The sequence below is a fragment of the Furipterus horrens genome, unplaced genomic scaffold (genome assembly GCF_987537825.1).
Source record: "Furipterus horrens unplaced genomic scaffold, mFurHor1.1.pri manual_scaffold_6, whole genome shotgun sequence".
NCBI classification, from domain to species: Eukaryota; Metazoa; Chordata; class Mammalia; order Chiroptera; family Furipteridae; genus Furipterus; species Furipterus horrens.
The window spans coordinates 172,100,457-172,172,545 of record NW_028327176.1 but is presented as its reverse complement, the minus strand read 5'-3'; the positions used below and the strand labels follow the sequence as shown (position 1 = coordinate 172,172,545).

General features: G+C 41.3%; 2 long non-coding RNA genes across 2 annotated transcripts; one reads left to right on the top strand and one right to left on the bottom strand.

Moving 5' to 3' along the window:
- Window positions 1-39,248: 39,248 nt before the first annotated feature.
- Window positions 39,249-51,300, bottom strand: LOC150007842 (uncharacterized). Its single transcript, XR_016511852.1, has 3 exons — window positions 51,078-51,300; window positions 40,367-40,539; window positions 39,249-39,486 (listed from the first exon to the last, which is right to left on the bottom strand). It is a non-coding gene; the product is annotated as an uncharacterized LOC150007842 (long non-coding RNA).
- LOC150007841 (uncharacterized) lies at window positions 41,623-62,047 on the top strand. Its single transcript, XR_016511853.1, has 3 exons — window positions 41,623-41,729; window positions 54,401-54,444; window positions 61,903-62,047. It is a non-coding gene; the product is annotated as an uncharacterized LOC150007841 (long non-coding RNA).
- Window positions 62,048-72,089: the final 10,042 nt, after the last annotated feature.

The window sequence follows — 72,089 nt, the reverse complement described above, 5'->3', positions numbered from 1 at the left end:
TCATTGGCAGAGCTGTTGACAGCATTCTCCTACTCCGGTTTCCCACTGCACTCAAATTCCAGTGCTTTCTGAGAAAGAGCAGAAGTCAAGAGAGCAAAGCCTACCCTGTTCATCACTTACAGCTGCATGATTTTAGAAGTCACTTTGTCATCTCTAAAATAAGAATTATAATAATATATGGCCCGACTACCTCCTAAGGTTATATAGATCAAAAAAAGATTGTAAAAATGAAAGTCCTCTGTAAACCAAAGCACCCTGCTTGTCTAAGGTCTTATCTCCATCACATACTCAGTCTTCCCAGGGTGATTTATGTTTACAGATTCCTTTGATATGTCTCAGGAAATTCCTGGAAGTCCTGACACTCAGGTGTAGCTTACTTGTCTCTGGGTTTTAAGACATGCTGGGAGATTCACCTTATAAAATTTCTCATAAAATTTTCAGTCTTTCTGGGGCTTCCATTTTTGGGCCTCTGTAAAATGACTGTATCATATGCTTTCAAGCCAGTAAATAGAAACCACATCCCTCTTATCTCTGTTCTGAGAAGGAGGTCAAATTACAGGTCCTGTGAGAAGGGAACTTCTTGGTTCCTTTTCTTGCTGAGGCTAAGGCTTAACTGCTAACCTACCACCCTAGAAGATACAGAATGGGGCTACCCAAGGGCTCACCCCAGTAGCTTTGGTGCAAAGGCAGGTGTCTCCTGGCAGGTAGTGATTTGTGAGAAGAAGCAGTTCCTTTACAGTAGTGATGGGAGCAGGGGGATGGAAAGAAAGGGCCAGGGTCTATCAGAGAGGACTGGAGAAGTGGCTGGGAGCAGGAGAGAGGGTGAGGAGAGCCTGGATGGAGTGAGGGGGGAGTCCTGGTAGGGGAGGACCTGTCTAGGCTGGGTTCCTGACAACAGTAGGCTCAGCTCCTTGGGCCCTGCTCTTACCATTCCTAATTGTCGTTGTGGATGTAAGAAACATCCAAACAAGTAGAGAATTTTTGTAAGAGTTTATTTGAGTGAAGATGATGACATATGGCAGGAACCAAGATCTCAAAAGCTTTGAGAATAACAGTTTTGCAGTTTCTTTTATGCATTTGAGATTGGAGGGAAGATTACATGAAGGTGGGATGAAGCAAGATGATGAATGGATTATAGGATAGTTAACATTATGTGTTTTCTGATATGCTTTAGAAGGAGGGGACTGAAAGGGGACATTTCAAAGGTGTGCTAACCTTGATGCACAGAAACAATGGACAGGGCTTGCTTAAGGCAATGATAAGTCTTTTACTGAAGAAGTTACATGCCTGGGGTGTGACTCCCCACCATGACCTGCCCAGTTAGGAATGTATGATCAGATCATCCTGTGAGATTACTTTCCATAGACCACCTTTTTTATTCACGCCCTTAATAATGACTTTCACTACTTTTTCTTTCATCAGACATAAAAAAAATAGTTGTTGTTGTTGTTATTATTATTGTCATTATTATTTTTGCACTGGCTATTGAGGACAAGAGACAAGCAAAGGCATTCTTGCTCCAGTTGAAGGCTCTGTTTCTTTCCTGAACTGCCAGGAAGGATTAGAGTCTACTCATGTCTTACCAGCTGGATTCTTTATGGGGAGCGGTTGTGGGATGGGGACTAACCTGGCCAGAATATGCAAGCCTCACCAGCTCTGTGTTTGAAAAATGCTCTGTTGTCTTCCTCAGTCCCTGGGAACCTGAGGTTACACTGTGCTTGGTTCATGATCTCTCCTTGGCCCAACAGAGGGCTCTAGGCTAGAATGAGATCTCTGACCCTGAAGGCAACCTAACAACCTGAAAGAAATTAAAAACAAACAAACAAACACAGTTCCTTTAGGATTATTAGGGGATATAGCATGTTCTAACCCAGTAACTGTTTTGTTTTCCACAAAAGGAGACTGAGTTTCAGAGACAGGACTGCCACATAAGGACAAGCAGCTGGTTCACTGTCCAGTTCTAAGGAATACCAGTTACAGTTGTCATTAGAGACTTTTTTTTCCACTGAGGGTGGTGGTATCCTCAGGACATGTGCCTTTCCCTGCTATGTGTGTGGGCACTGTCTGAACTAGCAGTCGCGTTGCTCTGGGGAGCAAATTGACCTATTCAACGGATACAAAGAAGGAAAATATTCCATTACGTAACTGCTGTTCTTTTTAGCTGATTAAGTCATTCAAACTGCAGTTTAGTAACATATACTGAGCATTTTTGATGTAGGAACAATTATCTCTATTTCCCAAATGGGGAAGAAATTTTCTCAAGGTTGCACAGCCAGTAAGTGGCAGAACCAGTATTTGAACTTAGATAGTATCTTCATTTTAGTAAGAACATTATTAACCCAGAGAAATCTCAGGTGGAATAAGTTGAGGGGAAGTGCATAATCACCTATGGATAAATCCTGCCTTATTTTAAGTTGTCCAAAAAAGAGAGTAAAATAAAGAGGCACCTTATGGCTTTGCCCCTTACCCCAAACCTCTTACCTTTAGCTCTCAAATTAGTCTTAGCTTGCATGTGGTTCATAGGTATAAAGAACCACAGCATCAGAGAATATAGAGGTTTTTCCATTATACAATTTGCTTGTAATGTTGGACATAATAAGAGTAAGTTATATTTGAATAATTATTTAGTTCACAGAGTGCCTTCACATTTATTTCCTCACTTGAGCTTCATAACAATTTAGGCAAGGAAAGCATTATTATCCCATATCACAAATAGGAAATTGAAGTCCAAAGAATCAAAGAATTTCCAGGGGACAGAGATAGAGATGGTTCTCAAACCAGATGTTCTGGCTCTTAATTCTATGTTCTTTATACTACATTCCATATGGATAGCTATATTGAGGTGTGTGTATATCCAACTATATATGTACTTTAAATTTTAATTTGATTGAACCATGTGATTTTGAAATGTATTTTTCTGGACACATTGAGGATTTCTGTGTGAGTTTTGTCATGTTGCCTGAGGTAACATAGGTCCTGTCCGGGGGATTTATTGGTGACATAGTCTTTGGGATGACTCAGCATCCCTGCCATGGGGACTCCCTGGGGAATGAGTTTTCCCACTCTATCTGTTCGTCGATTTTATGTGCTTATATGATCAGTTCCCAAAACTTTCAGACTCATTATTTTCAACCCCTGGTGGGACCTTTGTGAAATTTCCCCATTTTCTCTTCAAGGAATTTCAAGTTAGTCATTCTCCTTTGCTTTGATTTTTGAGAGTCCATGTACACCGTTCTCAATAGCACAAAAAGAAATTTCCACAGAGGAAGCCCACAGTCAGATGGAAAACAAACACCCACAAAGCCCAGGCCCTGGAGTGACTCAGCAGATCAAGGTGTGTTTAAAATGTGTCTTCAACCAGGAACTTGGAATTCCCTGTAGACTTCCAAATCTGTGCTATTTATCCACATCCTCGCCCATGTTCCATAGTCATTTTCACTAAGAAAATGGAAGAATCCACATTAAAAAGCATATGTATAATGGAGAAGCAAACTTTATCGCCTTCCCAGTTATAATTGTCTCAGTCATTATTGATCTCCCCTTGCATTCTCCTCAGTTTTATGGAATATTCCTGACTACCTATGTTTTTGTCTTGACTTCATCAACACATCCTCAAAGAAACAAAAAATGTCATGTAGGCTTCTTGTAACTTCATTTCTCAAAGACTTGATTGGGTTTGGGTTCATTTGTGCTCCAGTGGAAGATGTCCAAGAAAACTCCCACAGTTTTCAGAAAATGCTGTTCTAGTGACTCAAAACCGTACTAATTTGGCATTATTAAAGCAATTTATACTTTATCTAGTTGCCGTAAATGAGCATGTTTCTTCTCTGACCCAGGGTAGTATAAGCTATTGTCCTCCAATTTCCTTAGTTGCAAAAAACAGGGCCAGGCATGTTGAACTGATTACATGGTAAGGAAGGTGACGGAGTTCTTATTTATAACATGTCCTGAAGATCAAAAGCCATTTATGTACAGCATAATTAGTAATAGTCTGTGGTGGTTGGTGTAACCAGTGGAGTTAATGGCCTTGAATTACTGTGACTCACCCTGTGCATTGTATTCAATAAAGTCATTTTTAAAAAGGAAAGCAGCATAAAATAGTCTGTTGGCACAATATCTGATCGCACATTTGATGACACAGCAAATTGAAAAAGGACCAGATGAGAAGTATTCTTCAGTGGTCGATGTGGTTTCAGTACACACAAAATCGCCAAAAAGGAAACATGCAAGGAAGGTGAAAAGCATTCCGAGTGCCTCTGAGATGCCTCAATCAATCACCACTTTCTAGGAGAGTCCCACATCATGCAACTTATGCAAATCCTGTGAGGTGGGACCATGTGTGCTCTGGCATGCAGAAATCTCTGAGGTGGCAGGGGAGGGAAGTCTTTGGAGAACAAGAAGTGCCAGTGCTCAGGAAAGAAATGGCTTTAGGAACTGAATATGCTGAGGGAAGGGGAAGATGTCTTGGTTCCCCCCCACCTGCCCCTAAGAATTTTCTTATCTCGATGTTCAACTGGATAAAGATGGGCAAGACCTGAACTCAGTTGTGCGGCTCATGAAAGAGAGAACACTGGAAAAAATGCATCTCAGCAACGGTTCTTCCTCAAAAAGCTTCAAAACCTTCAACACATTTAGCATGGTAAGTGAAAATAAACAAAACAAAGCGTCCTGTAGCAGCCCTGTGACCCACTGCTTAAAGGAGCCCAAACCACAGGAACAAGACACGAGTCATTATGAGGCAAACAAAAGTTCTTACAATTACTGTGTATATTTGGCCCCCTTTACTCTATTCAGTTCATTGGTGACCTCACAATCTGATCCTGTGTATTTGCAGTTGGGCCACTGCCCACTGTGGTGAATGACCTAGTATGTTCCATGCTTGCGCTTGCTTACTCTAGCTCTTGTCATTTATGGGACATACAGGTGGGTTTGCTTTTTGCAAAATCTCCTATCCCTCCTCATCTTTTAGGGTAGGAATGAGAAACAGTCTACCAAGGGTTACTGAAAAACATGCACACATGCACATGCAGTAAATCAGGAGAGATATCAATTAAAAATATTATAGACATGTTAAAATTTAAAGGACTTTTGTGTAAAGATTATTCACTGTCACTTGTACTTCGTTTAAAATCTATTTTATTTATCTATTGAATTTATTTAAAAAATTGACTTTTAAAAACAAAGAGCATCTCTTTAAATATGCATATACTTATCCAAATAGTAAACCAAAAATAAAATTTCCTAAACTTTTATATATCAATTATAAACTCAAACATATCTAAATGGTAAATTAAAATTACAAGTCAAGCATATCAGATTTTTGTAGAAACTCCCTGTATCAAGCTGAATTATGGCCACCCCAAAATAGCAAGTTCTAATTCCTAGAACCTGTAAATGTTACCTCACAAGGGAAAGAATGTCACCCTCAGTTTGCAGATGTGCTTAAGGATCTTGACATGGGGAGATTATCCTGGATCATCTGGCTGAGCTTTAAATCCAATCACAGATATCCTTATAAGAGAAAGATGGAAGGAGATTAAACAAACACTCAGAAGAGAAAGAGCCCATGTAAACACAGAGGCAAAGATTGGAATGGCGAGGCCACAAGTCAAGGAGTGCCAGCAGCCTTTAGAAGCTGAAAGAGGGAAGGGATAGATTCTCTCCCAGAGCTTCTGGAGACAGTGTAGCCATCACATTGGACTTCTATCCTCCTCCAGAAATGTGAGAGAATACATTTCTGTTGTTTCAAACTACCAAGTTTGTGGTAATTTGTTACAGCTGACACAGGAAACTAATATAATTTTTAGCACCTTAAGAAGCAAACAGATCAACATAAAATGTCACCGTAGTTACAAAACTGTTTAAATAACCTCATCATTTCAGATTGAAAGAGTACAATGGATTTGATCTTGCTTATCAATCTTATTTTCCATTTCCCTAGATTTCTAATCAATCTACCTTCCTAAGATTTTAGCAATTGTACCATCCCAAGTATAAAAGATTTTCAGGCCAGCTGAGGTTGCACATTCTGGGTTTGTTGACTCCTTCACTCAGTTGAGTCCTAGGATGCAGTTGTACAGGCCAGGGTGATTTAAATCTGAGCCACTGTTCATAGGCTACCGTCCTGTAAAAATGCTCTCTGGTTTTGTCACTGCATTTTAACTGCCTCTCCCATAGACTTCTGTCTTTTTGTTTTTGAGACTTGGTGTCTTTAAGTTCTTTTTGGCCTATAACAATAATAAAGTGACACAGTCTGTGGAATAATTTTATTTGTCTTACTGCTAATTCATTATACCAGCCAGGAAAATCTAGCAGATTCATTTTCTCAGCTGGGCAATTGGCTCTCTTTTTAATTTTCTTAGAATGTTCCTCTTGAGATTGCTTCTGAGCTGATTTCTTACTCATGCCTCCTTGCTCTCAACTGTTTCTACCTGGTCAACATGTGATACCAGCAGCCGTGAAAGGCTCTTCCTGTCACAGATACAGTCCAGGACTGCCTGGGGGTTGTGCTCACCCTCAGTTTTATTCTCATGGTCCTGATTACACATCTATGAAGTCACTGAAGATCCAAACATATTTGCCCCACAAGCAAGGGCAGGAGCATTGGGTCCATCAGTCAAGGCCTTTCTCCCACTCAGCATCCTTAGTGCGGTAACTCTGTGTTGGTGCCTATTACTTCAAGGTTACAAATGACTGTTGCTCCAGGCGTTATGGAGGAAGAGGAGTAAAAATGGACAGCTGTCCCTATACTACCCTTACACCATGAAGGGAAAAGCTTTCCCAAGATGCCATCCCCCAACAAAACTGGCTTCCATGTACCTCTCATTGGCCCAAAGTATGTCACATGACCTCCTGGCTTTGAAGGAAACTGTGCACAGGTGCTTAGAATTTCTAAGCAAGGAAGAAGGGTTGGGAAGGGTGATTGGTGAGCCAGCCATCCACCTACCACACAACTTCTTTCTGTATGTCCACTTTATGTTTCTCTCTCTCAACCTTCTTTTGCTTCACCATTTATATGGCTAAAACATCTTAGTTCTTTTCTCAATTTGTGATCCATGGCCTTCCTATTTTATGTTCATTGGGGATAATTGTTAAAAGCATCCTATTCTCCAAATCTGCTGCATCAGACACATCTCAGAGATCAAAGATCCTGAAGCTCAAATATCCTTCGGCTTCAGTCCAGAAGATATGAAGGCAGAGCTAGGGAATCTTGTGTGATTCTTGTACACACTAAACTTTGAGAGTCAGTGAACTAGAGTCCTTGTGTCTCAATTCCAAATTCCTGGTGAAGAAGGGCTTGTGATTTGCCTGTATAACCCCTGGCATGTATAACCCCCTTGGTCCATTCAACTGAGATTGCCATTGGGAGGCAGGTAGGCTCAGGCCTCTTAGGCATAAGACTTGGGTTCTGGAAATTCTGGTCTAATTTTAGCAAGCCCCAATAAATCTGCTGCCCCCACAGTAACTGCTGATGCCAGTGACTGCCCGTGTTCCTTAAAGGTATCTTATTCTGCTAGCAAGAACTTAGTAACTTTTCTGTTTTAGTAACTTCTCTGTTCTCAGAGCCAACTCCCCATGAGCCATCTGCAGAGAGTCCCTTCATCTCTCTTTCCCCTTATCTCCTTTAAAAAGCTATGCTTTGCTATTGTCTGAGGCTTATGCCATTTTGGTCTCAGCCTGCCTGTTTGAAGTTGGCCAAATAAACCTTTAAACTCATGGTCTGTTCTTCTATTGTTTCTCCTCTCACTCTGCTGGGCCTAACAGGGCCCGTGGTGCTGACCTTAGAAGTAGACTGTCTAAGGACTATGGGCAGGGCAAGAAAGGCAAATCTACTAACTTCTCTGTTACAGGACTTACAATTTCACATTTCACAGGAGCCCTCCAAAGATCCCAGGTGTCTGTCTCACCCAACAGGTTTCTTCTTATGCAGCTCTAGCCTCTAGCCCAGTGCCCTCACTGTCTACCTCTGGCTGGGCCCAATCTGCCTTGAAGGTCACTTATTTCACTTCCTTCCCAATCATTACCACCTGCCCATTCCGGGCCTCACTCATGCGACTCCACTTTGAAATGCTATGGGGCCTTTTGTTGATGCATCACCGTTAGCCCATATAGCAAGTTCAAATTTTATAACTACAAATCAGATGGAAAGAAATGTAATTATTTCTTCTGTAATTAAACTCAACTCAACTCCATTTTTAAACTTCATTTTTAGTGATCCTGAATCTTTTAGTTTTTCCAAAGTAACTCCTTACTTCCAGTTTAAAATTTTGCCTCTTCTAGAATCAAATTTAGAGTTTTCTACAGGAGTGATTTCAGTATGCAAGAGGCTTAAGAGTAATCTGGGTTTCCTTGTAATCCTCCACTTTTGTCATGCTGTTTTGTCATGCTTTGGGCTTTGGGGTATGGTGGCTTGTGCCTGTAGGGCATCAACCATCTTGCTTGGCCTTTGACATGGTGGACTGGAAGCTGCTGCTAAAAACTCTGGTCTCTCTACCGTGGCTCTCATCAACCACAAAGACCACAATTCTACCTCCTTCTGTTCTGCTCCTAGACCTCTTGTGACGCATCAACTCCTGCAGCCCCTTCACACCCCTGCTTGAGGTTTTAAAACTTCCAGTTGCCTATCCTTATTACTCTGTAGTACACAGGGTTGTCCAAGGGTATGCTATGGCCTGTCTGTCTGCTTAGCCACTTTCCTCTGTCATTGCTAATGATGATCCAAGAGCCCATTGCTTCAATGCCATTCAAGTCAAAGCTTTCTTATGGGACTGGTTGTCCTCTTGTGCTCTCTCTGCCCTGGAAAGTGCTATTAGAAGTCCCCTAAACATAATGAATACCTTTACGACACTTCACATAAAGTTTTACCACAGGAGAGAACAGATTTTATCACCAGATATCTTATTCTTATTAAATACCATGTTTTATCCTCTCCCTGAATTGTCTTTCTCACAGGTAAATCTTCATTTCCTTTTTGAGTAGGAAGATAGATATGTTAACTGGTGTTCTTCACTATTCTGTGAAGTTAGTGCAAACTCAGTGTTCAGTCCACCAGACTTAGTTCTTGATCGTTAAAACCCCACTCTTAGAATTTCTTATAACCGATTTATCCCACCTAACAAAACCTGGTTCTTAGAAATAAGAAGACTTCTTGGTTTTGGGCTGATCTATTCTCCCCTAACAACTGCTCATATAGAAAGTATTATTGGGGACTTCCGGCCAAGATGGAGGCTTAGATGGACACACTAGGTCTTCCTCTACAACTATAGAGGAATACAACTACTTCAAAACAAAGGATAACTAGAAATTCCAGAAAATAAAACTACACGGAAGCCCAACATATGAAGTTATAAACCAGCGGTGCCATTTGGGCAGGTAAGAGTTAAAGAAGGCAAAGCTGTTTGCGGAGCGGCGGGCGGGGCGGCGAAAAATCCGGGAGGCAATCAAGCCCCTGGCGTGCGCGACTCCAATCAAGCCCCTGGCGTGCGCGACTCCGGCGCTGGGGAGCAGCCGCAGCATCGCCTTGAACAGTGAGGCCCAGGGGGGCGGGAGGACGGATCCCGGTCTCCTAGCTGAATAACTGTGTGAATCCATCTTGGACCCCCGCCCCCACAGAAAGCACCACAGGGCTGCGAAATAGGTCGCGGACAGGCAGGCGCCGGCCGGTCGCTGATTTGTGACGAGTACACAGGCACTGCCCCGGACAGCCAGCCCAGGAAAACAAAACGCATCTGTCAAAATGTGGCAGACAAATATAGAGATCCCGGTGGCACAACTCACCAGACAGCAGATAGAGAACCTGACAGATGAACAGATAAGAAACCTGTCAGAGGCTCAGTTCTGGGCCATTGTTATCAGGTGGCTTACAGAATTCACAAAAGAGCAGGAAAAAGATATGAAAGAAGCGAAAAACTTTCATAACGAAAGGAACAAAACCACATACGAGACAGATGGTGCGGAATCCAGAGTTCATTTCAACAAACTGGAATATGGAGAAGGAACAAGCAGTCAACCAATGCAGCGAGAGGAAATGGCAAGCAACAATGAGAGGATCAGAAACCTCTGGGACAGCTATAAAAGGCCCAACATAAGAATCATTGGTTTGCCAGAGAATGAGGAAGATGAACTAGAACTTGAAAAATTGAGTGAAAATATAATAAAGGAGAACTTCCCAGACTTGGGGAAGGGAATAGACATGCAGGTCCAGGAAGCAAGGAGAGTTCCCAAGAGACTGGACCCAGGGAGAACCACTCCAAGACACATTATAATCAAAATGTCAAAAATTAAGGATAAAGAGAGAATCTTAAAAGCAGCAAGAGAGAAGAAAAGAATTATGTACAAAGGGGTCCCAATTAGACTATCAGCTGACTTCTCAAGGGAAACACTACAGGCAAGAAGGGACTGGCAAGAAATATTCAAAGTAATGAAAATCCAAAACCTACAACCACGAATACTCTATCCAGCGAAATTGTCATTCAGAATAGAAGGACAGAGAAAGTGTTTCCAGGACAAAATAAAACTGAAAGAGTTCATTAGATCCAAACCACTGTTATATGAGATGTTAAAGGGACTGGTTTAAAAAACAGAAGCTAGGGAGATGAAACAAAGGCAAACGAAACAGGCAACGAGAGTGGAAAAGGAACTGTGGGTAAGGGAAGCATAGTGGGGGGAGGTCAACAGAGAGGGGGAGTGGGGAGAGGGAGGGAGACGATATAGGAATTGGGGATCATGGTAGGAGGGAATGGAATAGACGGAGAGAGATTGGGAGGAACTGTATGCACAACTAGTGGACATAATCTAAAAGGGGGGGACAACTGGAGGGAGGGGGGCCACCGGGTGGAGGGGAGCAGAGGGAAGGGAAAGTGGCACAAATGTAATATTTTAATCAATAAAACACATTAAATCTGAAAAAAAAAAAAAAAGAAAGTATTATTGGTACTTGAAAAGGCTGGGGAAAGTGAGGATAAAAGCAACCAAGGACTTGAAGATCAAGATAAAATACTCTCATCACATTCACACACTACATTTTGTTGTCTTGTGTGTGTTTTATATGTGTTAATCTTATCTCTCCTAATAGACTAGAAGCTACCTGATGGCAGAGACCAGGTATTTTTAATCTCCCCTAAACTCCCTACCATGCAATAGGTGTTCTTTTCATGGTCTATTTAGTGCCATATTTTTTGTATTTTTTGTTGGTGATTTCAGTATTTAAAATAGTCCTTAATCAGAATGCTGAAGCGCTGTTTAATGTTCCCCAGCATAAGAAGGCTAGGATGTACCTTATGGAGAAAATACACGATAGGTAAGCTTTGTTCATGCGTGAGTTACAATGTTGTTGGCCGTGAGTTCAATGTAAATGAATCAACAATATATAATAAGTAAGGTGTCTTTAAACAGAAACATACATCAAACAACATTATATATCTGTTGGTTGATAGAAATGCTGTGACCAGAGAGGCTTGTAGGAACCTAACACTGTATTTCCATTAAGAGCAAAGATTCAGCATTTGCTTATTCAGTATTCCCAGTGACTTTATAGATCATAACTTCTGCAAACAATGAGAATCAACTGCATGTGTTTACAGAACCACGTGAAAGTAAGGTTCAGTCCCTGAGACAATTCACCCTTACATCTTCAGCTTCCTCTATTATCATTAATTCTCTGTGGTGCTTATCTTACTAATGCAAACAATATAATAGTGTAAGTAAACAATATAATAGTGTAAGTAGAGAATGATATTTAGATACAGACTCAGCTGTGTGTATAAATCTACATTCTACCTCTGGGCAAGTAATTTCTTTGAGTCTCAATTTTTTTTATCTATAAAATACAAAACTTTCAAATTTATTGTGAAGATTAAAATAAGATAATATATAAGCTTGGCATACAGCAGACATTTAATAAATAGGATGTGTCACTGTAATTAGCAGTCAACAAATAATTGATTTCTCCGGACAGATGTAACTGGGTTTTGAGGAGAGTCAGGCTAACTCTAGTCACTGCTTGATGCTCACTTCTACTGAGAGTTTTGGTACATAACATAGTGATCGGATTTATCACCTACTACTACAACTCTGAGGTCATGGGAATAGGTTACCTTAGGACCTTACCACAGCAGAATAGAGGAAGTGAACCCAAAACAGCTATTCATGCTTGATGCCAGGCCAACTTGGATATCATTATATGTGTCCAAAATAAATAAATAAATAAATAAATAAATAAATAAATAAATAAATAAATAAATAACAGACTGTGGGAAAGGGGGGAAGTGAGTGGGGGCAGGGTAGAGCAATGAGGAAATAATGGGACCACTGTAATAGAACAACAATAAAACAGGAAGAAAGAAAAATAGAACTCTAAGGGTGCCTCTGTGTTTTTTGTTCCCAGAAGAAAGGATTTTTGACTATACCCATCATAAGATATGAATCACGAAGCCGGATTTTATCTAGAATCAATGATTGCATATTGTAAAGATTTTGTTGTTAGAAAAACCATGTTTCTAATACTGCAACTGAATCATCATTTGCTTTTATCAGGTTTCGATGACCAAATATTACTGGACAAGGATCCTTACCCTGAGTGGGTCTGTCTAGGGTCAGCTGTAGTGTATGTGTACTTAACTTTGTATAGGAAATATTCACAACATGAGTCCAAGTGACTATGAGGATACATTTATTAAAGCTGGAGACAATGAAACAAGGAAGGGCTTAGCATAGAAGAAACAACAGGAGTACCTAGGCTAAGCTGTCTTAGTTCACTGGGAATTCAGAAGAAAGGGGGCTTTCTGGAAAGATTCAGGGGAACAGCCTGGGACACACTGCCAGCTGACCATTGCCTTAGAGTTTAGGCAATGATGCCTGTAAAGAAAGAAGTAAGGGAAGAAGAAGGGAAAGGAAATGGTGTGGGCTGCTCCCCAGAAGGAGAGTATATGTGCTCGGTCCTTTGTCTTGAGGCTCTTACCTATGTTTTTGCAGGTGGGAACCTTAGGGGAGTAGAATATTCATCAGTTCTCCAGGTGTGCCCTTTCAGGGTCATGGTCTCCTCTAACTGGTTGGTGACAGGGTAGGGGGTCTTCAGTCACTGCAGTTGGTTCTGACCTTGCCAAGCTGGTTTTGCTTCTTTTATGGGCCTGGTGCTGAAATACAGCTGAGGCCTAGATGTTATCTCTAGGGAGGAAAGGTTACCCTGGGGGTGAGGTCCTTGTTTTCCCAGTATGGCCCATTGCCAGGAACTCAGAGCCTTCAGCTCTAGTGACCATCTGCCCCTGGGTGTAAATTCCTTGGCCAGTTTGTTCAGCTATCTGTCTCAGTTTTCCTGCTCCACTTGTCAAGGAATTTTTGTAGCTCCTTGCTATCCTGTCTCACAAAGAGAAATTATGGTTTTTAATGAGTCAACCCTGTGTGTCAGTAAAGATAGCTTAAGAGTCACTTAAATAAGAAGATCACCTGCTAATAGGGTTAAAATTTGTTTTTTTTCAATTTGATGAAACTGAGTTGGACATTTTGCATAATGCAAGTTTACATTACATTTTATACAAATATTATTTCCCAGAAGTCATCTTAATCTCAAGACTCTATGTCCCATTGTCTGCTTGGCATCTCCACTTATATGTCTGATACCAACGTTCCTTCCCCTTCTCTTTACTATCTTAGCAATGGCATTACCATTCAGTCTGTGGCTCAAGTTGAATATGTGGGTATCAGCCCTTCTCTTTTCTTCCCGTTCATCCTTTGGGAAGTCCTGTCAGCTCTACCTCCTGTGGATGAAAAGGGGGCCACACACTAAACCTGATAAGCTCAGGGGAGGCCTGCGTGGTGGCCTTACAAACTCAGAGACTAAAAGTGACCACATAGACTGGTCTGAAATGAAAACTTCTTAACTAAAATAAAGTCATGACAGTTAGTCACATTGTAGGCTGGTCTCTTCCTTGACAAAGGTCAATCTTTACCTTACCTGAGCCTGTCTATTATCTTTTTTGCATCTAAGATATCAAAACCTTTGGAATGTCTGAGTAATCCCTTTTTCTAGACCCCTCAGGGCACAATCTCCCACCAGAACAGGAACCCCTCATCCCCCCTTGTGGGGACCAACTCCATATTGTTTCGGGAATTGTAGCCCAAGCCATGAGCCAGCCAGCGCCCCCGGTCCCAGGAGGCCTCTGAGTCTCAACAGAACACTGGAAGGTGGAGGCAGACAGGACTGAAGGCCACTCAGAAGGTTCCCATGGGAATTGAATTTGAAGAATGCTTATTATGCTTTGGAGTTGCTCTGCTTTTCTTATCTCTCAGTTAACTATAAACAATCTCTAGCAAGGAATGTATGAAACCTTTCACCTAATGCCATTGTGGCATCAAGATGTTTAATAGACCCTGACACAGACTGGTCACTGTGCCCTCTATATTGATACTTGTAATCTGTAACTGGTAACTGTAATCAAGGTGCCTAAAAGCTATTGATGATTTATGAATTTTGACCTTGTGTCTCCCATGCATACCCTTCTCAATAAAAAGCATGAGGGACGGAGTTCTTGTGCTTTCTCCACTAGAGGGAATAGCTACCTTCTTTTATCCCCAGACAAAATACAGTGTTCTGGATAAATTTGTTCCACCGTGGTCAAGAAACATCTGCTGGACGGAATAGTTTCCAACTGAGCCGGGGCATTGGAGGCAGCTCATCCTCACCCCATACCCTGCCTACCATTTCAATGTGCTGTAAATGTTAATTGCTAACTATCCTATACACACCAATGTAAAAGTAGTGCTTGTCTCTTCATTTTACCCTTTATCCAATCCCAGAAATTTCCCTACTTGGCTTTCTCCAGCCTTCCTAGTCTATCACCAATGGATTTCATGTAACCCTCCTTATGCTTCCTCCTTTGATAATAATGTATGAAATAAGGTGTAAAATTGCCATTCTCTGGAGAATTTACTCAAACCATTGAAATTTTGCTTCCTGGGAATTGTCATCAGCTTGGCTTAAATAAACTCATAAAAAGTCTTACAGGTTTAGACGTTTATGTTGACACTCTAAAATATATTCCCAATCCAATGACATCTCATCCTCTGTACTATTACAAGGCTAGCCAAGGCTAGTCTCTCATCTAACTGCTCCAGCAGCCTTTTAACAGGTCTCCATGCTTTCATTCCCCCTGTGGACTCCCCTTTATTTTTCATACATCAGCCTTGGCTTACTGCTTTTTTTCTTCCTGGCAGATGACTGGGCCACCTGACTACAACCATGCCAGAAAGGGTGGATGAGGGCTCATCTGGGCTCCAAGTGGCCTGGACCATGCTGGAGGTGAAGTTCAGCATGTCTCCTTGACTGTTCTTCAGTTCTTGGTCTCCTTTTCCGGTTGGATAACTCGCCTTCCACTTCTTCCACAAACCAGTCTTCATCAGATACTATAGTTTTGATGGCTTGGTTTCTTTTGGTTCCAGTTCTCTAATTTCTCTTCTTTTTGCTGCATAGTCAACTGTGACATTGTGATTTATAATAAGAAATACATATATATTTGATTTTCAAACTCATTTCTGGCACAGAGCTCTTAAAACTCTTGGAATTTCCTGTGATGAAAGTGATTATGACATTTTTGTTATGTTAATGAAGTGTCTTTTGGAAAGCACCAAAGGAATGATGCTGGTTGCCAGGAAAATCAGCCTTGAAAGAGATAGAAAGAGAAGAAGGAGAAAGAGAAAGAGGGAGAGGGAGGGGGAGGAGAAAGAGAGGGAGGGAGGGGCAGAGGGGGTGGGGAGATATTCTTTGTTAAACTGGGTTATATTATCTCAGGTTTGGGATGGACCAGGCACTTTTTAAAAATAACCAATCAACTTCCCAAGCTTTCACAGGTTTCTGATAGGTCCACCTCCTAATTAATTGATCCCTTCCCCAGATTAGACTAACAGGCCTCTATAGTCAAGCACCTCCCCCTGCGCCATTCCAACTATATTGTGCATATGCTTACTCCCCACGGGGCAATCCTATTCTGGATGGCAGGCAGTGCTCCTGGGGAGATTTCCTGTCTGCTCTTTGGATTAAGTCTGCTCAGTGGCAGTCCCCTGGAGTAAGTGAGTCTATAAATGCTATAGCTTCCTGGTAAAGCAAGCAGGCTTATGCTCCCTGGTTGATTATGCTTATTGTCTGATTTCATTATCCCTTTATTAATAACTAGTGAACTACCTACAGTAACAGTACAACTTAAAATTACATGATGTTATATGTTAATTATAGCTCACTAAAGCTAGAGGGAAAGTATGCTGAGAACCCATCACAGGTAGGCCTCCAAATTGTGATCAACTTATTTTTTTTTAAGTATAGTTTATTGATTATGCTGTTAATTGTCCCAATTTTTTTTTTCCCTTTGCCCTCCTCCACCCGGTATCACCCTTCCCTCCAGCAGTCTCCTCCACCCCTGCCTCTTAGTTCATGCCCATGGGTCATGCATGTAAATTCTTTGGCTTCACTCTTTTCTATACTATTCTTAATATCTCTATTTTTGTAATATCTACTAGTGAGAATACTAATCCAAGCTCAGTACCTAACATTGAGTAGAGCGGGTGAGAGTTAAGAGACATAGTTAAAGATGATGCCCTAAAGAGTGTTAAGAACTGTTACCTGGGATATGTAAAAACTGTGCCTTGTGACTCTATAGGAAGATGTTATCAAGGCAGTAAACAGCTATCCCCACAAACCAGGACTCTGTCAAAGGCTGACAAAAAGAATGCGGTGGGAATGGTTTTAATAGGCACTCAGGGATGCTGTTATGCAGTGCCAGTGGTTGTGTGGTAATTATGCCTGGTTTGTTTCATTTTGTTTACAGCCTGTTAATCCTTTCAACTGTGTGCCTATAAGTTTTGTGCTGAATTAGAAAAAAAAAAAAGTTGCCTCTGGAATATTCTAAAAATAGGCAGGAGAGATCCTTTAAGTGTGTACAAAGCACAATGAGAAATCACACAATGCAGTTGGCAAAAGTTGGAAATGACAGAGAGGCCCGTCAAATGGAAAAACTGCTGTTGAAGTTCTAATCTGCCCACCTTGCCAGCTCTGAGGCATCACCAGAAATAGCGCAGGTCCTGGAAGCCATGGTCGCCATCTGAATATGACACGGAAGTGGAGGAAACGGGGATGAGGCGGCCGGTTACGACTCATTCCTTTCGGTCACCCTTCCATACACAGGAAGTAACAGCCAGGACTGTCATCCTTTGGGACAAAGGATGATGATGTAAAAAGAATCTGAAACACAAAGATCTCAAATAATCACCCACCCCTGAATCACGTAAACTGCCTGTCTGACACTTTATATAATTTATTTTTTGAATCTCAGCATTTCATTGTGTGGTTTCCTTCGTTGTATATCCCCTTCTGTTCCCTGAGAATGAGACATATTTTCTTTTCCTCCAATCCAGACCCAAAGATCAGTGTCATGAACCCACCTTCAGGGTTACAGAGCAGTTATTTTAGGGCTTTATTTCCCTTTAGCTCTTTTTGAGAACTTAATCCAGGCAGCCCTTGCTTTGTACATGCTGTGTTAACTGAGTCAAGTGAAACTCATTTGGTCCTTGCAAAGAAAGGGCTGCTATATGCTTATTTTTTTACCTTCGTCGGGATTCAAACATTACTTTTAGGAGACTAGAATACCTTTGTATTCTGTTACCAGTGACATTTTTCTCTAAAATTATTAAGAAGTTATTTAGATTGCCTTTAACAGACGTATATTTCCTCTGTTAATGCCAGTTCAGGACAAGCACAAAGAGCTCTCTGCACAGTTCAATAGTTCACCAATTGGTTCAGCTTGAATTGTGGCCCTTGGTCAAGTTCTTCCCAATATTCAGGGAAAAGAGCAAGGAGAGTCCCTTAAGCGATCTTTTGTGTTCTTCGTGGTCTTGTGAGTTCTCAGCCACAAGCAGCCCAGTGAGTCTGCACCACTGCCCCTGATGCTACTCACCAATAATCTACCTGCAGTGCAGGCTCGACCGCACATGCCCCTGGCCCCTGGCTGGCATGACTGCATGTGCTGAGAATAAAAGGAAGGTGCTATTTGTGTGTAACTCATAGGTGAGGGTTAAATCACATGCCTAGAATACACTTTGCATTTTCCAAGCACGTAGTAAATATTCAATAAGTGTTGGAAATTATGATTGCTATTTTGCTTGCCCATATGTGATAATACTGTGGCTTGTAGTTATACTCTAATAAAACATTAATTTTTATTTTTCAAGAGCAATTTGGAATGTCTGTTCTAATTTGATCTGGGCCACTGTACCAGTTTCCTATGGCTTCTGTAACAAATTACCACATATGTAGTGGCTTAAAAGAACACAGGTTGATTATCTTACAATTCTAGAGGTCAGAAGTTTTAAAAATGAGATGTCAGCAGGGCTGAGTTCCTCCACTGGGCACAAGGGGACAGTTTGTTTCCTTGCCTTTGCCAGCTTCTAGAGTAGTGATTCTCAACCTTCCTAATGCCGCGACTCTTTAATACAGTTCCTCATGTTGGGGTGACCCCCAATCATAAAATTATTTTTGTTGCTCCTTCAGAACTGTAATTTTGCTACTGTTATGATTAGTAATGTAAATATTTGATATGCAGAATGTATTTTCATTGTTACAAATTGAACATAATTAAAGCATAGTGATTAATCACAAAAACAATATATAATTATATATGTGTTTTCCAATGGTCTTAGGCGACCCCTGTGAAAGGGTCGTTCGACCCCCAGAGGGGTCGTGACCCACAAGTTGAGAACCGCTGTTCTAGAGGCTGCAGCCTGCCTTGGCTCATGGCTCATTCTTCTGTCTTCAAATCCCTTTTCTCTCTTTCTTCTCTTTTCATCATCATATACCTTTCTGTGACTCTGACTTTCCAGTCTCCTTCTTTCTCTTATTAAGGATACTTGTTATATCCAAATAATCCAGGAGAATCTCCTCGTCGCAGACCCTTTAACTAATTACACCTGCAAAATCCCTTTAGCCTTTCATTGGTTCTTGGATTAGAATGTGGTCATCTTTGCTGAGGGGAAGGGGCATGATTCTGTTTACTATAGTTCATTTTCTGGCTCCCAAAGATTTAGGTCTGTTCCATATGCAGAACATATTTATCCAAGTCCCTTATCCCCAATGTAGCCCCTGGCTGGTTTGGCTCAGTGGATTGAGCGTCGGCCTGCGAGCTAAGTGTCGCTGGTTCGATCTTCCAGTCAGGGCACATCAGAGAAGGAAAACTCTGATTCCAAAAAACCTCCGCTGCCTTGCGGCATACCTCTTCAGGGGAAAGGCTAAGGGAGTAAACCCCAACAGAAAATCCGGAGCCGGAGTCCCTAAGGCGGTTCGACGTTGTAGTCAACACCGGCAACTCCTGCGGCGCACCTGAAGCCAAGCTGTATTGACTCCGTCTTTCCCTTGGACCCTTCAGCTGCGAAGAGAGGGGGGGTCTGCTGCATGGGCAACAGCAGACCCTCCATATCACCCTGCCCAGGCTCTGTAGCTTCAGCTTCACTGGAGAGGACACTCCAGCGTCATCGCAAGATGTCGATTCAACACGGGAGGAGACAGATACTGTGTCACTCCCGAGTTGGACTGCACAGCCATTCTCGGCGGTGCAGATAGACTCTTAAGAAGCTACACCATCGTCTCTCGAGACGGACGGCTGCCGCCGCCGTATCCCCAATGTCTCAATCTATTACTACTCAACTCAAAGCCCAAAATCTCATCTAAATCTTATCAGCTCAAAAGCTCCAAATCTCAACATGTAAAGCATCTTCAGGAAATGGGTGAGACTCTGGGTATGATACATCCTGCCACAAAATTCCTCTACATCTGTGGACCTAGAAAATGAGAAAACAAGTTATTTACTCTCAAAGTGCAATAGTGAGACTGACATATAATAGCAGTTAGGCTCATCACTTTACAAGTTCCGCTTTGTGGAGAGGATACAATTAACTCTTCCTCATTTCCTTCTGAGCTTTTACTAGTTGCACTTTTAACACCCATAGTTCTATCAACAGGCTATTCATAGTGATTTTGCTATTTCTAAGATGATATAGCTTTCTCTGCCCTATTCCTCACTTCCTTCTAAACTCTCAGCTGTAGACTCAAAACCCATACTGTATTTCTACCAGCAGTCTATTTGAGGCAGTGCAGGCTATTTTTTTCTTTTTTTTTAAATCATGCACCACTGTTGAATTCCAAAGCCACTTCCACATTTTTAGGCATTTGTTACAGCAGCACGCCACTTTCACATACTAAAGTCTGTTGATTTCTTTATATTGGTATAACAAATTACCATATATGTAGAGGCTTAAGGCAACAGAAATTTGTTATCATCTAGTTCTGGAGGTCAGAAATCCTAAAATCAACTTGTCAGCAGGGCTGCATTCCTCCTGGAGGTTCCCAGAGAGAATTCATTCCCTTGTATTTTCTTGCTTCTAGAGGCTGCCTGCATTCCTTGGCACATGGCCCCTTCCTCCATCTTCAAATCCATCAGTGTATCTCCTTATTTCTCCCTGTCCACTGAGTCCATAATCACATTTCCTTCTGTGACTTTCACATTCCTGTTTCCCTCTTCTAAGGAACATTGTAATTAAATAGGGGTCACGCAAATAATTCACGATGACCTCCCCATTTTTCCATCTGTCAGTCACAGGTTTGAGGGAGTAAGGTATGGATATATAACTAGAGGTGCATTATTTCATCTATTCCAGCCACTTTCAAGATCTCATTTGATTGTACATCTTTATTGAAAACAAAAGACTAGGTGACATTGGAATTTTGATGTCAGTTGACTCAAAATGATCAAAGCTGTTCCTTCTCAGGATTGTTTAAATATTAACATGTATCAGAAATACCTGGACAAAAATGCAGGCAGACATTATAAGTTGGCTTACCTATTGCTAGTTTCTAGTCCTCTTTTCCCTTTATTGCTTCTGTTTAAAAGTCTATACTTCCTTGAAGTGGCCAAGTGACCCAGCTCTTGCCAATAAGAAATAAGTAAAAATCTGTTGGTAATTTTGGGGAAACTTTGCTTGCATAATTAAAAAGGACTTATATCTTCCCTTTTTTGGATACAGACCTGATAGTTGGAGCTTCAGAAGCCATCTTGTAATCATGAGGTAAAGCAGGGATAGGAAAACACAAAAACATTAGCCCTGAGATTATTGAGTTACTGAAACAACTCCAGCAACAACCCCAGTAACTTCCTGTTACATAAGAATAAGTAAACTCATATTTGTTCTAGCTACTGTTTTTAGGTTCTCTATTCCTTACAGCTGAACAAAAAAGTAGTAGTGTAAAAAACTAGCTAACCACAAATGCACACATCCTACAGAAGCCATTTGTAGGCCTAGCAGGTATAAACAGTGATAATATTTTAATGATAATATATTTATGCTATTATTTGATAATTTTTAGACTTATTAATGAAAACCCTCTCTTGAGTCAAACCAATAATTTCAAAGACCAGAAATAAATTGTTGACTAATGTAAGCTGGCCAAATAAACCTTGCCAAGTATTTTTTTAAATCTCCTATTTTTGTTTAATCTTATCCTTGACTGTCATTAAAAGTCTTATTTTTATAATAAAAAATGATATTCTGTCTCTGTTTACACTAGACTTGGTTTACTTATTTTCTCACCATTGTTTTTCCTTGGGTGATTGAGTTTTGTTCCTTTCAGTTCTGAAATGTCAAGGTTCTATATCACTGCAGACGCAAAAACCTTTGTTTTTAAAATCTAAAATACTTCTTTCAGAGGGGCTTTCCAAAAGAATTCAATGGTGCACTCAGGGGTACAAATTATAGGGAAACCCCTTAACTTCTCCTATTCTCCTAACAGCAGCCAGTTTCCATGAAGCATTGACTTCAGACTCAATAGAAGGATGTGCACAACTTCTGACTTCTGAAGACGCTTACCATGGGCCAGAAGGCTAAGTGGTCAACACGATTTATGTAGTATGATGTGGACTCTGAGATGCTTAAGTGAAAACCAGGAAAAGCAGAGAGAAGATAAGAGAGAGGTTCAATTGTCAGCCAGTCTTGACAGATACTTTAATCATAAGAGAAAAAGTCTACAATCCTATCTTAAACTTTTTAGTTAAGTTTAATTCTTGAAATGCTAGAAAATGCATTTAAAAAAGTTGTAATTTCAGACACATTTGCAGGGGCTATAAGAAGAGCAGAGGACAAAACCCACCAAAGATCTCAAAGACCGTGAGAGACACCTTCACTTTCAAATCTGCATGACCACACAGATAGTGAAAAGCCTCGTGGTCATTTCTCTTTGCCATGGAGCTTTAGCTTCCTGCCCATTCCAGTTCTCATGATCTGTTCTGAGGCACTGAGGAGTGCTGTTAATCTATTCAGTCTGATAAATGATAGAGAAAAGGGTGAGAAGAGGGTAAGAAGAGTTTTAAGATTGCAAAGTGACCAAAATGTAAGATAATACAACAAACTGAATGTAGGAAAAATCTGCTTCAAGTACAAATGGCGTGAATCTTACAATAGTGAAAAGGATTCCAGAGAATAGAAACCTATCAGACAAGGAACTGATAAGAGTTTTGTGCACCGCAATCAACAAGGACTACATGCTTTCTACTTATAGACTTAGGAACAATCTTTTACAACTTAACTACAAGATTGGGAGCTTTTGTCCTCAGTCTAGAATGGTGTTTTTCAAAATGTAGGACACTATTCATCAGTGGGTGATGACTAGCATCTTTTCTTTCATGAACCAGATATCAGATGACATCACACAAAGTAAGTTTTGTGGAATTTTTGTTTCAGTTGTCAGTGTGTGTGTGTGGTGTGCTGGGCATGACATAGAATATATTTCTTACTGTGGGTAGCTGTCAATTGTTAAACTAAAAATCTTTAACTTTCACAACTGAAGTCTTTTTGAAAAGTAAGGTTTCATTGAGCCAAAAATGCTAGTCTAAAAGAAGACCAGTTTGGGGGTATGGAGTCTAAACCACCATCCTCGTGGCAAGTTAGAAAAGACAGCATGGCACTGTTGAATTCTCACAGCCATGCTATGAAGAGGCGTTTCTCCCCAGTTCATGGGTGAGAAGTCAGAGCTCCAGGAGACTCAATACCTTGCCCCAGGCCACCAGTTCACGAGGGGGCTGGAGACAGACTGGGTTTGCTTGTCTCTGAAGTCCTCCCTTAGTGGTGGCAGAGCAGCAGAAAGGTTTGGAGGCGTAGGTCTCCGCTCTCTGTCACATGGCAACACCAACAAGGAAAACCAAACCAAACCAAAACTGCCAATGCAAAATTTCCTTTTAGCCGGATAATTTCATCTAAAGAACTACATCTAAACAACAACCCCAAGAGAGGCTAGTGGCATATTCTTCCTCTTGACCTTGTCTTCTTGAGGTAGAGTTCATTGTGTATCAAAATGGGGTTCAAGAAAATGTGAAGGAGGAGGACAGGAAGGGGATGATGGGCAAGCGCATAGCAAGAGGTGACTGTGCTTAAGGAAAATGTTTACAATCCATGGGGGTGTCTGTTTCCTGCCCCGCTGATCCACAGGTATTCCTTGGTGGCCTGTGCGATGGCAGCCCTTGTTCCTATATTGTTCTTGTTGAGATAACTAATAGGTGGCAGACGTTTTTAGAATGTCTCCACGCTAATTTGAGCCTCTTACTCAAGCTGGCGGAGCAATGCAGAAGGTATCCTGCAGGGCATGGTCTGAGGAGAGGCCGTATCCTGCAGGGCATGGTCTGAGGAGAGGCCCAAATCACTCTCCACTAATTGGCTGCTAAGGGTTCTCAAAGTTCTTCCTTAAACAGACTGGAGAGTTTAGCGGGAAGCTAAAGAAGCTTTACTTCTTTCTCCTTCTCTCTCCCTGCCTCTCTGGGATATTTGTGTTCTTGGAGATAAGTTCCCAAATAAGTCATATGTTGCACACAAGCCTTCATTTCAGTTTCTTCTTTAAGGGAAACCCCAGGTTAAGCAACCACTCTTAAGTCAACAGGTGCAAGGGGACTAAGAAGTTACCAAGGAGAGAGAGAGAGAGAACTGGAGCTAATAAACTGTAGTCTTCGGAGGAGGGAGGCAGTCACTGCTGCCAACCCTCAGGCCAGCAGGCAACTGGGAGGGGAAATTCAAAGCCCAAACACAGTCTCCTCTCACCCATCATCCCCTGTCAGGACCTTCCATGGCTGGACCAATTCCCAGAGGGTGAGGAAGTGCTAGCCTTGATGCAGTTCAGAGAGGTCAGTCTCCCAGGGCAGAGAACAGGTGGGAAGGATGGAACGTGCTGGAGGCAAACAATTTCCAACACAACTACGTTTATTCACAGATCAGTTTTCTCTCCTGCTGTGATTCTTACACAGTCGATTACAGTACTGACAGGCTCCTCAGGGCCATGTTTTCAAAGAGGCACATGCTTCCAAGATTAGGTTACTCTCCCCCACTTCCCTTCCACCCCGCCCAAAGAATAAATCCTCTGCTACACAGGTGGAAGTTATTTATTACCATTGAGCATACAGCTCGTAATACTCTGTCATCATCTGGATTAAACTGCCTAGTCCATTAGGAAGAATGTGATTTTGGATTCAGAGCATCCCCTGATTCAAATCCAAGCTCTGTTACTAACAAGAATTGTACCATTGAGCAAGTTTCCCAAACTCAGCAGATCTCAGTTTTCTCATCTGGAAAATAGGATTAAAATATCAGTCCTACCTCACAAAATTTTTGTGAGGATCCAAGGAAATAAAATGTCATAAATGGTGGCTATGAGTTTTCATTACTGCTCATTTTATGACTGCCTCAGTTTTCTTATATCTATAGGTATTCATGAATGTTATCAACAAATTATACAGGATCAGATGTAGCAGTCTAGGAAATCTAAAAATTTTTCTAAATATTTAAGGATTTCTCTTAAAGTTGTAGTTGGATAAACTGTCCCATTTTATCATTCGTTCTGTCTCCTTGCTCTTAACTACATAAAATATCCTAGTGTTAGTCATGGCAAATGAGGTCAGTTGCATTCAGACGTTCAATGGGCTTTAAATTGGCTTTAAATTAAAATTGATGGTGATAAAGTAATTGACGCTCAGACTCTTGACAACACCTTGCCCGATTGCTCACAGTGATGAATCATGGAGGGCAAGGCCCACATTTCCGTGTGTTGGAGGCTTCCACTCAACCTCTGCGAGAGCCAGGCAGCACTCAGGTTCATTAGAATATGACCTCTGCCTGGTTGTTGCAGAGCTCATCAATGATTGTGTTAGAAAGCTTCTGTGTGAATCTTTGACCTCTGTGTGTTAATGGAAGAATGTGCTCTGTCTGAGGTGTAATTCATCTTTCTGTATCCGAGGATTTGTGACTCTGTGAAATATAACATATTTAGCTGTTTTCTTGTCCTTTGAGGAGAATCTACCAATTTTTTGAGAGTAATCGTGGTATATAAACAATATGTATCTCTCCTGCTTTGTAAACTTCTTTTTCTTTCCCAAATAGGATTTTTATTTTGAGTATAAGTAAATATACAAAAAAATAGAATTGGATGAGCAGGGGATGGGGTGGGGAGACAAATTTATGATAATCTACCCCTATTTTTTTAAAAAATAGAAGGGAAAATAATAAATTTGAAACAGATTGGATAACGAAGGAAAAATCAGATGTATTATGAAAGTGATAATGTTTATGCTTTCTCTCTGGATCATGTAGTTGTTAAACCATATACTTAACTTGTTGAATATTTTGTGGTTATTACTCTGTTTATAAAAATGATTGCCAATTTCAAGTCTCATTCAGGAAAGTGAGCCAGAGGGCATTGCAATAGATATGCACTAATCCTAAAATAGTGTTTGAACAGGAGAGCTGGCACTCTTTAGCAGGAATCAGGTGTTACAACCAAGGCTTAAGCCACAACAGAATTAGAAAAATATCCTACATGGGAACATTTTTTTTTTCTCAGGGGTGTATAATTTGAACAGAGCAAGAAGGGGCTGTGGAATGTGTTTCAGTTGGGGAGGTGTGAAGGGGGCTCATGGGAGGAGGCAAGTTAAGAGATGAATCAAATCTTTTTTTAAAATAAAGAAATCAGAAAGCCCCTATTTGTAATTTTGGATTGAGTGCCTGGAACACCATGCCCTTGGGATCCAGTCAACAGGAAGTTTTAATCACAGATCCTTGGGCAATTGATCAGACTACTCATTGCCTTACATTTGTGTTTTTGTTGTTGTTATTGTTTATTTTTTATATTGAACTTTTTAAGGTGACGTTGGCTAATAATATTATATATATATTACAATGCTATAATACATCACCTGTATATTATAATGTGTGCTTAGCACCCAAATCAAGTATTCTTTCATTTATCCCCCATTTACCCTCCTGTACTTCCCCCCACAGCCCATTCCCTCTGGTAATCACCCTTCTATTGTCTGTGTCTCTAAGGTTGTTTGTTTGTTTGCTTAATCCCTACAACTTTTTTACTCAGTCTCCCACCCCCTCTCCTCTGACAGCTGTCAGCCTGTCCTCTGTATCTATGAGTCTGTTTCTATTTTGTTAGTTAGTTTACTTTGCTCATTAGATTCCATATAAGTTAAATCATATGGTACTTGTCTTTCTTTGGCTGGCTTATTTCAGTTAGCATAATACTTTCTAGGTCTGTTCATGCTGTCGCAAAGTTAAGATATCCTTCTTTTTTACATCTGAGTAGTATTCCACAACTTTTTTATCTTCTCATGTACTGATGGGCACTTGGAATGTGCCGCACACCTCTGGAGTATCTGCCTGCCATGGAATTGTCGAAACCCTTCTTCTTCCTAGACTTCGAAGTAATGGTGAAATAGTCAGGTTTTAAGGAAGTACTCACTTACTTTGGGGGTAGTATAAGCAAAAGGTGGGCTCCTGATGTGATTATCTCCTTGTATTCTGCATCCTAGGTGTCTTGCTGACCTTATGCTAGTCTTGGCCTTGAGAGGCACCGACATTGTCTGAGAGGTCTGAGGTTTAGGCAATACAGCAATTGGAGCATCTCCCGGACACATGTGCAGATGTTAGAGCACATGGGCTGCTCCGGGAGCTGCATCAGCTCTGGGAAAGATAAAGTGCTAGTTGTTACACTTCTGCCTCAACTGTGTAAAATGATGTGTACGCCTCTGACTAAAATGGAAATGGAATTCCAAAATGTGCCTGTGATTGGTTAGCACTTCCAGGGTCAGCCCAGGTTCATTTACCTGTCTGCTTGAGGAGCTGAGAATGTGTGTTTCCAGAGCTGTCTAGTTTGAATCTCAAGTGCATACAGATAGTTGGCTGGGTCACTGAGGAGATTCTCTTGATTCATTGTCTCCAATTATAACTTTCTATCGCCACCCCAGGGGTCCTGAGACCCATCCCTCTGTTCTGTTTGGTGACGTAGCAATGAGTGTTGACAGTTCTATGATCAGAATGCCCAGACGCTGGTTCCCAGGTGTGCCTTTCTTATTGCAGGGGAACAAAACTGTTCCTGGAAGAGTTCTAGCACCTTTGTGCCTTGACCTCTTGGATTTTGCATATTTAATCAAATCTTTTCCTTAAGATTACCAGATATGGCTCCTTTCTCTTTACTCTCCAAAGCACCTGCCTTATATTTCTGTTTATTGCTTCCTCTCTCCTGTATCCACAGGGCCTCATGTACATATCTTGCTTTACCAGACTCTGGATACCATGAGTCCAAGGGCAGTGTCTCATTCATCTCTGATTGTCCACAGCACTTAATCCAGTGCCTGGGACTTGCGATGTGTCTCAAAAAGAATTCTTAAATGAATGAGTGATTAAATAATTGAATTTATAACTATCGAAGAAATTTTTGCTTTTAGTTAGACAGGAACATATTCTTTTTGGTGCTCAAACTTCTCTTTGCTAGACAAAGAATTGTATTGGGAAGATGCTGTGGTAACTGAGGGATGGCCAAGTGGGGGCATGAAAACAGACCCAGGCAGGTGACACTGTCATGAGTCAAACTTAGGCACTTATTTAGATAACAAAAGGTAATGTCAGAGTTAGTAATAATGGAGGCTAGACAGTTACAAAAGTACAATATGAAGAAATAATTGTTAGTTGGCAGCCTGTTGCTTTAGAATGTCAATGAAAATGTTGGCAAATTGTATTTATGTTGGATAAGATCCTTAGATGCTCTTACATTGTAAAATTTTTTTATGATTCAGTATAGTGTATCCATGGAGTTGAGTCAAGAGTATCATGGTGAAATAGAAAGATTTCTCAACCTATTCTTCAACCATTACCTGGCTGGATGGCTTTGAATGAGGCATTTAAGGTACAGATCCTCTTTAGTTGTAGGAAACAAATAGAGTAGGCTGGGCAATGCCTAAGATCTTTCCAATCTCTAAAACATTTTAATTTAAACTTTTAAGTGGTTTTGAAAAACCCACAATTATTCAGAGTGCCGTTTACTTAAAAACTGAATCCAAGTTTATGTTTCCCCATAAATACAATTTAAATATTTGTTATATGTACAACGATTCAGTTGAAAATATTAATATCTTAGTATTTGTTAAGGAGGGCTCAAACATGAATTAACTATTTAATTTCTTAACACAATAGCTACATTTTTCTCAGAAAAAAATTTTTTCTAGACACTCCACACCACAGTGATGTTCTCATCACAATTAGTTGAATGTTTTGTTGGGGCTGACTGGAGATTACTTCTACAGCCCTGAGGGCCACAGAAATCTTTATTTAAAACCCCGGTGGGAAACGTGATGAGCACGTCACGAGGCATAAATAAGGAAGGGAGGGAGTGGGGTATGTCATCACTTGTGTTTGATTTTTTTTTTTTTTTTTTTTTTTTACTGTAATTGTTCTACCACCACATCCATGGAGTCAGAAGGAAGATTGGAAAACAGATGACTTACCTCCATATCATACACAAATCAAAACCCACCAGTTCCTTTTTCTTTCTGTCATCCATGATTTCCCCAGTGCTTCCAATCAGGAGACAGGGTGACCTTATATCAGACACAGAAGAAGGAAGACAGTCTGGCACTTACAGAAAAGGTTCTGATGGAAATATAACTCCTTTAGCTTTATAAAAAATACATAAATTATGTAGACACACAAAAAAATTTATGGTCTGACGAGCATTAAATTCCATTGATACGTAGCATACTACATTCTTTGGTCTATCAAAGTGTGCTAAAAATAATTTTTTTGTGGCTTTCTAAGCTGGTTTAATAATGAGGAAGATGTTCAAGTTTGGCTTTTTCCTGTTTTAAGCTAAAACACGTTCTGATAAAAATAATTTTGTTCTCTTTTCTTTTGTGTTTCTCCTTTTCCATAGTTTAGTATCCTTCCAGGATAACTATCATCTTAGATTAGAATGGGATGCCCTTGATATAGCCTTAGGCAGGGAAAACTAACCTTTTGATGGTTTTACTTACCTGACACTGTGCTAAGGGCTTTGCCTTTGTGATCATTATTCAAATTTATTTATACATGGTGAGGTTTCCTTGATTGTAACCATAATCTCTTGTTCCTGGCTATCTCTGCCTAATCATGATCGGTGTTCAGGGAATTATGTAACTGATGCAGTATTTTATTTCAGAGGGAGCCCACACTATGCATATATTCTTTGTGGATAAATTAGTCCTGAAATCCCCGTGATGAGTCATCTAGTATACAGTTGCCCTGGTCTGTGCATCTGTGATTGAACTGGTGTTATCTGGTTTGTTGATCAGAGTGTAAATGAGGGTGGCAGATGTAGGAAAACAGCAATTTGATAAACGATAGCTATTAAAATAAAACAAGGAAGGAACAGCACTAAATTTGTGGTTCAAGCTACTCTGCCATGTTGTGGAGGGACCCTCTGTTGGAAGGACCAACCTGATAGGCTCAAGGGAATTAATTGCTAACTGTGAAAGTGTCATGGTTGGCCAGAGTTCACTCAGAATAATAAAAACTTTACTGCACCATCAGCATCGATTGGAGCCGGAAAGGTGAGGAAGTTGAATGAGTGCCCAGAGAAAAATCAATCAATTTTGTGCACCCTTTCCCAGCTAAGATAAATCATTCCTGAATACATAGCAAAACTCCTCCTTGAGAAAAATCACACTCACTCTTCCATCTCCCAGACTCACTTGTATTTTCTATCAACTTCACGATAAGTCTCTTTTTTCATCCTTTATTACAATGTATTTTCCCCTCATTTCTCTTGCAGGATAAAATATGGGAGTTAGATAGAAAAGGAATAGCTCAACTTTTCCTTAAAATACAGTCCTAAAGCCGCTTTTTGTAAAGGGCAGGAGTTTGTCAACTCCTTGAAAAAAAACCAGTATAAAGCCTGTGCCAGGCTTTTTTCATTTTGTCTTCTCTGTGTATGTGTATTATAATAATGAGGTACTGTATGTGAGCTCACAGAGTCACTGGTTTGGGCAGAAGGACATGTCTTTTTCTTCTTTACGCTCCCTCCTGACTAGCTGAACAAGGGGCACACAATCTACAGCTTGTAAAAGAACAAAGTTCATTGAAATAATAACGCCCTCACATTCTTGTCAGTTCTGTTGCACTCACTACTCATTCAGCTCTAGGTTAAAAACCTTGCTTAGTTATTGTCTTCCCAGGGAGCCTTCTTCAATATGCTCCCTTCACTCTCCCAAATTCAGTCCCCCTTGAATGAATCATTTTCTCTGTATTATTTCTAAACTTGTGCATATTTCATTATACTGAACCATAGATTTGCAGTCTGTTTACATGTCTATGTCTTCTACTGGTATGTGAATGCCTACAGAAAATAGACATTATTTTGCCTACAGCCCTACACATACCAGTGAGTGGCAAATAGTATCTTTAACTGACCTGGCTGCAATCATTTTGATATAGCTCATAAGCAGGCCCGGAATTTACTGTCTCTAAGTACAGGATCAATCTCACTGATATTTTATTTGTTTTCTGGCTCCATAAGTTTCCTTCCAAGCCAGTTCTGGTCTATTGTGAAATGTCCTTCCCATGAGCCACTTCCACTTTCATCCTGTTAGCATATATACACACATTGTCCAGGCAGAGCATCTCTTTGTCGATTCTAGGCAGTGACGAGGAAATAAAAGTGCCATATTGCATTAATTCTAAAACATAGATTTTTTTTCACCGTTTGAATTGAAATTAGGGAGTATTTGGCAATGAATGGCATCTTATAATTATGATTGGCAGTGTTTATTTGTTTTCTGAATAGTACCTAAAATAATGCATCTTTCAATGATGGAATCTAAGATTTGTTGAAATACGGTACTTACGAAAGAAGTTCTACTGGTGCTCAGCCCTACCAGGCTATATAGTGACTTCCAGATACGTTCCAAGTGGTACATTAAAAACAAACCCAAAACAAACTTTGCCAGAATAGAGTGAGAGGGACAGACTTAAAGCATCAGAAGGCAGGGCTCATGGGAGAATCACTGCTACACCTCTGGCATCTGAGCTACTAGATATCTGGCACAAATAGGTATTTAATACATAAAAATAATTGCTAACAGTTTTTGTGTCTTTACTCTGTGTTAGTTACTCTGTTTTAAGTACTTTTCATATATGAGCTCATTGAATTCTCAGGACGTCACTTCGAGTGGGTTCAAATATGATCCCCATTTTTCAGTTGCATAAAGGGAGCATGAAAGTAGACAGGTAGTGTTCTTTCAATAGGAAGCGATAGAGTTGTGACTGGAGTCAGGGCCATTGGACTTCAAAGGCCATGCTTTGTACTCTATGCAATGCTTTATCCCCAGGGGATATTGATTTTTAACCAGGGTATTTCTACTGACCTTGATGGTTGTTCGTTTGGACAGAGTTGTCAGTTCTCAACTTTCTTTCCAATTGTCCATTTTCTCCACTGGTCATTTAATAACCGTCTTAGATTTAATAGTAGACGACTATTGGTAATTTGTAACAAAGAGTTCATTGGAAAATATTTTACTTAATGATCATAGGCAAAACCCTGTCAGAAACAAAAATCTCCTAAGAGCCCTTTGATTATGATGGTGTTATGTGTCACGAATGCAGTAATGTGGAGGTAAAATAAAATTTTTGAAAGTAGAAAAAATCCAATCTCCATTTTGTGACATTGTCAGCTTTCAGGTCATTGCGAGAAAATTAGGTTTAATGGGCTTGACTGACCTCCTCTGTTAGGGCTGAGTGTTTTTTCCAACTCTGAGAATCCCAAGCATAATCTTAAGAAGTTGCTAAGGAAATTCACTCCAGGTACAAAAGATTCTTTAAGTTCAGTCACCTTTCTCTCTTTCTAGTCATTGCAGAGGTTGCACCCTGGGGGAGAAGGGGTTGGCACAGACACCATGCTGGCCAGTGGAAGAAGCACGGGCCTTGGACACTTTTATGCGTACAGCAGTCACCTAGAGGGCTAGTTCAATTCCAGATTGCTGCACCAACCTCCACAGTTTCTGATTTACTGGGTCTGCGGTGGGCCCTGAGGATTTGTGTGTAAGACAAATTACCAGATGCTGCTAATGTTGCTAGTGCAGGTGCCACACTCTGGGAACCACTGGCCTCCACACTAGAAGACCTGGATTTGAATCCTGGAGTCCTCAGTTGTGACTTAGGGAATTCAGTTTCCTGAGTCTTGGTTCCTTATCTCTAAACTGAATTATAAACTCCCTGTTCTATCCATTTTATAGAAGTTGTGTGAACAGAAAAGAAATTGATATATTTTCAAATTGTTTTAAAATCTATTATTAGTAGTAGTGATATTGTGAAATAAGTGGTTGATTTATGTTACTCCAGAGAGGAGTTGACTGAACTTCTGAGTTATATAGGCTTGAGGAAACAGCAGAAAACATGAGTATAAAGAACATGGTTTTGTTGTCCTGTAAACCTGCATATGCATGTTCAAATCCCAGTTCATGGAACTTGGGTCTGTTTCCCATCTGCAAAAAATCGGAATGGGGACATCTATCTTGCAGGCTTATTATGAGAGCTATTCAAGATAATTCATTTAAAGAATTAGCACAGTGCCTGGCACACAATGGGCACTCAAATAATAACTCAATATAGATTTCAGCTTTGGTAATATAGCACTATCCCAAGAGGCAGCCAGCTCCCTGGACCAAAAAGACCACATGCCAACAATGCTGCTTTGAATGAGCAGTTGGACTCACTGACCTCCAAGGTTATTTCCAAATGAGATTCTGATATCAGCAAAAAACATATGCAGCTAGTCAGTTGAGAGTAACCAGGACTGTTTTCTTCATTCTTTCCTTATGACTGACAGCTTTACTACTCTCTTAGCAACACTTTCTGGAATTCCCTACTAGGCAGAGTACTAACAATGGAAAAATTGAAATGACGTGAAGATCACTGCACAGAGCTCTGCATTTGCCCCCTGGATTATGTGATGATTGAATCAAGTCTAAACCAGAGAATGCATGACAGTGCAATGAGCTCTTCACTAGCACACACCAGCTAAGCTTCAGCGATCTGCTCTGGGTGGGTGGAAGTTCCAAGCTTGCAAAACCCTGTAATTAATAGAAGCAACAACTGGAGCACAATTGCTGACCAAGTTGTGGAACCTGACATCACGTCATGCGGCTGGAATGTGGCTCATGGTGCCATGTTGGACAGACTTTCCTTTTACAACTCATGCTGATTAGAAGTTATTCACCCAGCCTGAGTGTCTTCACGCACATTACATGGACCGGCACTCTGCCCGTTCCAGTTGACATCACTATTGATACAGATGGGCAGGGTGTCCTTGAACATGCAAGGTTGATTGAGTGATAGCAAGTGGCTGACTTAACAAAAACGGGAGAGAATTTGCTCAACATCTTTCTCTTCCTTCCTGGGTTTAAGTAGACTGGGTGGGTCACAGGACAGGTGAGAAAAGGTGAAAGAAAAGCATTTCAATTTGATCTGACAGAATTAGTTGTTTTTCTTGACATTCTTTGCCAGCAAATATGGAAAATGTAATTCTTTTCATGAATGTCTAATATTTCATTTTTTTCCCACATTTTAAGTTAGAGGAAGATGTCTTTGAATTTTTTTTCTGGTGGAAATATCTATTCTATGGTTGCAATTTAATGCACTATACATTTTTTAGACAATTTTTTCCCCTGACTTAATGGTAATCTTCTGACATTTTTGCCTTCCACCCTGCTCCTGGATACCAGTTACCACTGATTCTGAGTACTTTTTCTCTCTTTCTCAATGGTCTCAGCCTCCAGAGTACTTCCTTCCTTCATATGACTCACCACCAGCTTCCATGGTGATTTTCAGATTCATAATCCTCTTGTCTCTTCCACTCAACACAAGCTGTGTTTCCATTCTATCTCAGCCACTTCCCAGGAAGGACACATCTTGAACTTGGTCATAACTCAGATCTGCTCCACTTTCTGAATGACAAATCCTGAAATCCCCTTCTTTTCTCTCTCCCTCTGTTTTCCTTCCATATTTCTTGAAACCCTAGCTCATGACCAGGCCACCTACTCCATCACCTGAATTGGGTTTCATTGTTTCTGCAGCAGTCTGACCTCATTGGTCAATCATTTCCCCTTATCATCCCCCCTTATCTCTCAAAACCATCTTCCCTTTTCATTCTTGCTGGCTCTCATACGAACACTTACAAGGATCTCCTACCTGGTCTTCCTATCCTCCAATCTTCTCTGCTCCAATCCACATTTGTTACCCTTTCTAGAATGATCATCCTGATTTTAAAGCTCCATGAGAGTTTGTGTGACACTTATCCTCTGAACAACTTGTACTTTTTCTTCCAGATCTTGCTTGTGCTCTTTCTCATCTCTACATGAAAAAATACTGTTGTTGTTTTTTTAAAGTCCATCTCAGATAACACCTCCAGATTGCTCCAGCTTGATCCCTTCTCAGTGTTGTATTTCTATGCAAGTCATAATGGAGTGTGGGTGTGGGTGTGTGTGCACATGTGTGTGTGTATTCTTCTCTGCAATGTGATCCAGTGTAAGGTATATGAGCTTTGGATTTAGAGAGAGAGTTGGGTTACGATCCCAGATCAAGTAGTTACTAGCTGTGTGAATGATTTGGGCAAATCACTCCATTTTGCTAAGACCAAGTTTCCTCCTCAGTTTAAAAAAAGAAGGTAATACTATCTACCTCAGGGATTGTTATAAAGATACAGTGAGATAAAATGACTCTCACCTAATAGCTACTCAAGAAATATTACTTCTCCCCTTCTTCCTCATTCCTGTATCCTTGAGGTAGAAGACTATGCCCTGCTTATTTTGTATCTCTTAAAATGTCAACATTGTTTGGCCTTTAGTAGGCCCTCAGTAAATGTCTACTGAATTCACATGTCCATACCATGTGTCTTTTCTTTTCCTGCTGAAGTTTGGAGTTTCAGAGACGATGCACTTTTCATTTGTAGTCTATATTGTATTTAATTTTCGTAAGCTTAAAGGAGAATATTTTTAATATGTTGAGGAAACATGTAACTAATTACCCTAGTGGCAACAATTCTATCTTCTTCATTGAGAAATGCTTGTGGCTCTGTGCTCTGGGTCTGACCTAGAGTTAAGGAGATGTGTGTGTGTGTGTAAAGTCAGTTATAACTATGATACCTGAGAAGTTCCCCTTCATCTTATTGACTCACTATGATCCAATATAGTTGTGACCAACCATGTGTGGCCTCTCCCAGATGCAGGGCTAGTATGGTATGAGCTGGGACCACTGATTCACATCCTTATAGGTAGAAGGTCCCTGTTACAAAATGTAACGGTACTATAGAATTCCTGGAAAAATAAATACTTCTTAGAGGAAAAGCAAGGCTTCAAGCTAGATACTTATTAAGGGTATCATGAGACAGTAAAAAGATTATTATACTCAGAATGGGAAATGCCTTTACTCAAATCTCAGCTTTACTACATATTAGCTGTGGAACCTCATGCAAGTTATTTAGACCTCATTCATCTTTAAAATATGATGGGAATACCTACATCACAAGTTGTAGTGAGGACTGAATAACATACATATGGAAGCATCCAGCAGAATGCAGGACATTTACAAAGAGAATGTTAATTGAAATGTCAAAGAGCATAGAGAAATTTCTCATGGAGGGAAGACCTAGCTCACTTTCTGGGCATACAATATGGTAGACATTGTGCTGTAATCGACAACCTGTGTACCTGAAGGATGTTTGTTTGTTTGTTTATTTATTTATTGTTTTTAGAGAGGGGGGAAAGTGGAAAGAGAGGGAGGGAAACATCACTGTGTGGTTGCCTCTCACTCACGCCCCCGACTGGGGACCTGACGTGCAACCTAGTCATGTGCCCTGACTAGGAATTGAACCAGTGACACTTGGCTCACAGGTGAGGGATGGTTTTTATGTGTCGACTTGAGTAAGCTTTGGTGCCAAGATCTTAAATCAAGCACCAACCCAATAATGCTGCATAAATATTTTAGAGACATAATTAACATTTAAATCAGTAGACTTTGAGTAAAGCAGATTACTCTTTAAAATGTGGATAGGTCTCCTCCAATCAGTTGAAGGCCGTAAGAGGAAAAAAATCTGAGGTCCCTTGAGGAAAGGGAAATTCCACCTTCAGACTATCTTCAGACTGGGAACTACAACATTAACTCTTTGTTAGATCTCCAGCTTGCCTGAATATCAGGGACTATATCCAATTCACCTTTCTGTCTTCAGTACTTAGCACAGTGCCAAATCCATAGTACATACGTGTATCGAACAGAATGAGAAGAATAGCTTGCATTCATTCATATACTATCTTGTGGGGAAAAAAAGAAGAAGAAAAAGGGTACTTGCACATGCGATTCAATTAATTCATTCCTCTACCTAGTTATTCATTCACCAAACATTTTGGTGGGAGCCTATTTCATGTTTCTATTCTTGAGACTGATGATGCAGAGAGGGAAAAACCTCCTCTCTAGAAACCATTTAATGGTGGGCGGGAGTGGATGGGAATGCTGCCCACACAAGGTAAAACTGGGCACTGAGAATCAGTGTATTCAGGTGAGAGAGCATGCGAGCCTGATGTAAGGCAGGGGCAACTGGGAGAGAGAGGGGAAGGACTCAGAAGATTTAGGAGGTGGAAATAGTAGGAGGTGGGAAACAAGGGGCAAGACATCTTGCATGACTCCCTAGTTTCTGGCTGAGGTGTCTGGGAATACGGGGGAGGAGAGAACTTTTTACCATCTTATCTGATCCTAACATTCCTCAGCATCATACAATACAACCCCCTCATTTTAGGGGTGCCGATGTTGGGGCTGAGGAGAGAAGATCTATTGCCTCAAACTCTAAATCAGGTGTTGGCAGTACTAGTATTACAACCCCAAACCCATGCTGTTTGGAATACAGTGTCCCCTTTCGAGCCCCCACTATGCTGCCTTTCAAACTCCTTGGCCAATGAGGAGTGACAATGGAGGCCCAAAGAGTCCCTGTGACTTCTTTGCGGTGCAATTTCACACTTGCGAGGAGTCAGACGGGAAGCCAGCCTGCTACACACACTCTGAACATACAGCTGCACTTCAGAAGTGACCTCAGAGTCCACTTCCTTTCCCACTAATGACAAAGAGATTCACAGATCTGCTGTGCTGACAGTTGCCTGTCCTGGATGGGAAAGGGCGGGACATGTATTTGGAGTGAGGGAGGGAGAATGTTCATCGGTAAAAATGAAAGTACATTTATGTAATCCTAATTTTTCCTCAGAAGTGTGTGGGTCTTGCATTGGAATCAGTGTTTCCTTTCCAGTAAATGACAGTCCTTTACCATCGGCCCGCCCACCCCTTCTCCTCCCTGTCCTCTCTGCTGGCCACAGCTGCTAACCCAGGAGTTGTGAATCAGGAAGCATTTCAGCAACCTGAGCCCTCTTAGCCTGGCAGGTGTTCAGCAGCTGGTAAGGAGAGAGCTGCTTGCTTGCTCTCTCTCTCTCTCTCTCTCTCTCTCTCTCTCTCTCTCTTTCTCTTTCTCTTTCTCTCTGTCTCTAGACAGACCTGGAATCCAGAACCTAAACCCACCTCTAAACTCCTGCTTTGTTTTTCAAGTCCCTCTTTGCCTTCCCCTCAGTTCTCCTTTGCCTTGACTCTCTTAACATAGCCTCTGACTTTGGGTGAGTCCAAGACTGCCAGCCTCTGTCCAAAGACACCCAATCACGTAGCTCGACTATTGCCTTGGTCTCAGTTTCTGAACTCTTCTCTAAAGCCTCCAAGGATCTTATTATTCTAGCACTTCTCCCCACTCCATGCCATACAGGACCTCCCCCAGTTAACCACTTAGCAACACAGTTACCGGGTAATCCAAGTGGAATTTATAACTCTGCATGACGCAGAGCAGGTGTTCAACAAATGTTAGTTCTTTGTAGTACCGCTTCTGCAGCTCGTCCATCCTGGAATGCCTGGAGATTTCCTTCACTCACCATTTGTGACATCTTTGAGTTGTGGATCTGGGCAGCCTCTGCCATCACAGTGTGAGTTGTGTGAGAGGGGCTAACCCTGAGGTCAGCTGGGTGCTTACCCAGCAGCTGATTTATTCCAATGAGAAGATAGTTCTAACAGCAGGGCTCAGCCCCCCCCACCCCATTCGAGCCATGGTCAGCTGTGATTTGACAATTACAACTTCCTAAATATCAAGAGATGCCCAGCCAGATGGCTAGGCAGCTGGCCATAAAATTACCTCGAATTCTGTGACCATTAGAACTACTGTTTTCATGAAGACTGGCTCAGCTTTGCTGCCTGAACAAATTCAGAGCACTTCCAGTCGTTTACTCTGTTGATGAAGTTGGTGGTCTCCAACTGTGCACAATTATTTTGGGTCCTGGTCATAGTTTAGTCACCATTGTTGGTTTCCTGAGAGCTGTCATCCTGAGACTTGAGGAAGAGCACAGGAAATGTCAGCAATCCACCCCTTCATCATCAGATTACGTTTCCTGAACTAACATTCCCGGCCAGAAAATAGTTTGGAGAGGTTAAAAGTGTCTCTTCACCCACATTCTTTTGCAATTTCAAACCAACCGATGACGTAATTGGCCTTCAATATCCTGCTGCTTAATCCCTTGCTTGGATCCCAAACTTTCAGTTGCTCATTTCACCCCAGGTTTCCAGTTTGGGGTTGACAGTGACCACCCTGCGCATAAGATTCCAGGTGTGGTCCCTGGAGGAAGGTCAAAGTGATACCTAATAGCCTATGCTGAGCCCCACTCAGTTCACCTCTAGAGCTCTGCTTGCCCTGAAGTGTTTTTTGCCTTCAGCTGGGCTATGTGTCCCAGGAGGTCTGAGCCTGTGGCTACCATGTGCTCCACACTGTGGCCAGCACTGACTCAGGGCCTGCCACACAGAAATTACAGAATAAATATTTATTGAGTAAATACCTCAAGACTGGTCATTGGCTGCATCATGGAGTTCTTTGTTCTTTTCTACAACCAATGATTCTCAAAGGTCGTAACTGAGAAGATGAAAACAGGACAGAAGCAGATTACATGGAGGCACCAATGTCATCATCTGTGGTCCCTGTCTACCTGCAGTCATGTTCTGCTTGGATCTCAGGTCCTCTGCAGAGAGAACATCTTTCTTTGAGCTCTGAAAACCAGAGAACCCTGTGTAGTTATGAGGGAGAATGGAAAAAAACAAAAAAAGCAGGGGGCAGGGGGAGTTTAGAAGGAAAAGTCTAAACATCTTCTTCCCATAATAAGATTAAATTATATTAAGCACTTTCTGGGTGTTAGGCACTATACATTTATTACTTAATTAATCTTCACAACAAGCCTGTGAGGCAGATATTATCATTGTGCCTATTTGTGGAGGCAAAAACAGGAACTTAGAAGAATCTCAATAACTTACTGAAGCTAGTAGGTAGAGAGGCTGAATTCTACCCCAGGTCTTACAGAGTCCAGAGCTTAGCCACCAGCTATATAATTGTGTTCTTTGTCCTTTGCTAGTTTGATTATTTTAGGGCAAGGTCCAAGTCCCTCTCACTTTTAACTTATAGCATCTGGACCAAGGTCACACATGCCAAGTGGAGACAATAAAGAAATGTTGACTGGAAAGTAGAGATAGTCTAAAGGCATGGGGGTGTGGTTATTGTACTGGAAAACAGCATGCATAAAGAGGAAGTTGCAAAGGATACTGGGGGAGAGCAGAGTAGCCCAAGGGGTCTTTCAGCCTACAAAACACAGACTGTATCCTTAAAGGACTTTAAAATTCACAGCATCAAGTTCAAAGAGTAAAGTGGCTTCATTATAAGAAATGATGAATGCCTAGGGAACAGCTGGAAGGCTCCTGAAGGTCTTCTGCTCTCATTTGTTCTTTTTCCAATAACTAAAAAAAAGAGGCTGGGGTGAAACTACAGTGGTGCCTGAGTCTACCGTCGCCATAAATAAAGCAAACACAAGACACGATTATGGCAGGTTTGATTACTGTAGGTCTGCATAGTGTATGCACCCCAATTTTGAGGCTGTACCTGTCTCGCTTCTTAGAAAGCCAGCTCCTATTGGGCAGGGCTGTCAAATCAACTCCCAGAGAAATGGTCACTTGGCTTGATTCCTCTACCAGCTTCCTCTTTAACTTCTGTGCAGTGTACCCAGATCCTTCTCCGTGTGCTACCACATCTTTGTTCCTGATGGTTAAGGAGAACTGAAGAAAGTGAAGGCTTAGATGAGAAAATGAGTAAGTATTTTTAAAAACAGAACTATTAAGCTCACCTCCAATGCAGACTAGTCACCTCCTTTTTTGATACCTTTAAATCCCCCGTGCTTAGAACTGTGTCTCGTCTTCGGTTTATATTTACTATATATTTATCACTTGGATGCATGCATAAATGAATATCTGCTAAATATTTCTTTAGAGGATAATATGTGTAACATGGAGGTGATAGAATCATCCCCACTGATCAGAATAAGAAACTTGGTTTAAATCCTAACAAACATACGTGGTTGGGTCAGATAATGAAGAACCTGATGATCATTCTTGTAAATAATTAAATGGGTTCCAGAGCTGAGTGTGATGACTTTAAAAAAAAAATTCAATATCAACAACTTTTTGATAAAAGGTATTTTAGGTAGCATTTAGTTAATGGAAGATAAATTCATTGTCCCCCAAGTACACCAGAATGAGCTCACAGTACTTCAGACGGACTAGACCCCAAGCCATCATTATTGCTCAAAGAAGCTCTTTCTCCCACTAGAGCTCCATTCCCTCATCACCAGGCTTTAAACACAGCTGTAAGAGACAGTCAGTTTTTGCTTAAATTCACTGTTACCAACACCTGCTGATTTTTCCCCACCTTCTCTCTTGCTACTCCTTTCTTCCTTTCCACTTCAATAGCCCAGCGGTTTTCAGTCGGTGTGCTGCTGCAGCTCACCGCTGAGGCAGGCCTTGTCTTTTCAGCCTCCAGTGTCTCACTGGTGGTGCAGCCTGTCTTCTCGCCTAAATTTCTCTTTCCATTGGTTGTCATGAAAAACAGTTGCATCCCCGTAAATTCACATGTTGAAGACCTAACCACCGAAGTGATTGTATTTAGAGATGGGGAGTTTAGGGAGGTAGTTAAGGTTAAAGGAAGTCCTAATCCAATAAGGAAAGGAAGAAACACCAGAGACATCCTCTTTCTCTCTCCCCCTCCCACCTCCCCCTCTTTCTCTGTCCCCTCCCTCTCGTTCTCTTTCTCCTTCTCTTTATATCTCTTTCTCTCTCTCGTCCTGCACAGAGAAGCGGCCATTTGAAGTCACTATGAGAAGGTGGCTGTCTACAAGCCAGAAACAGAGTTCTCACCAGAGACTGAATTTTCCTGCACCTTGATCTTGGACTTCAACTTCCAGGTCTCTGAGGTAATAAATTTATGTTGTTTAAGCCACACACTCTTTGGTATTTTGGTATGGTAGCCTTATCAGATGAATGCAACAGGCCATTCTACACAGTGTTATCAGAATTACAGTAAATCTATAAAACACTAACCTGATCCCATGCATAAAAAGCCTGCAAGGTACCCCACTGACTTGTGAGCCCACACTCTAGCTTGGAACCTGAGGCCATCCTCAATTCCACTCCCATTACAGTCTGCTCAGCTATAGGCCTTGACCATGTTTTAGGCAAACATTCAGCTCCAGTGATCTTCTCGCTGTCCCTGAAAGACATGTGGCATTTTCTGAAGCCCCAATGCAGCATAATGCTTTTGGAGAACTGCCAATAGTGTGGCGTGGCTGAAAGGTAAGCAGTTAGGGGACAGCAAAAAGTGAGGGAGAGGATCTATGTAACAGCTGTATTGTCTTTCTTTCCCACGCAACAGAGTCCTCATTGAGTTAGGGAGAGGTGATGGGCCCAAGTTCAGAGTGAATAATGATGTCTAAGCTGGGAGTCAGCAAACTTGTTTGGTAAATAGGTACATACAGGTAAATATTTTAGGCTTAATGGGACCTGTGATCTCTGTCACAATTCTGCTATTCCAGCATGAAAGCAGACACAGGCAACATAAACAGATGAGAATGGCTGTGTTCCAATAAAATGTTATTGACAACAAGGATCAGTGGGCTAGATTTGGCCCATGAGCCATGATTTGCCAATTCCTGATGTGTCAATCCCAGAGCACTGACATTGTTGACCTGAACCAAAGCTGGAACTACTTTTGTATTTCTTGGTATATGGAGGGAAAATTCCACTTTTTAAAGGTCTTGCTATTTGAATTATGGATCTCAGACCAGTATCACCTGGGAGCTTGTTAGAAATACAGAATCCCTGGCACCACTCCAGGCCTCCTAAATAGAATGTGCATTTTCATAACGAGCTCTGGTGGTTGGAAAGTACATTAGAGCTTGAGAAACACTAACTGATGTCACTGTTGATTGCATGTTCTATTAGTCACACCTGAGAGCATCCTTAACTTACACTGACAGGTAGGGACCAAGTCATGACCATCCTATATGCTTTGATTTTGTCCCAAAGGACATTGAAGATTTTTTTAGCTGGGAGTGAAATGGTTAAATCTGGGGCCATATGTCTTATCTCTCTTATGAAACAACAGGTTTCTAAAAATCAAAGCATATTCCAAAGAAATACCTCTGTAATTCATTTTACTTTACAAGTTCAGCCATGCAGACCCTCTACCACTTCCATAGCATCAGGTGGAACTCAAAAGCAGCTCCTTCTGTTGGACCTGTTCTCCTGCCTGTAGCCTGCTACCCCAGGCCCCAGGAGGATTGTCTAATTCTGACATATTCTTGGGGCTTAAAAAGTGGCCTCTTGACTGTAACGTCAGCATTACAACAGGGAACCAGAGGCTGGAAAGCTTTAATTTTAGTTACATTTAACACTGCCACCACCCAGTTTGATTCATTTATTTTCTGAATGTATATTCATCTCACCCAGAAGCTACTTTGGTGGAAGTAATTGTAATTTAAGATTTTTGCATTCCTTTCACAAGCCTTACAAAATAGGCATATTTTGTAAGGCATATGGTGGATTCCTGATAATTATTAAATTAATTTAAAAATATGAACTATCATTTACTGTTTTTCCAATATCCTGAAATAATAGTAAATGGGATAAGCATCTTGAATGTGGATAGCACCATCAGCTAAGTTAAAGACAATAGAGTCAGAGGATCAAACATCAACTCCTTTGCAAGCTAGGTTTGTTTATATTCTTTTATATTCTTTGTGTTTAGGTTCTAATACAACTCAGAAATGCTTTTATAAAGGTTTAGGTGCAAACATCTGCTCTTAGGGCCACCCTGTTTATCAAGTCCCCACATACTCCTGCACTTTGTTCATGAAGAGCTAACGCCCAGATGAACATCATCTCTGGCCCAGTTATGCAGAGTGAGTGTGTTTATGCTGACCCTCAAGTAGCACGTCATAGGAACCCTTTATCCATAGTATCCCATTTAATGTATACAAGACTCTAGTAATGGGTAAATTAGTACCTTCATGTTATTGATGAGACACTGAGGCACAGAGTATTGATGTACCTTGCTAGAAATTTTGTGATGGTAGAAGAGGAATTATGATAGGATTCAAACCCAGACATTCTGGGCACTGAGTCTATGCTCTGAGTCATTAAGCAGTGTCTCTATAAACAGAGCTGGATTGTGTCAAAGACCACCCTCTCATGGACTCATTTTCTTTTCACCCACAGCCATCTTCATCTAGGATTTTCATGTGATGAATAATTTATGCTAAGTTCAGCTACATTGAAAATAAATTCTTAGAAGCCACTTATTCTATGGTCAAGTTCAATGAATGAGAATTTCTGTATTTAAAGTCTTTTCCCAGTAGGAGCGAATGATTTCACTTATCTTTATTAGCACCGGAAATACCTTTAAAGTTAAGTTAGGAGGGATTAAATTTCCTTTTTTCTTGGCAGTGAGATATGCTAGGAAGTTTTTCTCCATCATTTTAGAATCTACAGGAAAGACTGCTGAAGGAGTGCCTGTAATTATGATCTTATTAATTTACCTAAATTCCAAAGATGTTATTGCAAAACCTGTGACCACATCCAAACATGTCAAGTGAAGCATGAAACAGTATTGCAGTGACTGGAGCATAGACAGCCAGGCTGTCTATGAAACCTAGAGGGGTCATTTCTCTTGGATTATTCTGATCATCTGTCCCAAGTCATATAAGAATTTAACTCTATTTTTTCTCCTGGTTTTAAATTCTGTCTCGGCCTTTTTCTGAACCAATAAGACCTCTGAAAAGTCACAGATTACCTCTAACAAAGGCTCTTTCTTCTCCAAGAAATTATGGCTATGACTTTATGCTGAGCAAGTTGACACCTGAGGACTGGCTTATGTATGCCTTAAGATTTTGCAATTGTTCCTAGAGATCCCCACCACCACCACTTCTAAAGCCAGGAGGCATTAACTATTTTAAATGTTAAAATAGTTTGTACAAAAAAACTCATGGCCCTACTTCAAGTTTTTGCCAGAAGAAGTTACAGTTTTTAGTAAAGAGAAACTGTCTTCATAAATCACTCTGTTACCATGATATTTGGTGAAGGAGTTCTTTCTGTGAGGGAGTGCTGTTCCTTTTAAGTATCATATATTGATTAGTTGTATGATGCCTTTTACTCCTGGTGTACTTTGTGGCCTTCTCTCCATTTTTTTCTTGTCACAGGTCTTTTAATCTAGGAACACCCTCTTCCATCACCTGATGCTCAAGACAGGAACCCAGAATTATCCTCCTCTAAATGCAATGAATAACTCAGTCTTACAGATTATACTTTCAAAATAGACCTCAAATCTAACTCCCTTTTTCTTTGCCACCCTTCCCCAGCCCAAGCTATTATAATTTCTTTCTCTCTGTGAATGTCAACCCCTGAAAACAGACACTTGATGACATGACTTGGACCAGAGCAGTGGCCTTTTAATTAAATTTCTCTTTCCACTCCTGCTCAATCATTCTTGCTTCATATAAAAGTCAAAGTGGTATACATCACTCCACTGATTAAGTCCTCCAAAGGCTTCCAGTTGACCTTAGCCTGCAGACCAAATCCATGCCAGATCTGGCTTGACCCCAGCTTCAGTGAGATCTCTCACTGTACTATAACCATGCTGAGCTTCTGACAGTTTCTTCAATGTGCCGAGTTCTTTTGTATATTGCAGCCTTCTCCTCTACTTCCATTTCTGCCAAGAAATCTTCCACTTATCCACCCATCACTTGGCATTTATTTACCCTTCCTTTAGGTCTTAGTTCAAATACTATTCCCTAAGAGGCCTTTCTAAATATACACATATTAGGTTCCTATGCTCCTCACCCCTGTTCTCATAAATTCTTCTTCATAAAATACTTCTGTTGGTATATTTTTATACTCATCTCTTGCTTCTCCTAGTCCATGAGGTCAAGGATGCTAACTTTTTGGTTGATCACATAACATTGAGTCGTGTCCGTGGTTATTATTTGTCGAAAGAGTAAATGAATATAATCTGCGATAAGTGCACCTCTCATGAAATACAAAATGAAAGAAAAAGGTTCATGGGTTCTCAGAGAAAAATGACGTAATTTAGCAGCAAGTTTTTGTGGGCCAAACCACACATTAATACAGGATTGTTTCTGTGAGATGGATCAATAGAAATGCACATATTAATATGTTTGTGGGGCTTGTGGCAAATTACTATGAAAAAATCAACATCCACAGCAATGTTTACCATAAACAATAAACACAGAAGGTTTTATGATTTGCTGCAGCAAGGTTACAGGCATTCAGTGCCATAACCCAACTCTGTCCAGGCTGCTATTTGGGCGGCTGCTAGTCTGAGCTATCTTCTCTCCCAGACCCAAGACATGAGATTTTTCTAGTCTGAAAAACTGCTCTGCATGTCAAGGGGCTCTCACACATGCTGTTTTTGTATTCAGGACATTGTCCACCTCTCCCCCTGGGTACAGAGTCTAGAACAAAACAGTCTGAACCTTTTCTAAGGTTAAATATGTAAGGTTAAAGTTAACTGTATCCACTTCTTTATGCAAATACACATTAGTGGTTAAAAAGCAGAATATTAAAATCCTAGGGATAAAATTTACCCTTTACTACTATCCCAAATAATACTTTCCCTAGACTGTCTCGATAATGTTATTTTTCAATGCAGAACACATTTTATAACTACTCTTACATATATAATCTAATCTGATTTTTGAGGCAGGTATTATTATCTTTATTTTACGGCTTGTAGTGGAGAGTAAACTATTATGTCTCAGCTCTAAACCAACCTGCGTATACTCTATTTTATCTAGGCTGTAACTCTGAAAAAAAAAACCCACTATTTTTCCTGTGTCATCTTCCTGTTGGGCTCTGCCAAAGGGACCCAGAAGAAAGACAGGAAGGCAGGAGGAGGAAGAAGGGACTTGATTCCCCCTCTTTGGTTCTGTTACAGTCGAATGAGTACCAGAAGGGAAGTGAAGGCAGGGCCCTCACCACTGCAATCTAACAGAGAACTTAATACAGGAAGCTAAAAGCAAAAAAAGACATGTCTCATCCACTGACTCAGTAGTCCTGAGCCTAGTCCGATAAGGCTACCAGGCATTCCGAACTACACAAGTAAACTATGACAGTGCAGGGAGAAGCCCTTGAAAATCTGTGTGTATTGTCTCCGCTAGCTGAGAAAAGGAAAACCTTGAGACCCTGTGTTCATACCAAGGCCTGGAAGGGGAGGGAGACTAAAGTGCCCAAAGGAAAAAAAAAAAACCATAAAACAACTTTGGTTAACTAGCCCCTGTCACGTATATAAACTGAACAAATAAAGTAAGTCCGGAGCAGGATAAGGATTTGGGCTAACAGACCCCCACCCACACCTACGTTTGGGTAGTCGTGTTTCCCTGGGAAAGCTGGCACCATCTTTACCCATCAATCAACATGTAACTCCCTCACCCACATCCCACCAGCTATGTAAATGCTCAGAACAAAGGACTCATTCATCTCTCTTGGCCCTTTCGCCACATGGGGTGGCCCTGGCCTCCCAGCCTCTGGCCACTTGCTCTTTTCTTGGCCCTTGGGCCACCTGGGCTCTAGCCACAGGGGTGCTGGTCACCCAGCCTTCGGCCACCCTTGATTTTGCTCTCCCACTCACTAATAAACTTTGCGTGCACACTAATAGGCTCGCTGATCTGTAATTCTTTACTGCATCGGTAAGAAGAACCAGGGGTTTCTCCAGTAACAGTTCTCATGCTGGGCAGTACCAGTGACTCTTCACTCAGAGAGCAGCTGTTGATTCCAGCTCTCAGCTTGTTTTCAACCTGTGCTCACCCACAGCGGGTCTCATTGCACCTGCTCAGGATCTGGGCAGTGCCCCCCTTTAGGGGTTTGAAGTGTCATTTTATAATTCTATAATGCTGTCTTATTCACCTGAAGATAGGGTCGTACTGCAGCAAAATTTCAATTTGTATTAAGTGGGCATCTAACCCAATTATTGCTAGAAGTGGAAGTAAAATGCTTTCACTTTATGTTTCTCACTACGCAAAGATGGGATGTGCACTGCCCGCCTGCTTATAATGTGACAGTGGAGCCGCACAGCTCAGCTTCATGATTCAGACTGCTTCTTCCACTGCGAGGTGGAAGAGGCTTAAACTCTCCCACACAACACACGTGTGCATACGGCAGGCATTGAAACTGCATGGAAGTGCTCATTTGCAAGGTGGTCATCTACGTGGTCCAGGTGAAGATTTAAAAAACAAGAGTGGATTTTGGAAAATAAGTCCATAGACCTCTAAGGGTCTGTGAGTCTCATTTTTATTTATTAAATGCTTCTGTACTACCTACTATGTTAGCAGTATTCTAAGCACTTTACAACTCTTATCTCAGTTTATCCTCATATCAATGACATGAGGTACATATCACCAGTATGTTCCTTTTCAGAGATGAGGAAATAAAGGCACAGTGAGTGTAAGTTACTTGTCCAAAATTACACAGGTATAAATGGTGGAGCTGGGATTTGAACCCTGGAAGTTTGGCTCCCTAGCCCACACCTGTGACTGCTAGGCTGTGTCATTCATCATTTGGATGCGATGATGGCTCTGACATTCAGTTTGTGGTCCACAGTTGCAGAGCTGACAGATGGCAGGAGCTAGTAACTGTGGATTCCCTTCCATGCAATGAGAGCAGAAGACAATGCAGAATAGCAGGAGAGGCAACATGGATCCCCCCCATCATATCTCATCTATGTCACCAAAGCCATGAGTTAAATAAACTGACTCTGACACTGACCAAAGCCATACAGGTGTGCTGTGCTGGAACTCAGAACCTCCCAGATACCTTTTTACATAATTAAATTCTTTTTCTCATGCTCTCACCCTTTGCTACACAAACACACCTCAAATACCCATGGGAAATTTCTTTAAGCATGCTGGGCTAGAGACCAAGTTTTTCCACCTCTAATTAAGGCTCACTTCATTTTTGTGTGGTTCTTCCCTCTAGAATGTTCTTAGTCTGGGAGGGGTGCCCACCATGGAGGCTCAGGTCAATGTCAAACTGTCCCCCTCCTCCAGAAGGTCAAACCCCAGCTGTGTTCATGGCTCATCCCACCTGGGTGGTGGCAGGAAGGCAAATATTCTGCAATTTCTAACTTTTCATTATGTTTTTCTTTCTCCTCAAGGTCTTCATGACCTGAACATGTCCTTCTAATTTCCCTGAGTTTATACTTTCTGGTTCTCCTAATTTGATATCTTTCCCTTCTCCAAAAGAATAAATTAACTTCTGATCAGTGCTGTTTGCTTAACACTCAGGACTAGACTTCAGTGTACTTTAAAAAAGGGTCAGGTCTTCCTGCTCAAAAAAGTGGTCCACAGAACACCAGTATCAGCATTACTTGGGAGTTTGACAGAAACACAGAGTCTCAGGCCCCACTTCAGCCTTAGTGAATCAGAATTTGCAGTGCCTAATTTGCATGTATAGCATTCCCTCACTTATCGCAGGTATTACATTCTAGACCCCCCTGTGATAGGTGAAAATCCGCGAAGTAGGAACCTTACATTTATTTTAGTATTTATATATATTTTAAGGCTTTATAAACCTTTCCCCCACACTTATAAACCGTTCCCAGTCCCTTACTAACCTTTCCCACTCCCTTATTAACCTTTTCTATACTTCTTTTATAAACACTACTTATGTTCTTAAACATATTCTACAGTCTTAAACCTACATAACTCTAACAACATACATATACAGTATCACAAAATCCCACAATATAGCGAAAAATCCGCGATAAATAAATATAATATATTTTTAAATCCCGTGATACAGTGAGGCCGCGATAAGTGAACCGCGATATAGAGAGGGACTACTGTACTATAAAAACTGAGAAGTACTGAGTTAAGGAATATCAAACTGCCTTCACATTTACAAAGAGTATCAGCTGCTGACCCTGGGTATCTGTGTGCAATAGGCTAAATGAGTTTTACCTCACGGTTACCTTGTCTTGAATTGCTCTGGCACTCCTTTTGAGATGGGCAATGACAAGAGGCACAGTAAGAAAAATCTGTTTAAAAGACTCTCTCTCACCTGGAAAGCCTTGTTTTTCCTTGATCTCTGCATAATGCTATGGGTCTATATGCAAGAGGAAATTATGGCACAAGATTTCTATGCTAAATTTTGAGTTAAAGTAAAACTGTTGAAATAAATGGTATAGCCGCATCCTCAGATTCTCTGCATTTTCCCTACAGTCTATATTTCTCAGTCCTGTTCATGCTGCTTTCTGTCTGAAACCCCCCCACTACATCCCCCACATCCCAATCTGGTCACACTATAGGCCAAGCTGTAAGTTTCCCTTGGTGAAATATTTGACCCCCTGCCTTGCAGTCAGAAATGGCTGATAATTTGGCTCTGCTCTCTTTACTCTCCACAGACCCCTCTCTGTAGCCCCTACTCTCTCTATATATACTCCTTTCCCTATATACCCCTCTCCTTGCATACCCCACTCCCTGGACACCCCACTCTCTGCGTACCCTACTGCCTGGGTACTCCTCTCTATATATACTTTTCTCTATACTCCTCTCTTTGGGTCTTCCTCTTCCTGTATACTCTTCTCTACACTCCTCTCCCCATATACCATTCTCCCTGTAGAGCTCCCTCCCTGGATACTCCACTCCCTGGATACCCCTCTTTATATATACTTGTCTCTCTGTATACTCCTTTCTCTGTATAGTCTTTTTAGTGGGCTGAGAGACAGAAAGGCATGACCTTGGAAATTCAACCTAGCTTGAGTTGATGCTTGGCTTGAACACCTCACTTCCTATGTGAGTTTGGGTAAGTTATTTCGTTTTCAGTTCCTTCTTTCATAAAATCATACTGACTTCTCCTCCTTGTTTTCTCACGTGCAGTTCATAGCCTTGCCATCTCTGGCTGCGAAGGCCAGACTCCTTGTATTCCTCATTGACTCCTTCCTTTCTCACTCCCACATCCAACCTCCCAGCACTTCCTGTTGGCTCTACTTCCAAAATACCTCCAGGATCATTTCATTTCTCACCATCTCGATCTGAGCCACCATCATCTTTTGCCCAGATCACTGCAGCTGTCACCTCACTGACCCCCTGCTTGCTTCATTGCTTTCTAGCAGACAGCAGCCAGACTGACTGTGGTAGAATATAAATTCAACCCCTTTCCTGTCCCAAATTTTCCTATGCAAACCATTTCAGAGTAAAAGCCAGATTCTTCCGAGGATATGCAGGGCAGATGGGGGAGGGAGCACTGCATACCTCCTGTGGGCCTGCTCACTCCTCTCCAGCCACCTGGCCTCTTTTCTCTTCCTGGAGTTTGCCGGAAAAGCTCACAGCTAGGAATCTGACACGTGTGGTTCTCTATGTCTGGAGCGATCTTCCTCAGGGTATCTGTGTGTCTTGCTCCCTCAGTTCCTTTAAACCTACGCATAAATGTTACCTTCTCTGTCAGACCTTTTCTGACCACTCTGTTTAAAATACTCCTCTCCTCCTTTCTGTGTTCTATTTTTGACACTGTCACATGGGAAGTTATTTCATTGTATGACAGCTCTAAGTCCCCGACCAGGCAAGCTGTCCCAGAAAGGCTCACAAATCGAATTAAGATAATTGAATCACATGGCTTATTAAAACCATTAAAACTCACACTGGGAGAATGGTGGGGTAAGTTAATATGCTTCACCTAGTGGGTGAAAGAACCACAGTACCTGGGTCTACAGCTACAACATTGTTCAGGTGTCTGTTTCTTTCTCTCCCACACAAGCCTTTTCTGATAGTTTCCAGGACCAGAACTGAATTGTGGGGTCTCAGCAGAAAAGGTGTCTGCAGCCATCACATGATCATCGCTGTTACTTGCCAACCTGCCAGCTGAGCAGCTGGGATTTTATTTGTGTTTTGGGGCAAGGGTTACTTGGCATCAGAATGCACCCCCCAAATGGGTGGCCAGATTAAGAACTCATGGATCTTCAGTGTCTCACATTCATGAGTATTTTGAATATCAGGTATAGTATTCTGGCTCTGCCATTTCTTCTGATCTATGTACATATGCTCTATCTGATCTTCCTAACACAACTCACATACTACTGATTTACTTATGTGCACTCAAGTATGAGTTTCATTCATCCAACTTTTTTTTTCTGTAGCAGAATTGAATTGTCTCAGAAAATGCTGCAAATGTACATTACAACCTTTTAGCATGTTACATTTTACTTATTTATTTTGCTTATTGTCTGTATCTTCCAACTATAAGGCCCACAAACACAAGAATTTTTATCTGTTTTCTTCACCAGTGTATCTCAGCACCTAGATGTGTTCTTGGCATAAAGTATATACTTAAAAAATAACTGTCAAAAAAAAATGAGTGAATTTTTGAAAATCATGAGGATTAAATCAAATAATTGCACTAGAACAGGAGGAACAGTAACTTGTAACAGAAAAAGAGGAAAGTGAAAGTTGCCCTGGCCAGTGTGGCTCAGTTGGTTGGAGCAACATGCCTCACACCAAAAGGTTGCAGGTTCGATCCTCAGTTGGGGTGCAAATTGGAGGCAGCCAATTGATGTGTCTCTCTCTCTCTCTCTTTCTGTCTCTCTCTTTCTCTTTCTCCCTCTTCCTTTCTCTCTCTCTCAAATCAGTAAACATACTGAAGTAATGAAGGAAAGAGGGAAAGAAGGAAGGAAGGGGAAAAAGAAAACCAAATCCTGCAGCCCTTGTCCTGCTGGATGCCCAGCCCTCTCCAGACCCAAGGGTGTGGGAGTAACTGGAATGCTCCTTCTGAAACTGTGAGGGTCACCTCTTCAGGAAATGGTCACATTCCCTTTCAAGGTTCCCTTTCTTTTGCCCGCTTTATTCATAGACAAACTAGTTTTAATAATATATGCTTGAAATATTTATTCAGTGAATAAATATCCTGTCACCATTGCATTGAGACTTGAAATGCATTGTGAGGATTGACACTTAAATTAGATTTTTATCCCTGAGGAGGTTGTGCTTTGTTCAATCTGAAGCATGGCTGGGAAAGGTTTCAGCCTCAGAAGCCATGGGCATACACAGGCCTCTGGTCTATGTTAGAATGTTCCAGCTGCTTTAACAGAATACTGCAGACTGGGTGGCTCAAGCAACAGAAATGTGGTTTTCACAGTTCTGGAGGCTGGGAAATCCAAGGTCAAGGGGCTAGCTGACATGGTTCCTGGTGACGGTCCTCTTTTTGACTTGTATGGACAGGGAGATCACTATTTCTCTTCCGGTCCTGTTAGATTAGGGACCCACCCTTATGATCTCATTTAACAGTAATTACTTCCTATAGACCCTATCTCCAAACACAGTCACACTGGAGATTAGGGTTTCAACATATGAGTCTGTAGGGGGACATAGTGCAGTCCATTAGCAGGCCTGGTTTCTGCCCAGCACAGTATCTTTTTCATTTTTTCCTTTTGAAGTGTTATTTATCAACTTTAAAAAATTATACATTTCATGGGCATGGACTTGGAGAGTGGATTGTTGGGGAAAGGGGGTGCTGGGCGGAGGGGAGCAAAGGGGAAAAAAATTGGAACTATTGTAACAATATAATCAATAAAATATACTTAAAAATGATAAAATAAATAAATAAACATATTTATAATAAAAAATATTATACATTTCCTATAAAATCCATATTCAATCCTTTACTACTCCTGGCCTGCTGCACTCATTTATTTTACCTGCCCAGATCCTTCAGACATTTACGTTCTGACCACAAACTGGCTTACCAGTTTAACCAGTGGCTAGATTTTTCCAGACTGAAATTTAGGATGTATAACATCATGAGTATGACTGTGTGTATGGAAGAATAAGACAAAATGCCTGAAAATAGAATTGTTTTGGAAAATCATAGATATATGGATAATGATAATGATAAATGGCCTAATTCTCCATATTTGTCCATTAGCAGCTGGTGAGGTATTTACTTTAGTTTGCTCTTTGATACCACTCACGCTAACCCAAAGTTCTATTTGTTATGTTAGAGTTGTTCATGGTGAGGAGCTTGCTGGTATTAGACTATAGAAAATATACAGGTTGAAAGCAGACATAGACCTGTAAGTTGTCTTTGACCGTGACCTACAGCAAGAATTTTTTACCTTAGAACTCTGCACAGGGAAACACTCTGATGCTCTGGATTGGGTTAGATTGTATTGTATTGGATTCTATTCCACACCATTCCACTCCGTTCCATTTCTTTCTATTCTACAATGCATATTATGGCCTACATGGTTGCTTTCCAATAAATAAATAAATAAACACATAAATAAACACATATATAAATACCCGTAGTTTAAAAAACACTGTTCTAACAGGGTGATCCTCTAGATGTTCTTTCCGTTAAATATTTTGGTTAACTTGAAGGCTTTTTGATTTTTGATCTTGTTTTATTTTATTTTTTTGGTTTTTCAATTACAGTTGTCCCCTTTTCCCCTAATTTCTCCCCCCCCCAACCCACCCCTGATCTTGTTTTTTCAATACATATAGATACTAGCTTTGTCTAGGATCTAGAGAAAATAATTTCATTCTCTTGGAAACTTATCTGCCGAAAGTTTTTGTTTTTGTTACAGATCAGAAGTTTTTGGAACTGGAAGGAAAGAACTGCAGTGCTCAGGTCAGTATACACTCCTGAGCAACAGTGGTCATGTGAAGCTCTTGTTGTTTGGATTTAATGATCCCCAAAAGGCAAATCACAAAATTGCTCCCTCTGTCTCTTGATTCCTGCACGTAACTAGTCTCTGACTTAGTTTGCTAACTGCCTGCTTTCCATGATGTTATTTTCTCTTGAAAAGCTCACAGTATGGTCTTCGTTTTGTTTTGTTTTATCTTTCATTTCCTCGCTGTTTTTCCAGGTCACAGTACCACAGTTGGCTGGGTAACTGTGGTTTGAGGTCACCAAGAGGCTTAATCTAGAGAGGGAGGGAGGAAAAAAAAACCAGTATTTCGTTGCACATCTCAAACTGCTGTCTGGTGGCAGGAACAGCTTCAAAGGAGCAGAAGAACCAAACAGAATTTTCAGTGTGGACATTCACTGGGGAAAACAGGGTTAAATCCGCTAATTGGTAGAGAAAGATGGATCACGGGCTGCCACCTATTGGTGACACTATGAAACAGCTCTTCTTTAAGAGAGCGATTTTTAATACCACTTGTTTTTATAAAAATCTTTTTTGGGGGGCAACTCAAGTTCATTTCACATATTCTCCAGTATTTCACTTCCCAGGCAAGCTTGGCTTCAAGTTAAAGCAGCCGGTGGTTGGGAATGACCCATTTTTCACCCGCATGAGGCTGTCTGTTAAGTAGACCAAAGGGAAGGGGGAATTCCCACCCCGTCCAAGCCAACATACTTCCCTTCAGGATGGTTAGCGGGGGGGGGGACGGACTGTGTGCTCCTGTCAGAGGGATTTCAAAGAACACAGTGTTCCCATCGGTTAGATCTCCCCAATTGCTTCATGGGTCTTCTAAGATTACCAGTGTTATGTGCAAAGGGCAGCTTTCAAACAAGACAATTAGTCCCGCCCTGCTTGGAAGCTTGTTGTTTCCAAATGCCACACATTGGGACTAGCCCTCAGGACTGATTTATTAGTGGGGAAAACCGGACACCAAAGCCCTGCTGCTTCCACTGTTAAAGGTGCCCTCTTCATTAAAAAAATAAAGACATACCTAAATAGAGTCAACAAAATTGTATATCTAAAATGTTTACACTAAAACACTATTATTTTATAAACAAATGTGATTTTTGTTCCTCATTATACAATCATTATAGTATTTGTTAACAATATTAATTCTTAACTCACAATAGCAACGGAATGAGTAGCCACGAGATACAAGTTTAAAGTAAAGTGCTCGGCAGATTTTATATATATATATGCCAGAATACATCTGTGAACTAAACAGATGTAAATCTCTGACCCTAGAGCATACATTCTAATGGAAGGATACACAATGGATAAACTATTAATAATTAAGTCAATTAAATATATAGCATGGGAAACAGCAGTAAGTATTGTAGGAAAAGGATGCAGATGGTGGGAATATGTGTGGAGGGGTGTGATGTAATTTTGAGCTAGGTGGTCAGGGTATGCCTTAAGGAGAAACTGGCCCCTGAGCAGAGACTTGCACTTCCTGAAGGAATTAGCCATGTGGGTATGAGGAGGAGAATTCCAGGCAGGTGAAGCAGCTGTGCAAAGACCCCGGGGCAGGCATGTTCCTGGAAAAATAGAGGAGGCCAGTGTGGCTGGAGTGAGGTAGGGAAGGTGGAGACTAGGAGAAAAACAAAGCTGGGGAGGAAGTGCAAGGACAGCAAGCTGGCAGGTGGCTTGTGGGCTTTCACTCCTCTTTGACTTTTACTCCTGAGTGCAATGAGGCGTCATTGGAGGCTTGGGGCAAAGGAGGAATGTGATCTGATGCAGCTTTTAAAAGAATTATGCTAGCTGCTCTTCTGAGAATAGGCTATAGGGAGTGAGGGCAGAAGCCAGCAGACTAGTTAGGAGAATACTGGGGTAACCCAAGTGCGGAAAGCTGGAGGCCCACCCTGGGACCACAGTGTAGGTGATGGGAGATGACCAGATGCTGGCTATAATCTGAAGATAGATCCAGCAAGGTTTATAGGTGCTCTATTGCGAGATGCCAGAAAGAGGAGTCAAGGGTGACCCAAGGCTTGTGGCCTAAGTATGGAAGGTTGAGCTGATATCAACTGCAAAGGGGAGGACTGAGCATAGACTTAGTTTCCAGGACAGATAGAACAGCTTCTCTCTGTTTTCTCCGGGCATCTGTGAGTCTGGATGTGTAACCTCATTTGGATACAGAATCAAGAATCTAAATTTATAGCCTTTTTTACTTCAAAGCCTCCACAGTGGAAAGGCCATTTGCACCCCACTTTCACAGAAAGGTTCCCTGGTTTCCCCATGGATAAAAGACCCCCCTATTAGACTAATTCATAGTTTGCACTTCTTCAGAGCATACATTTTAGTTATGATTCTATGATATTTGTGTGATTATTTGCTTAATTACTATTCTCCCTGCAAGGCTCTAAGTGCCTGCATCTGGGGACAATGTATATCTGTTTCTGCTTCCAATCCCACTCTCACCTCCTAGACAGGCCTGGTACATGATAGGTTTCTAATAATGTATCATAGTGAGATTTTAGGGGCCCGACAGATCCCCTAGGAGTCCACAATTTTTAATCCCTTCGGACTGCTTAACTACCTTGAGTTTATTTAACTACGAAGACCGTTTTAGGTCAGGGATTTGTGTGTGCTAAACCCAGGCAGCAGTGAAGTGTCTCTGTGCTAACAGGCACAGCTACCTGGATTGGGAAAGCACTAGCCTAGGTATGTACATCTTGAGAGAGCAAATCTTAGTCCACCTGGCCTCTGTGCCTGATGCCTTTGCCCCATGCGCTTGATCCCATTCCTTCTTCTTCAGAGCAGTCTTGACAGTCTTCACACCAGCACACCCACTGGGGTGCGGCAGGGGTGGAGGAGGTAGGAGATCAACCACAGAGGAAGGGCAGTAGCTCTGCTCCCCACTCCCACTCCAGGCTTCTGCTCCCGGGGCCATAGCAGACCTATAGCAGACCTAGCTGGGGCTCTGGGTCACTTATGCTCCCAGCACTGATTTTGAATGGGAGGTCTACAGATTTTAGTGCCGAAGCTACCTCTTCACTCTCCTCTGTCTCCAAGTTATCACCTACCTAGTTTTCTTACACCAATGTGAAATTTCTTCTGGCTCTTAATCCCATTCTCACTCTCAGCTTTACTCCAATGCAGGGTTTTTAAACTGTAACAATATTGACACTTAAGCTGGCTACTTCTTTATTGTGGGGCTGCCCTGTGTGTTGTAGGAGAGTCAGGTATTACAGACTCTCTGGCCTCTACACTCTCCGTGTCAATAGTACTCTCTATGACAACCAAAAATGTCTACAGACATTGCTAAATGTCACCTAGGGGCAATGTCATTTCCAGCTGAGAGCACTGGTCTAATGTGGGGCTCTACTTTGTGGAATGCTTATAAAGTCCCACTTATCTTGCCCTCTCTACTCCATCTCCTGAAGAGATCCTGTTCTCTCTATGCTGCATTTTGGATTGACTGGGAGATGCTGGCCTCTTTCTACACCTACTGCCCTCAGTACCTAGCCCTCAAAGCTGCCCTTAGAATAACTATCAATCCCGTGCCAGCTCCTTGCTGTGCTTATAATGTGAGGACGGTGATGTTCTTTCATATACTGTGTGAACTTTGGTGATGTTCTTCCATATACTGTGTGAACTTTCACCCATTATATAATCATGTCTTTATTCAGTATTTTTCTTGTTAACTTATGAAGTATTTTTTGTTGACAATAATACTGATGACGGAAAGCTCATGAAAGTTGTTAGATACTAAAATAATCTTTGGCAGAAAATCCTGGGAAACTCCCAGAGTAGTGGGAAAATTACTGGGTTATGTATGATATGGCAAGCCTTCATGAATCCTCAGAAAGGAGTTGTTAGCTGTGTTGCAAATAAGAAAACTGATGAAACAGGATTTGTTATGAAACAGTACCTAAAATGTATGATTAAGTAGAGACAGTTTTCTCTGTTATAATCAGAGAATCAAGAGCTCAAGGGAAGTTAGAGCCTGAAGGGCCGTCATGAAATCAACTCACATAATTCCCTCACTTAGGAAATAACAGAGAATAATTGCTTTGCCTAAGGGACATAAACAGCAGCAGAATCTTAATTTGAACTCAGCACTCATGATTCTCTGTTCTGATTTGTGATGACATTTCCTCGATCCAGAGAGAAATAAGAAAAGTAAGGACAATTGGAAAGCTTTTTCTAACCGTGAATGAGCTACATTTTAAAAACTGTCTTTGTCCTGAGATTTATGCCCTTCTGCTTGTGTGTGTGTGTGTGTGTGTGTGTGTGTGTGTGTGTGTGTGACAGAAGATTACCTCTGTTAAGAAATAATGGCTCTAGACGTATTTGGAGTTTTGGGGGCTTTTTCTTAATGCCCTTATTTTGGCAATCCCAAAGCAACTCACCACCACCACCCACTTTATAAAAAAGTCTGGGAACTGCTACAGAATCCTTATGTCCAAAGAACAATAGATACTTTCTCATCCTAGAGAGGAAGGCAAGCCTGTTGGGTGAAAGAAGAAGACCCTCAGATGAGCAATTCTTATAAACAATGGCAGCCTAACAGCTCAGACTTGGCCTTCTCTCCATTCGCCTTTGTTCCTTCCTTTCACTCCCTCTCACTCAGTGAATCAGAACTTTCCAGAGTCCTTGGGAATGACTGCCTCTATGGAACCCCTCTGATTACCGAGATGGCTGTATCTGGTCTGAACCGGACTCCTAGGTGTATGTGGTTGGAGTGGGTGGGGGCTGGACTTTGAGCCACGTATTTTTCATCTTGGCTGTGGCTTACTGCAGAAAGCAAATGCATTAGGATATTAGCTCTCCCATTTTCTTAAGTCCTCTTCTTGAGAAAATAACACCGAGATCCAAGGAAAGACTTTTCAATCGTTCTAGGGCCTGGACTGAAATGGTTTGGAACCAGAAAACCTGGTGTTCGTGTGGCCTGTCATCTACCAGACCCAATAAGCACTTTATTCAGATGGTCGGTGGTCTGAGAAAATGGAAGATTTGTACCCTAACAGCCTGTCTTAAATTCCATAGTAAAAGGACCCTTTGCATAAGGAGGAGAAAAGTGTAGGTAAGGGTTTTGGAATTCAGGGAAAATGTTAATCAGATAAAAGCTGCAGCATTCTTTCATCTGCGCTCTGGGCGTCTGGGCGGGTGGTCATCTCACCCTGGAGCACGATGGCTCAGATACCTTCTTGATTGCTTGCAGTCCGCCAGAGGCACAAAGGTGGAACTGCTTATGGTTACCTGAAGTCAAAGTGGGTCATACCTCCGGTTCCTGAAACAATAGCTTTTCTTATACCTTGATTACTAAGCTTATTGGTTATTACCTGAAACTAAAATTTTTCAACACTTGAGTCCCCCATCAGCTTCACCTTTGCCTCATTAGTCCCTAGCTCACTTCTGCCCCCAACAAAATGGGAGGTCCAGGATACTAGAAAAGTTCCATCAGGCTCGAGTACCCACCAGAATGTCCTGGTGTTACCAGTTTGACCAGACCATCCAGATTCCCCATTTACATTTTAGAGGCTCCTGAAGACCCCAAAACATTTATGAGAAGAAGTGTGTGGAATTGCAGCCCCAACCTTCACCCTGCCTTGGAGTTGGGGGCTGGAGCATCGACAACCTATGAGTCCCCTTCATGTTGCGTGGCCTTGGCAGCTATCCGCCAGCACAGAAAGAAGGATATGAAAGCTTTCAAAAGAGGAAGGTGATAGAAGGATCTCTCAGAGCTGTGACAGTTTTCAAAGGAAAAGGAAACCAAAACAGGAAAGAAATATGCGGTCAACATTTATCTGTATATGCCTACTTTCTGGTTGGATTTTTTTCCTTGTTGACGCTATGGCAGATGTCCCCACATCCCCCCAGCCTGTATCCCCCTCTTCCCAGCCCCCTCTCCCTCTTCTCTCTGGCCATCACCATACTGTTGTCTGTGTCCATAGCTGAAATTTTTTATCCAATTCCCACAGCATATAAGGGGCCAAGTAACACTTCACTGGGCCATACTATTCTCGTCAGGTTACCTCTGGCCAAGGATGGAGCTGCCTTTACATTTAGGCCTTTTCTTGCCCTGTTACAGGTGGTGTCACACGGTCTCACCTGGAAACTTGAGGTAGCAGCAGCTACAGAGAAGAGAGAAGGGAACTAGCAACTATTGAGCTGCTTTGTGAGAGGCTGTCTTAGAAGCTGTCCATGTGGCTTTCTCATTTAACCTTCGCAACAGTCCCCTGTGGGGAGCGTTATTATCCTCATTGTACAGATGAGGAAACAGCTGCTCAGAGAAGGTAAGTAACTTGCTTCAGATCACACGGCTAGAAGAGGAGAGAAGTGACACTCAAACCCAGAACTTCCTGTCCCTGAAGTGATCTTTCCCCAAGGTGTGCTGCAGGGCATCTGGTCCTCCCAGGTACTCAGGAAGCCGGAAGGAGTGTGGTTTCTGAGCCTTGATGGGACACAGGGAGAGTCTCTAAGGGACAGAGGCAAAAACAAACAGCAGTGAAAACCATTACAGTCACTATCAGCACACAGGATGGTTTTAACCTCTAGGACGGACCAGTGTCTGAGGTACTCTACGAGAGCTGCTCTGGACAGCAGAGGAACAGAATGGAAAGGGCTTTATATTTAATAAAAGATAAACTTAGATTCAATTCTCCATTTGAGGCAGTGCAAAGGTGAACGTTGGATGAGCCTGTCATTCTAGAAGTTTCTGGGGTCAAGAAACACGTAAAATTGTGTGTCACATCTCTATTACAGAGTTAGTATTCAGTTGACTCGTCCTTTCATTTCAGATAATTGATATTAAGTGATGTCAGATGTATGTTTAGAGATAGAAAAAAGTGTGTTTACCTAACGAGGCAAAAAAAAAAAAAAAAGTTAAAAAAAAAAATCAAACCCTTGGGATCCAGCATGTACGGTTTTGTGACAGTTCAGGAAATCCACTGGCTTCTGCCTAGGATCTGAAGATTGTTTACATTCCAGTGGAATTCCTGGGAAAGTCCAGAGCTCTCTGTGCTTTGAAAACAATGGCTTATGGAGATCAACTCCCCAACGGTGCAACTTAGAGGAGGGAAGGCCTGAGACGTTTGGACAGGGCCTGACCTGCATTCATCAAAGCTCGCTTGCCTGTTTGTTCCCTTGAACTGAAACTAAAACCGGTGCAGGGAAAGAGCGGCATCGAAACTAATAGTTTCTGTTAGAAAAAAGAGGGATGGATATGAGGGTGGGTCTATCCACTTTTGTGCAGTTATCAGCTCCTTAACCAAGGGAACCTGATTCTCAGCTTAGAGTCATTAATTGTAACTATAAGAAGCCCAACAAGGAAACACCGTTCCTCTCACCAGAGGGTGATATAGAAATGGGCATGTGGCCTAGTTCTGATCAAGCAGGTGTGACAGAAAATTTGCTATGGGGCTTGGAATATTTCTGAAAATGAGTTTTCTTCCCCGAAGGTTGTCATCCATGGATGTGATGCTTGGAACTGGGAGCTAGCCTGTTGAGGTGATGAGTCTAGCAGAGAAGAGGTAAAAAAAAACCCTGAGTCCTTGATGACACTGTTGAGCTACTGAAGAACCAAAGTTGAAGGTCCTGCGACAACACTGTCGATATGTGAGTTGACAAAGTGATCTCACTGTTTTTAAACCAGTTATGTTTTCTAATATTTACAATGGAAAGCCTCCCTCAAAAATACTTGAAGCTTTAGTGGCATTTTATTACTAAGGTTTCCACCTACCAACTCCTATTTTTGTCTTAGGAAAGCGGAGGAAAGGGAGATTTGCAGAGAGTGGAGAATTGGAAAACAGCTTCTTAGGGGAGTTCAGAATGAATGCCGAGGGCCTGGGAGATGAGAGCAGCACCAGCCGGTTCACTTAGGTGGCTTTTCTCCATCTGTGCTCAGCAGCCCCAGCACGGCAATGGACAAGATGAAGAATGGCATTCACTAGGCTTCAGGTTTTCCAGGTGGGGGCTTCTTTTTTTCTCTCTCTGCCAACATCATATTTTCATCCAGGCATTCATTCAGTTTAATGTTAATAAATGACTACCATGTATGAGGCACTCATAAGTTCCTGTGAAAATAGAATAATATTTTTGTGTCTTCAAAGTTAGCCCAGATAAATTCTGAGGCCCTCCTGGTGGGTCCAGGGCTTCATGGCCTTAAACAATCTTTAACTGTGAGACTATACAGTTTTCTGTCAAAATAGAAAAAAAAAAAGGTATACACACAAAAAAGTTCCTACAGATTACTTTTGAACATGTTTGGGTCAAAAGCAATGGGAATGTGGTAATCAGGTGTTCCAGGTTTACTTTAAAAACACAAATAACACTCTATTGATAAATACGAGGCCTGTACAGAGAAAGTACAGCAATTGTTAATATAATGAGAACAGTTTGTATGACATCGATGTTACCTGGCAGCCAAGGGGAGTGGACTGGAATGCCCATGTGTGAACAATGATGACTTCACTGTACTAGTCAGTGGGGTGGTAGATAGCATTCAGTGAGCATGTGTACTGTGTGGCTGTCGCATTCAAAATGACTGAGTAGAGGAATGAATCTGCATCAAATTTTGTGTTAAGCTTGAACATTCCTCCATAGAAACTATTCAGATGATTCAGAAGGCCACAGCTATGGGCAACTGGTGATTGGCAGCTTCATCACAACAGCACACCTGCTCATGCATCAAATCTTGTGTAGAATTTTTTGGTGAAACATCAAATCACCCAGGTGACTCAGCCCCCTATAGCCCAGAATTGGTGCCCTGTGACTTCTGGCATTTCCTAAAACTGAAACCATCTTTGGAAGGGAAGAGATTTCAGACCATTGATCAAATTCAGGAAAATACTACAGGAAGCTGATGGTGATTGGGAGAACTGTGTGTGGTCCCAATGTACCTACTTTGAAGGGGACTGGGCGTCATTGTCCTATATACAATGTTTCTTGTATCTTGTATCTTCTTCAATAGATGTTTCTTTTTCATTTTACATGGCTGGATACCTTCCATACAGACCTCATATATTTATTCATTTATTCCATACTCCATCACTGAGTGTCCAACCTGTGATGAGTTCATGTATAGACTTGTTCTCTGGAAGTCAAGTGGAGGAGTCAGATGGAGGAAGCTAATGTCTATAGCAAAATTCAGAATTTGCATATGGCATAAGGAACCATAGGGGGAAGTGTTATCTCCTTGTTGGACTTGAAGTGCGATGGCTAAGGATATTTTCACAGAAGTCCTAGTAGAAATTCTATAGGTGGGAAAGGCAACAAGAGTTTTAAGCAGTAGTGGGGCCTGCTTGAAGGTCTGGGAGCCAGAACAGCCTGGCTGTTTGGGCCACTGCTGGTAGTGTTCTGGGGTTTGAGTGGGGTGGGGACTCTTAGGAAGATTGGTCACATAAGGTCATGACCATTTGAGAAGCTTGAATTCTATACTGTTGGAGAGAGGGAGCCATCAAGGAGCTAAGGAATGCAAATAATTGAAATCTGATTTATTTCTTGGGAAAATAGCCTGTGATAGTACAGAGGCTGAGTTGGAAGGGAGAGACTGAAGGGAGAATGAAAATAGGGGAGAAATTTGGGCCTGTGGCATTCTAACAGAAATGGAATTCAAATTTTAAAACAGAATAGGTCACGGGTTTGGGGAACACAGATTCTGTAGACCATCACATTTGGATTTACAAGTTCAAAAGCTTATTTCTGAATCTTTTGTCCCATTGGAGTTGGCCCTGCTTCTGTGGAATTCTGATGTTGTTGCAGAAATACAGTCCAGTAACCAAAAGAAATTGCTGAAAGATTACATTAGTCCTTAACTTGCGTGGTTTGAATAAACAAAACAAAACTGTGAAAGGGATCCAGATACACAATCACAACCACTCTCATCACAATTCCTCTGAAGCATGACTCCCACACTATCTGCTTCTCACCCCAATGTGCTAAATTTTCTCAATCCTCAGCCCAAGTGGTCATCTCTCCTGCCCATTGCAAGCCCTCCCTCTGAGTCTCCAGCTACCAACTCTCCCAGACAGAAAGACCCCCATTTTTGCCAGGATGGGAAATGACATTGGCAATGAGTGAGCCCTTTGGTGTGAGGGAGAAGGAGAGAAAGCTGGGATTACTTCCGTTAGTGATATTTTATCCTGTCATAGTACACTTTCTTAATAGACTTGTATCGATTAGCCAGGACTCAACCATCAATATGAAATAAAAACTGAGATGATTATCTGAGTAATTTTTTAAAGGGAAGAGATTTCTGCATTAATCATTTGTCAGTTATTTGTTTTCCTTTTTTTAATAGACTTTAGAGCAGTTTTTAGTTTACAACATGTTTATTTTAACAGAAGACAAACGACTGACTACTCAATGCTTAAGAAAAGTTCTGACATAATCAGAACATTGCTATAAAAGATTTTACAAGTCATGAGATTTCTTAGAAAATAAACTGTGAGAAAAAGACCTTGATGCTGCTATATAGACTTTATTGGATTCATTGACATGACAATTATCATGGGGTTTAAAGCTAAGATTTACTGAGCTTTAATTCTAGGCCAGGCCTATCCCAAGGTCTCTACTTGTATTAATCCATTTAATTCTCATAGCCACCCAATTATTATCACCATTTTGTAGCTAAAGAACTATGAAATTCAGCTAGTAAGTGGTGAAGTTTAGTGAGAGTTCAAATCCAGTTTATTGGACTCCAAAGCCCAATTTTAACCCCTAATCTTTGATGATTTTTTGTAGAAACGTTGAACTGGTATTTCTCACTGTGACATGGGGTCTGGGTGCTGAGATGATGCCTAGTGTCTGGGGATAAGCCACGAGATGGGATGGGAAGACACCTGGAGGTTCCTGGTAGTCAGTGCATGTCATAAATCACATTGTCTAGATCCATGGCATTTCTGTCTTCCATTACTGCTATTAAATGTTCTGCTAGGAGAGTTTAAGGTGTTAGGCCCTGTTTTCTGCCTGGATAAGGATGTGAAAGAGGAAGCAGTGCTGCCAAGGCTATCACAGTGGTAACTGTGAGGATTAAAAGAAACTCCCAAGAAGAAGAAGAAGCAAGTCAGAGGTGTAAGGTCCAGCTGCCCTGTAGACAAAGGATTCTTACTCCATCGCTAATATTCAAAAATCTGATTGTTTTATGTCATTATTGGAAGATGTGGCAGTTTTTCTTCAAAAGGTATAATAAAGCAACCAGAAACTAAAAGAGTTCTTGTACAATAAAGTATGAGGCCTAAAGCTATTGAACCATGAGACTTTCTATTTCTCCACTAACCCTCCCAGCCTCATCTACTCTTTAGGGCACTTTTGTGTTGATATTAAGATCTGTGTTAATACTATCAGTTACTTCTCAGTCTTTACTTCCCTGAATCACTGGTCCCATTAATCACTAAATCCCCAGTTTAGTGGCCCTTGTGTATGCATGGCTAGTCATAAGCTTTCCCTTGAGACTGGCCCAAAGCAAATATATACTTAATAAATGTTAGTGAATTCATGAGAAACATCAAAAATAAATGAGGAAGAAATAATGAACATTGACTAATCAACTCAAAATTACTTTCCCAAGGTTTTTCTAAGTATCCTAAAAATATCAGGAGGGGAAAAACGTTTCCTCTCTTATTCATTGCCAACGAACTTTCTCCCCTAAACAGTTCATTAGCCGTAGCTTCGCCAAGTTTCAGAGACCAAATAGCAACAAGAGTAAACCAAAGCGCATGCACTGTAGGTTAGAGTCAATTTCAGTCAGGCTTTGGGAGTCTCAGAGTCTGAACTCAACAGGGTAAGGCACTAAAATTGTCTTCACTTTGATTCCAACGCTGTTGCCTTCATATCAGAGTGTACTTTTTCAGACATATTTTCACCCACACAGAGATGCTGACATTTTTTCTGACCTTTCTACTTCAGTAATTTCCAAATTAGTTTCCACATTTCCACTGCTGTGCAGTCCTGAGCTTATCATTCTGCTCCCATCTGTTCTGGTCACCACTTGGCATAGGATGGTGGGGAGTTCCATGCCCATTTCCTGCAAGCCTTTGGTGTGTGTCCACCTAAGGTCAACTGACGTAGTCCGGGAACAAAACATCCCATCCAGCTTTGACCTCTGATTGTCCACTGATACAACTTGCCTCCCTCTACTTTCCGAAATGTGAACATATAAATATTTCCTTCTTTTGTAGACATTCTGCCAAAGCAAATGAAGGGCTGTCTCAGGGCTTGTGCTGCCAAATAAATCCAAAGATATATATATATTGTGTTATATGTTGTTGATATTCCCAACAACACCTGAGCTATGGCAGCCCATTGTCATGAAATAAAACTTAAAATGACTTGAAGAGGAGAGATTGAAGAGCAAATGAAAATGGGGGAGGGGGACACTCATAGAAATAAAATTCAAATGCTAAAGTAGAACAGACACTGGTATTTTGGGAACAGACACTGTAGAGACCATCACACTTAAATTTATGAGTTCAAAACTTATGACTCCTTCATCAAATTGGACCCTCTGTTTTCTTGGAATGGTGACATCATAACAGAAATACACCCCAGTAACCAGAAGACATTTTTGTAAGTTTAATTAAAATGATAAATTGAATAGTGGCAGGGGTGGGAAGCTTACCTTAAAGATGTTCAATAGAGAATCTACAAACAAAAAAAGTTCATTAAAAATTTTAGCTTTCCTCAAAGGCCATTGCATTTTTTGAAAAAGATTTTATTCATTTTTACAGCAAGGTGAAGGGAGGCAGAAAGAGAGGGAGAGAAACATTGATGTGAGAGAGAAACACCGATCGGTTGCCTCTCGTACACGCAACCAACCAAGGACTGAAATAGTAACCTGGCATGTGCCCTGAACAGGAATTGAACTGGCGACATTTCACTTTATGAAACAACGCCCAACCAACTGAACCACACTGGTCACGGCCAAAGACCCTTTTAAATTGGCACTTAAACATGTAACACCAAGCATAACTCCTATTGAAAGTTACATATAGTGGATATTATCAGTCCAACTGCAAGTAAGGGCCTGACCCAAAAGAAAAATCCAGAGAAACAAACTTGGGTCAGTAGGTAAGGCTTGGAATGGCCTGAAGACTGAAGAAATACCCTCAGTGATGGGAGCATGTGTGCCCCTCCTCAGTTTCCTGCTTCCTGCTTTGTCACCTGGGTGATGCACACTTGAGCCAGAAACTGACAAGTAAGTATATTTTGCCCAACAGGAAGGTTTATCTCCAGGCCTCTTAGGGGAGATGGGCTGTGCTGTGTGGATCAGGTCCACCTTGAAGAAAGCACAGCAACAAGTAGAAAATGAACCAGAAGATTAGTGAAGAGAAAGTGAAATATGCAGTGATGAGTGGCTATCCCATTTCAAACCCAAAGAGTGGGCATTTTTTACTGGAGGAAATAAGGAAATTCAAAGAAGCCTTTGAGGAAGCAAAACATTTCAGCTTAGCTCTGAGCATCTGGAAATGACAGAAGACTAGTGATTATGAAGGGCCCGAGTCAAAACTGCCAAGCTCAAATTTTTCTCTCAACATTCCAGGCATCGCTGAAGGAACTCTGCTTTGACTTCTCCATTAATTTTTTGCATCCAGATTCCTCAGAGTTCAGTTCTCAGGGATGAGAAAAATCGTCCTTGTGATGTGAAGTAAACGATGACTATGTTTCAGAACAGAAAGCTTAACACTCTAAGAACTAAGCAAAAAAGGTGAAAAATGTTTCTAGTGTTTTCCAAATATTTTTTAGAGTTAACACTTGACCAGATGGAGAAAATGACCCAGATTGCAAAAGTAACAGGAGAGGATGATAGCTGACAGCTGGATTCATCCAAGCTAAAAGCAGAAGCCGGGTAAATTCTTGACTTACCTGGCTGGACACTGAATCTCCCCGAAGGTAAAAAAAAAAAAAAAAAAAAAAAAAAAAACTCTAAGAGGAACTGCTACCCTAAATGAATTATGAAAAACAAGTGAGAACAAGTTGGTGAACTGGAGGGGAGAGAGGGAAAGACAAAGAGGACAAGCACAATCATTTCCTGAAACCCACCACGTATCACTAACAATGCATCATCACATCTGTTCATCCTAAGGACTCTGGGAGATGCCAGAGCACCTCTGTGAGGTGATGCATAATTATCTCCACTTAGCCTCAGAGAGATTAAGGAACTGGCCTAAAGTCACCCAACAAGTTTGAGCAGGTGCAGGATCTGAGCAAAGTCCTGACTCAGAACACAATTCAGACCTACCACATTGCTTCCCTGAGAACCCTGAGGAAAAAATAGTCATGTCCTCCGAAGGGTGTCAGACATTTAAATGAGACCTGGAAAGATATTTCAGAAAAAGTTCAGGTGGTGTAAATCTGTGACTTCAGCTGTAACATAGAGATGACTTAGAACGATAGGGTGACCAATGATCTCTGCGAGTAAGCCAGCCGAAGTAAAGCTGGAGAAGTCAGCTTGAGCGCTGGTAGGACTCTCAGGGAACTCAGCTCAGATTTTAGAAAGTCACATAAGGTAGAAAAATCTCATAATTAAGGAGAAGTGTGCAAGTAAGTTTACCTCCCACATCTGAAATGCTAAAGCTGAGTAGCCCGTAAGGCTTGTGAAAAGTGCTGAAGGGCAACGTGGGGGTATTTGGGGTGTGCTCAAAGCAGGAAGTTGAACACAGAAGGCAAAGACCCACTTTAAAGACAGATGGTGTGATGTCAATAGAAAACAGGGAGAAAAACAAACTGTTCTATTTTGCTCCCATTGTCTTCTTCACTGAGAATAATCTTCAGATCTGCAATGTTGGATCAAACTCTGGTAATAAGACTCTTGAAGCCCAACTGCCTTAAATTTAAGTCTCTCAGACTGGATTAATGAACTTCCTGGGAGAAATTGCCAGAAAAGTGACATTGCTGTATTAATCTGTGACAGTAAAGAATGGCATAGGCTCCAAAAACCTGGAGTTTGGCATAAGCTATCCTAATTTTCAAAGGGGAGGAGGGTGAAGTCTATGAACCACAGTTCAGCAAGCTTGCGCAGGAGAGATTAGGGATCAGCATGGATTCATTATAAACAAGCCACACTGGACTCATCTTATTTATCCATAGAGTTCTTATTTGGGTGGACCAGTGGAAGCCTGTTGGCAGAGAATGTTAACAGCCTTTAATATCCTTGGAAATGAGAGAGAAAATTTGGGGCTAGAATATAATCAGTTTAGTGCATTTGTAAGGGACCATAACTAAGAAATGCTGGTCATGAAACCATGTCATCCTGGAAACACATCTCCAGGAGGTTTCAGGCACAGCCCTACCCTATTTAATATTTCTGTTTTAATTAATATGGGCTAAACTGGCTTTTTAGTTAAAGTTTTAGGTGATTTAAGAATGAGAGAAATGATGAAACAGTAGACCTGTGATTTAGCACCCACCCCCCCAAAAAAACTTGGTGGATTAGAACAATGACCTGAATCCAACAAGGAAACATGACATAGTCAATATAAAGTTTTACACTTAGAGTCCAAGGTGAGGTTCACAGGTATGCATATTCAAATAGTAGCATGTGCAAAGAAAACCTTTGGGGGTTTTGTTGACTTAAAATGAGTGAACCACATGAAGGAGCTGCTAAAATCATTATTATCATTTTTGGTTGTATTAATGAAATGCAGTTCCTGGAACTAAAGGATTCACAGCCTCTCTGTCCTTCTCAGGTTAGACTCTACTTCACACAGGGTGTTCAGTCCTGGGTGCACACTCCAAAAACGACAGTGACAAATGGGAGCAAGGCCAGAAAAGGGGAACAAAGATGGGAAATAAGAAACAGTTAAAGGAACTGAAAAGGTTTGGCCTGGAGAAGAGAAAATGATAAGGAAAGTGGTTCTTCTATATAATCTTAGAAAGTAGAACCAAGACCAGCTAGGTAGGTTTGGGGCTAATTGTCAGGAAAAACATTCTAATAATTACAGGTGCTCAGCCAACAACATGGGTTGTCCCACAGGCTGTGTGTTTCTCCCCACTCTTATACTCTTCAAATGCAGATTGGACAATCACTTGCTGAAGATGAGGAGGAGGGGACAAGAGATTCTTGCCTTAAGGTTACATCATCCCCAGTGGCTGGTCATCCAGCTTTTTCTTGAACAGTTCTTGGGAGAGAGAACCACCTGATGATATTGCCCAAACATTTGAATAAAAAAAAAAAAAAAAGCTTATTAAATAGTACTCTCACTTTTTAGATTGCAACAGATCTTGGATAACTATTATAATGCTCTTCAAAATTTGGAACAGTCTCTTGGATTGGATTTAAGATGTTTCTCCTTCCATTCCCTGCTCCAACTATCTAATTCAGACCACCATTATCTCTTGCCCAGATTACAGCAATTGTTTCATGAATATGCTCTCCCAGACTTTAGTTAGGTGTTCCTTTCAATGCACTCATCACTCTGCCACAGTATTTCTTCTTAAGCACATGCTACTTTATCAAGCCAGTACTATCCGTTAGACCTTTAATGACGCATTTTCTTCAATGAATTCATGGAGGAATAAGGTGGGATGGGTGGGAAGGGAGAGGATAGGCTGCTCTGTAATCAAAGAGACTTAAAAGGCCTAACCACAAAATGCAGTGTTTGGACCTTGATGGGATACAGCTTTGTACAAACCAATTACTAATGTTTTTATGCACCATAATAGAATTATTTTGATTGATTTCTTGGGCTTTTCTTCCCAAGAAATCATCCCACTTTGCCTTTCCCTACAAATATTCCAGAGCAAAATGTTCTCCAACTTTATAAACAAAGATGAAAACTCAGAAGCACTAATTTAACTCATCCATCCGATTGATCACTTGAGAATTGAGTGGAAGATGTACCATCTGCATGGGCCATTGCTAACAGTGTGCTCACTGCATTTAAGATGTAGCCTTTTAGCAGAAAAGTAGTACAGCCAACTCTTGATTATCTGCTAATAGACGAAAGCTGATGCAAATACAATTAATTGATGGATATATGCCTAGTGTTCCACTGTCATAACAACGTCTGAAAACCTGGCTTAAAAAAAGAAAAGTCCAAGAAAACAGGGAGAAAAGAAGCAGTGTTTGAGAAATGTTTGGGAGATTTGGTGGTGAGCTGAGAACCTTACTATTTTTTTTCTTTAGATAGTTGTTTCTAAATTGCATCTTTTAAACTATCCTGATCTAACAGCTTGACTCCCCCCCCCCCCCCACTTCCTAAACGTTTAAGTTGGGATTCTTTATAGGTAAGTGAAATTCTGGAGCTGTGGGATTGCCTCTCCATGGGCCAAAGAAACAGAAGAGAGCGTGAAGCTGGTGGCTTGAGAGAAGCGGAGGGTGAGAAGGAATTGATTCTTCCCAAACCTTGTTATGACTGCTTCCAAAGGCCTGGCAGTTGTGATCCTCTTGGAGGTCTAAGATACACAAATCCCCCTCCTGTTGGTAAGAGGATGAGAACGTAAAAGAAAAACCAAGATGAGGCCTGATTATTACCTGCACCTCCTTCGAGTTCTTACTTCTTTTCAGTCTTCCCTGATTACATCAGCCTGAACAGTTTCCTCAGTTTCTATAAATGTTTATGATCTCCGCCACTCTCTTAACTCTTATTGTGAACTGCTGGCATTTTAACTTATATTTATATATATCCCCAAGTAAATTACACATTAT